We start from the raw sequence: 61,021 nt of genomic DNA, 5'->3' as shown, positions 1-61,021 counted from the left end.
TCCCGCATAGTGTTCCAGCAATTTTTCACACAACCCACGTTTCCTATTTGGCGTCCACAGCAACACGTGGTCTCCACGATTATACGTCACGTGTAGACGTTGACGGTCAAAACGTGTCTTCGAGCGATCTTGCGAAGCGAGGGTGCGCAGGTAAGCAAGACATCAGGCTTCTTCTGCACGGCAGACGATCTCGGATATACCGGAATCATGGTAGTCCATAAACGGGAAGACGGTATCTAGGGTATGACGAGGTGGCCGAGCATACAGAAGAAAAAACGGCCTGTAGCTGGTAGTCTCATGCTGTGCGGTGTTAAATGCGTAAGTGATGAAAGGTAGAACGCCATCCCAGTTCTTGTGATCTGCTGCGACATACATAGAAAGCATGCTCGTGAGAGTCCTGTTAGTTCGTTCCGTCAGGTCGTTTGTTTGGGGATGATATGGCGTAGAGTGCCGAAAGCTTGAAGCGCATAGACGAAGCATCTCTTCCACGACGTCTGCAGTGCATTGTCGCCCCACGATCACTGATAACTATTTTAGGAGGTCCATGTCGTAGAACCACAAAACGCAGCATGAATAAACACACGTCAGCTGCAGTTGCCGATGGTATAGCAGCTGTCTCGCAGTACCGTGTTAAGTGATCGGTACATACGACTATCCAGCGATTGCCATTAGAAGACCTTGGAAAGGGACCTAGAAGGTCAATCCCAACTTGCTCGAATGGAGTTCTAGGGAGTGGAATAGGATTTAGTCGCCCTGGAGGAGCACTGGTAGGGCGCTTGCGGCGTTGGCACTCGTTGCAACTAGAGACGTACTGTTCTGTCGTCTGGTGCATTTTCGGCTAGTAAAATCTTTCTTGAAGCCGGCAAAGAGTTTTCGCTGTGCCTAGATGGCCGGACGTTGGGTCATCATGCATAGTCTGCAAGACGGAAACGCGAAGGCTCTTCGGAACCACGAGAATATATCGTAAGCCGGTCGTAGCGTAGTTCTTTTTGTACACAACTCCGTCGCGCATGCAGAAGCGAGTCGCCGATGGTCTTGACTCGGTAGGAAGGAGCTCCTGTATGGTGTGGTTCCTTTGCTGCTCGATCTTAAAGGCGTTGGTATCAGGAAATGGCAGGTACAATGGCGCGATGTAGGTGTCGAAGTTGCCCGCGTCGCATTCCATCGATGGAAGCGGTAGTCCCGAAAGACAATCTGCATCAGCGTGACGACGGCCGCTTCTATTGGAAACTGTAAAGTCGTATTCCTGCATACGGAGTGCCCAGCGCGCTAGTCGACCAAAAGGGTCACGCAGATTGACCAGCCAGCAGAGCGAATGATTATCTGTCATGATGGTGAAGGGGCGTCCGTACAGGTAGGACCGGAAGCGCTGCACTGCGAAGACTACGGCGAGGCATTCTTGCTCTGTGACGGTATAGTTACGCTCGGACTTGCTTAGAGAGCGACTTGCATACGCAACAACATGTTCTCTGGTATCCAAGCGTTGAACCAACACGGCGCCTACACCGACACCGCTAGCGTCTGTGTGAAGTTCTGTGGGAGCCAGAGGGTCGAAGTGTCGAAGAATCGGATGGTATGTTAAAAGGAACTTCAACTCAGAAAAAAATTCCCAAGCATTTCCCCGAGGGTATTTATTAATTCGCACTATTATATTTATTAATCACACTATGGTGCCTTTATGGTGTTATGGTTCCTGGGAATCGCAATTTGATCACACGGGGGAGTTTACGTTAACTCACTGGCGAATGCCAACGGATTTTAACTTTACTCCCCCTCATAGCATCACCCCGTGCATTCGCACTTAACCATGTTCACCCTCGGGGAAATGCTTGGGAGTTTTATTACTGATGATGATGATTAAAGTGTAACTAATGAATTTAAGTGTTGTTTGTCATGAAGCATTTGTACACATATACATTATATACGAAGTATTATTTATTTACACTTCACGACGCGTCCGGACGAGCAAAGTCCAGGGCTCGCACCCTCTCCCGCGCGGCACGTTCACTGGCTGGAACGGCTTCGGGAACGTCCACTCGCCCTTGACGATTGCGAGCGGCGTCTTGATGCCGGCCTTCATCGCCCTTCTCCGCCTGACGCTTGCGTTGTCGTTCCGCTTCTTGGGCCGCGTTCGCGGCTCGATGCTGACGCTTCATCTCGGCCTCGTGAGCGCGCAGTTCACCATCCGCTGCACGCTTCGCCCGCTTGTCCTCGGCCTCGCGAGCACGAAGTTCGGCATCCTCTGCACGCTTCGCCCGCTTGTCCTCGGCCTCGCGAGCGCGCAGTTCGGCATCCGCTGCACGCTTCGCCCGCTTGCACTCGGCCTCGCGAGCACGCAGTTCGGCATCCGCTGCACGCTTCGCCCGCTTGTCCTCGGCCTCGCGAGCGCGCAGTTCGGCATCCGCTGCACGCTTCGCCCGCTTGCACTCGGCCTCGCGAGCACGCAGTTCGGCATCCGCTGCACGCTTCGCCCGCTTGTCCTCGGCCTCGCGAGCACGCAGTTCGGCATCCGCTGCACGCTTCGCCCGCTTGCACTCGGCCTCGCGAGCACGCAGTTCGGCATCCCCTGCACGCTTCGCCCGCTTGTCCTCGGCCTCGCGAGCACGCAGTTCGGCATCCGCTGCACGCTTCGCCCGCTTGCACTCGGCCTCGCGAGCGCGCAGTTCGGCATCCGCTGCACGCTTCGCCCGCTTGCACTCGGCCTCGCGAGCACGCAGTTCGGCATCCGCTGCACGCTTCGCCCGCTTACGTTCGGTCTCACAAGCCCTTCGCAGCGCCGCCTTGTCTTCCAACGTCGGCGAAACCACCGCGGTACCGTCACCTCCAACGATGGGTGCAGTGCTGGCATTCGGTTGTACTGCATTCGTTGTTGATGGTAGCGTTGCCTCCGGGACATCCATCGCACGACCCACTCTCGACGGGAGACTGAGAAAGAAGGCGGGCGCACGAGAGAGAGGGGTGCGCGCGCAGCTGCAGCGAGCAAGGAGAGCGGAGAAGCGAGCGAAGGGGGAGGGGGTATAAGGCGCGTTACTGACACCGATATCAGCGTCGCGTCCGTGGCTTAAGACCAAACCTCATAAGCGCGAAAATGCACGCGACAGCGACAAGCGACGTGACGTAGATCGGCTTCGCGCGATCAGTCGCTAGCGCAGGCAAACCTCATTCACGCGACGGCTTCGGCGAGCGAATTTCACTGTTGCTGGCATGAGGCCGTGTACTCGCACCAAGAAAACCGCGTAGCGAGCGGTATGCAATTTAAAAATAAGATATATTGTTGTGTAGTGAAACGGAAAGCGTTTATTGCCTTGCAGCACTATTTATATGCACATGCGTAATAAACATTGCGTTATTTCTTGTAGCGCATACGTCATTCGGCCAGGGTCACGTGCAACTATGTAGTCTTTGTCTTTTCCGGTATTTCGCTATTGGCTGCTTGAGCCCAGCACTTCCGGGCGATGAGCGACGGTTTCCAAATCTGGAGAACCGAGCGATCGCGCGAAAACGAGCACGCGACACGTCGCGCGAACGCCCTGTTTCGTCGCTCATAGCGTCGCTCGTCGCTGTCGCGTGCATTTTCGCGCTTATGAGGTTTGGCCCTTATTCGGTAGAGCGTCGCGCTGTGGCCCGCCAAGTCCTCTTTCTTTTAAAGATAGAGAGAAGACTGCGGACGCCGCCGACGGCGGTGGATGGTTTGGGGTGGCTTATAAAGTATATTCACACTTAAAATCGGACGTACATTCCGGAGTCCAGTCAAATGGGATGCCTTTCTGAAGCAGGCACGTGAGTGGGTGTGCGATATTGGCAAATCGAGGGATGAATCGACGGAAGTACGAGCAGAGGCCCAAAAAGCTGCCTAGTTCTTTCGCTGAGTGTGGTTGCTTGAACGCCTCCACTGCAGCCGTTTTCGCGGGATCTGGCCGTATGCCTTCTTTGTTCACCAAGTGTCCAAGGACGAGTGTTTGGCGCTCTCATAAACGGCATTTATTTGAGTTGAGCACCAAGCGTGCTTTGCTTATGCAGTTCAGCACGAGGTTGAGGCGTGTGTTGTGCTCACAGAAAGTGCGCCCAAAAATCACAACATCATCTAGATAACAGATGCATACTTCCCACTTTAAACAGCGCAGAGTGTTGTCCATGAAGCGCTCGAAAGTTGCAGGCGCATTGCATAGTCCGAATGGCATCACATTGAATTCAAAAAGTCCATCTGGTGTAACAAATGCCGTTTTCTCTTTATCTTCCTCGTGCATTGGAATCTGCCAATACCCTGACCTCAAATCAACAGACGAAAAGTAGGAGGCTAATGAAAGACAGTCTATAGCATCGTCAATACGTGGTAGTGGGTACACGTCCTTCTTTGTGATGGCGTTGAGACGACAGTAGTCAACGCAAAATCGTCATGTTCCATCTTTCTTCTTGACCAATATTACGAGAGCGGCGCACGGACTGCATGATTCCTGAATAACATTCTTCTTTAGCATCTCGCCAACCTGTACAGGTTGCGCAGTGATAAATGAATGTTCATTTATCACTGCGCGTTCTGAAGGCGATACCCGGTGTGGCTTTTGTCGAAGAGGTCTATGGTATGCCGTATCTATGCGGTGCTTTACACGAGAAGCAGGGAATGACAGTGGAGCCTGTAGCTGTGCGAAATTGAAAAGACCAGCATGTTTGCGAAAAATACTCGCCAGATCATTACGCTCGTTGGAGGAGACTTGTCAATCATTGCCATTATGAAGGTGTCCCTGGCGTGCAAATGATTGGAATCGGGCTTATCCGGAGAATCACTGCTCTCTGCAAGGATGGCAAGGGAGAACACTTGATGTTGACGGATCTTAGCGAATTGTAGACCCTCTGGCAGTACCGAAGGTTCATTGAAGCCGTTGATCACCCACAAACCAGTATGCACTTGCACAACCGATAACGTACAATAGGGTATTAGAACATTTTTTTATGTAGCTGAGGTGAATGGGCTCTACGGTGGCATCAAATGTCGTCTCGGTTGCAGGGGAACTGACGACAGGAACACACTTGGCAGACAAGGGTGGTACAGTTGTGTCCATGGGCACGCAAAGGGTGCTTTCCATACAGGGCGGGCTTTCCATAAACGCTACTGGAACATTTGAATGTACTGTAATCTCTCCTGTGCGGCAATCAGCAGTGGCACCACAAAGATTCAGGAAATCGAGTCCTAGAATTACATCATGCGTTCAATGAAAGAGAACAGCAAAATCAGCGATAAAATTCTGGCCACCCAAACTAACAGTCACTGAGCAAACACCAACAGGTTGTAAGACATTTACACTCACTCCACGAAATGTATCAGCACGATCCCAACGGAACATGACTTTTCGTCCAAGAAGGCGTTTGAATGCTAGACTCATCACTGATATGGTTGTACCTGTGTCCACTAAGGTCATTGTTGAGACACCGTCGATTAGCACAAGAACCTTATTTGATTTGTGGAGTTTAACGTCCCAAAACCACCATTTGATTATGAGAGATGCCGTAGTGGAGGGCTCCGGAAATTTTGACCACCTGGGACGAACCTTATTTCGAAACATGCAAACTAAAGGAGGCATTTCTGTGTAAATCAAAGACTGTCCAGCGACCTCACCTCCAACAGTCGCGCCGACTAGTTTTTGGCGGCGGCGAAGGGTAGCGGCGCCTAGGAGACGGCGACCGATCGGAGCGAGGGGCTGGCGGGGGTGTCAGACTGCGGTCAGAGGCCGGAGAACGGTGTCGCAGCGGCCTTGGTATCTCGTGATACGCCCTTCCAGGGGACGTTGGTGTTCGTGCAAAACCAGACAGGTGGGATATCGGTGAGCGGTCGTACCTTGGTGGCTGCCGGTATTTGCAGTACCTGGAAATGTGGCCTTCGACGCCACAGTTGTCGCAGACGGGCAGGGGTCGTTCGCCGAACCACTGCTGAGAGCGCTCCGCTGTGTAAGGTCGCCCACCCGAACGGAGTGGAGCAGCTTGCTCAACGGAAACTGCCCGCCTTGGTGGAGCGGGGCCGGTACGAAGGCGTCGATCATACCGCTGGTCAGGCGCGAATGAGTCTCGGCGTGGCCAGGAATTTCCATTTTCACTAAAGTCTGTCGCACATACCGATGGTGGCAGAGGAGCGAACGGCGCCGGGTAGTAGGATGAACAGGTAGGCGGATGATGAATGGTGTCGCCGGCCAGTGTGTCTTGTCGCTGTAGCTCTTCGCGCACTATTGCCCTGATAGTAGCGGCAAGGTCGGCAGGCGGGCTTACGTCGATGCTGGCGACCGTTGTGACATTTGCCAGCCTACCGAATTTCGGGGCAATACGACGGGTCTTCATCTTCTCGAAAGTACGGCAGTGACGTTGGACGGCGGATACGGAAGTGAGGTCTTTCCTGCCTCACTTCAAAAAATTGTAGACGTCCTTTGCTATACCCTTTAGAAGGTGTCCGATTATGTCCTCTTCAGACATATACGGGTCTATGGTTTTGCAGAGCATCAGAACCTCCTCTGTGTAGGTGGTGCACGTTTCTCCAGGAGTCTGGGCTCTTTGAGCCAACGTGCGTTCCGCGCTTTTCTTTTTCGAATCAGAGTCGCTGAAGCATTTTTTGAGTTCTTCGGCGAAACGATCCCACGTTGTTAAGGAATCTTCGTGGTTTTCGTACCACATCAAGACGGTTTCCGTGAGAAACAGCGTGACATTTCCCAGTTGGTCAGTGGGATTCCAGCCATTGTACCGGCTCACCCTTTTGTAATGTGTCAGCCACGCATCCACATCTTCCCCTGCTCTTCCCTCGAACGGGCGGGGTTCCATATAGCGATACCGAGGTGCAGCCGGCACTGACCTTTGCGTGGTTGAGGAGCCGTGACCTTCGCTCTCGGTCATGATGGTTGTTGTCATTGGCAGACCAGCAAGATGACGGCTCTGGCGAAGTTCAAACAGCTGTGGCTCCGTGGTTCGTCGACGTGCTGTACCCAGCACCTCCACCACTCTGTTACGTTTAGTAATGTATTTATTACGCTGTGGCGTACTGGTAGACTTCAAGGGGTCGTGCACTGGAGGCATTGTCTTGTCTTGTCTCCTAGGAGATCTTGGCTCATACCCACATGGGGGATTGGCCACACTGTACCTCATAATAGATCATTTTTTACAACGCTTGCTAAAAAATAAAGAGAAATTAGATAGGAACAATAATAATGTTCCTTTGAAAAAAACGTGAAAAATTGCAGAAGAATGCGATAAACCAGAATATATAAAACAAATTAACAAGAATGAGGAAGGGGGAGGAAGAATTGGATATATCTGGCAGTACCACTAGCAGCGTATCCTTCCGGTTGCCTGAATGAATTTATGTAGCGCTGACAGAATAGCTCTGCGGCCCACACCCAACTGACTGGCTCCAAACGATAGGCCTATCTCGCTAGCCGAACGTCCTCTTCTCTTATCTGCCTGTTCCCCGCTACCCACAAGCTCATACCCAAATCACATATGCAGTAACAATATATACAAAATGAGATCATTTAAACAGTAATATCACAATGAGTGTGCCAACGTAAACAAATATCACTACCCCCTCAGTGCACCCCGGTAAGAAATGAGAGAAATGGAACATTATTATGATACAAGTGCCTCCAAGAAGTCAGACACACTGGTATCACGAACCAAACCAAGTTGATCATTCCAGTGTTTGATAACTTTATTCGAACGTGTTAGAGAGCACTACAAATGGTTTCTAAGCCAGATTGTGATTGCAGATCAGTGCTGTGTTGAAGGTTTCTGCACTTTGCTGTTAGTTTAAATATCCTTTAACATCTAGAAAATGCATCTGACACTTCTTGATGAGACAGACATTGGTTTTGAAATTGCAGCCAAGCACTGTGTAGAAGGCTTTCACATGTCATCAATAGTCAAAATACCCTATAATGCAATAAAGCATGTCCAAAATTTTCGATGGGGCAGATTCCGGTCATAGGATTGCACCAGAGCCGCCGTACAGACGTTTTGGCAAGTTTTCTACCATATTGCTATCTTGATATTTTGAATATGCTTAAGTGCATGCACATATAGTCCAAGTTATTGCGTATACTCAAAAACTGAACAGAAATGAAGCAGTCCTTGGAAACACATACAAATATTCAATGTTCGAAACCATATAATAATATCTTCAGCTCATTACAGTTTGGAGGAACAGATAAATGTATGTACAGTTCTTAGAGGTCTCATAAGTCACATGAGGTACTTTTTGCATTTCTTCTGTACAAAATGCAGTACAGTACCAGTGCACCTTCATTCATTTTGTGCATACATGTGGTGACCTTCTCTTCTTACTACCGTGTCATCGTGCAGCTTATTTCAAATCAGGTGCTTCTCACAAGGTTTTCAGTAATCTGTCCAGCTGTACACAAAACGCGTCTTATATTATAGTAAACTGTGAAACGACGGCGAAGCGCCATTATATGCCTATAGCTATGAGTATCTGATTGAACTATAAATTAAGAATGTGTGTGTTAGAATGCCTCCAAACAAGGTATGTGCTACTGAGCGTGGCAGAGAAACAGAACAAGTGAAAAGTGAAATAGCAGGCAGCAGCACTTAATCATGCAACTTTCTTTTTAGATCACCACAGCAACGCACGCTCGAGTTTCTTGTACGTGAATGGAAATGAGGCCGCGGACAGCCGAATGTGTCAGCATTGGTGGTACCCGACACGAAGTAACATCACACTGCTACCAACCAGCGCACGCTTGTCGCAGTGTCTATTCTCCCTGCAAAAAATAAAAATAAAAATTATCCTGGCGGTTGCCTCCCATTGGCTCTCATATGTCACGTGACTAACTGCCGTGAGAAAAGGAAAAACTGGCTGCTGCGGGACAGACTGGGCCTACGTAGTTTAGCGTGCGTTAGGTTTGGCTGCGGAACAGACTAGACAGACGTGGCCCAGCGTGCGTTGGGTTAGGTTAGGTTAGGTTAGCCCCTATGTTGGGCCTCCCGGGCTTGTACGCTAGGAGGCAGGCCGCGTTTGTTTGGCGCTGAGCAGCGGCCCCCTTGCCAGGGTATGGCCTACTGCCCGAAACAAAAACTTCCCCCTGACACGACCCCGGGGGAAGACATGCCGGGACAGTCGTATGGATGATGATGGGTTGATGAGTTATGTGTGACTCTGAGACAAAGCGCCTTCGGCGCTGCGTTTTCTTCCTATCTGACAACGGCATGTTGAATAGGTTAGGTTAAGTTCTACCGGTTGCCGGAAGACTCATACAAAATAATTTGTCCCAGCAGTTAGTCACGTGACTTATGAGAGCCAATGGTAGGCAACTGCCGGGAGAATTTTTTTGATCAATTATCCCAGTTGCCGGAAGAATAGACACACCCCTTGTTATTAGCTTGGCAACACACGAAAACGATTTGCACCGAAGCCAACGAATCTTTCAGCGTCGTACAATCCACGAATACATTTCTATAGGTACGTACGTTTTCACATCACCGAAATGTGTTGACTAGTGCGAGGTTCGCTTTCAGCGATGATGAATACCGATGTTGAAAACAAACATAGTGCAGATAAAAACTTTTCCGTATGCACTACGTGATGTTTTAGGCGTCGTATATGGTGTCTATGTTGCGACGGAAACACCCGTAGATTTTTTCAGCCGATGTTCCTCACATGTGCTGGTTCATACGAACTAGACAGTAGAGGCCTACGCTGGATACAGATGACACCGCTCTGAATTGCCTCCGCGGTAGGTGAGGGCTCACGCTCAAAGCTTCGATCCTCCGGAGTCTGTTAATTACACTCGTTTTTAGCACAGAAAATCACAGATGAAAGCACAAGAACACTGACATGCTCCAGTAGTCTCTGCGATCTTTTCGCTCGGCCGACGATCGCACTCGAGACCAGCGCAAGCATAGCCAGCCGGCATTCGCTGGATTTGTCGGCGTCGCTCGAACTCGGCACGAAACTGCGTCACGCTGGTAGCACTCGCAGTCGTTCGTCGTGTCGTTATCGTTCCAGATTACGAAGCGGTCATTCAGGAACGTTTAAAGTAGTTTCCGTGCTTGCTTCCAGCACTCGGCCGTGCCTACGAAGCCAATGTTTCTAAAACTAGGTAAGTTGCAAAACTGAGCGATGTTGCGCGGCGCCGCTGCTGCCAGCGACAAATGTGGCGCTGCTGTCACATTCGGATTCACTCTCTGCATGCTCGCTCGTGTCACTCCCGTAACCTCCATCGTCTGTGCATGTTGCAGTGCGTCGATATCTGTGGAGGCTTCTTTCTGCTGTGGAGATAGGTTTGCACTAGGCTTGCCTACAAAGCGCAACCGTGTAGGGATGCGACGTCCTCCACTGCCGCTGCGTGTGACGACACTATGGCCGGGTTCATCGTTTTCTCCCACACGGCGCAGAAACCACGCACGAGGCAGGAAAACCAGAACAACGGGTTTATTAACCCAAGATGCAGCACAGTGCGACACTCACGGGCTTGCAGGCGGTACAGGGAACTCCGCAAGACCGAGCAAGTAAAGTACACTTGCCTAGGGCGCAACGACTCCCGCACAAGGGCCGAAGTCGAACTCACGAACGAGAAGCCGTTTGATAAGCAGCGCGTCAACCTCTCGTGGAGGCCTGAGAGCATCAGCCCTGACGAGCGAATCGTCGGGCGCAACATAGCTCGTAGGAGAGGAGGATGTCACGCGCGGCCCAAAGGGAAATGACGCTGCGTTGTGAGGTAGGCCCACGCAGCGTGCCAGCGTAACGTGCCCGGACATGCCAGCGCGGGACGGAGCCGCCGCTTGACTCGCCCAGACCAAGAGACGCCCTGGCAGCCATCTTGGTGAATGCCGGTACTTATGCGCGCCCGGGCTACGCGGTCGACGCGCGCGTGACAGCTGGGGAACGAGGCACCATGTAGGTGGGCGCTCTCGATTCTCACATCCCTCCTGCCAAGACCGAGGTCGCCCCAAAGACGCCGTAATGAAAGGATCCACCTACACCTAAAAAAAACTGAGGTCCAGCTCAGTGCCGTCCACGAGATCGTCGGGGTACCCGGTGTCGTCGTTCGGCGGCGTCTCAGCAGGTCCTGGGGCCGCGGGAGGGCGGCGGACACCGCAGCAGCGATGGCCGACTTGTATGAAGAGTCCGTGAGCGCCGTTACGACCGCCTGAACGGAGTCGGTCAACAGGGCAGGTTGAAGGCCCGGGCCAAGCGGCACCACCTGAGCGGACAGGACCGCAAGGGCACCGCCGGACTTCGCTCGGTGAACATGCGAACGGAGGTGGGTAGCCTCGTGCACCACCAGGACACCGCAAGCATCGCAGTAGTAGGCCTCCGGAACAGGCGGCATCGAGGCACCTCCGGACAACCTGGTTCTAGTAACGTTGCCTCCGGAATCGTCGAGCAGGTCCGAAAGGGTGCGCCGCTGAAAGGACACGGGACGGACTCGGGGTTCTAACCCCATCCAGACTTTGCGTTGATTGGACCAGTGACGAGTCAACACGAAGGCGACCGGGGCCTCAGTGCCTTATTGAAACGTCCACGTAGCGACTTCACGACGAGGCGGTGTCTTGTTGGCCGGTGGAGCATTCGACGGAGGGGGCATGGACGCGGCCAGTGCCTGAGGAACGACCAAGCGCGCGGCTGGTCTCCCGGGCTTTTTCTTGGAGGAACGGGCCATCGAGGAGGACATCACGAATGCTGGGGTGTTGGTGAAAGCCGAAACGTAATTGAAGGTGCGGCCCCGTAGGCGCGGCAGGCTGGCCCAATAAAGAGTGCCTATTCCGTCGAATTGAATGTTGCGTGAGCCAATAGGGCGCACGCTTCCCTTCTCTCACCTACTACGCGGAAGATACCCAGTGAGAGTGAGCAACAGGGGAAAGGGTTTTTCTCTCTCGAGCAGCCGGGAGCGCTGGGAACGGGGTGGATATTCTGCGCGCAGCGCGTGTAATGGTGTTTCCAGGGAGAAAGCTCGCCAGGTAGCCGTTACTGTTGCTGCTGGATGGGCTCTCGCACAGCAGCTATAATCTCCGCTTCCTTGCATGGGGGGGATAACGTCCCACTACATTCCGGGGGTGAAAATCAGCCTAAGTGCGTTTTCGCACTTAGGCTGATTTCGCACTGAGGCGTTGTACCGGTGGCGTGGTTTGGAACCAGCCTTATCCCGGTTTCCCTGCGGTTCGGTGACCGCGCCTCCCTCCCCGAAGTCGTTGCTGCGGGCAACTAAAGGTTTGAGGTCGGAGACGTTAACTGGACCACATACCAGCGGCGACACTTTGGTCTGCACTCGGTATGGCCCCAACCACTTGGCCGAAGGGGAGGCCGAGATGCCTTTGGCGGCGTCACTCAAGACGTAATTGCGCCTGAGGACGAGATCGCCGACATCGTAACGGACATCCCGATGTGACCGGTCGTATTGAGCCATCTGACCAGCTCGCGCTTTTGCTAGGTTCGAACGCGCCAGGTCGAGGGCCGCGTCCATTTGTGGGCGCAGTTCTGCTGCGTAGCCAGACGGGCTACGGCGCTTGCCCCGCCGCCGCCCCGCAGGACGCGGTCCATGGGGTTAGGCAGTTCTCTCCCAAAGTTGAGGAAGTAGGGCGTGTACCCTGTCGAGAGATTGACCGTAGACCGCAAGGAGGAGCCGATCTCGTTAAGACAGGCATCCCAATCCCTGTGTTGCTGTGCAAAGGCTGTCAGCAAAGGCTTGAGGTTCCGGTTGATTCGCTCGGTCAGGTTGGCCTGTGGGTGATACATGGTTGTTTTATGCTGCTTAATGCCAAAGGCAGCACACGCATCCAGAAACACCTTGGCCGTGAAATAGGACGCATTGTTCGTCATCAACTCTGCCGGAAAGTCAAAGCGGGTAAAGACCTCGGTCAACTTGTCCCAGATTGCGCGTGCCGTTAACTTCCTAAAAGGAAACAGTTAACTTCTAAAAAGGAAACAGGCGTTAACTTCCTAAAAAGAAACAGGCGGCCCGAGGGCTCGCGCAAGCGCTTAAGCCAAATGAGTGCCATGTGGTCCGTTTCCACCACGAATGGCACGCCGTCGACATAGCAGTCGAACTTCCGGAGAGCAAAAACTATAGCGCGACATTGCCTTTCTGTGACGCTATAGTTACGCTCGACGGCGTTAAGTGACCGGCTCGCAAAGGCGACTGGCCGGAGGACGCCGTCGTGCTCTTAAAGCAGTACCGCGCCAAGACCCAGGTCGCTCGCGTCCGCTTGGACAACGAACTCCCTGTTCAGGTCGGGCAGCTTCAACTCGGCTGTGGCCACTAGAGCTTCGGAGAGCGCCTTGAAGGCTCGCTCTTGTTCTGGCCCCCAGCTCCATCGTGCCGACTTTTCCAAGAGTGCAGTCAAGGGCGCTTGGAGGGCCGCACAGTTTGGGATGAACTGTCGATAGTAGTTCACCACGCCCAAAAAGCTCCTCAGGCCCTGAATGTTTGCCAGCGTCGGGTACTGCACAATCGAACGTACCTTCTCCTCGCACGGCAGAACACTACCGCTCTGAATGGTAAAGCCTAATTGTGAGATGCGAGTCTTAGCTAGTTGAGCTTTCTTCGGATTCAAAGTGAACCCGGTGGCACGCAACCTTCCGAGGACATGGTCCAAATTGTGAAGGTGTTCCTCGAATGTTCGAGAGAATATGACGATTTCGTCGAGCTACGCCATGACGTGTTGCCATTTAGCGTCCCCTAGAACGCGGTCTATTGATCTCTGGAACGTAGCTGCAGCTCCAGAACAGCCAAACGGCATGCGGGTAAACTCGTACAAACCTCTGTGAGAGGTGAACGCAGTTTTCTCCGCGTCAGCTTGCTTCATATGAAACTTTAGGTAACCGCGGCTAGCATCCAAGGTGCTGAAGTAGCAAGCACCGCCTAGAGCAGCTACGGTCGAGTCAACGTTAGGCATAGGGTAAGCATCTCTCCTTGTGACCTCGTTCAGCCGGCGGTAATCCACACAGAACCGGAGAGAGTAGTCTCTTTTGGGGACCATTATCACTGGTGAACTCCAAGAACTGTTTGAGCGTTGGACAACTCCGATCTCAATCAACTCGTCCAATGCCTGGTCAATTGCTTTCCTCCTTGCCCCACTAACGGGGCGAGGATTGCATTTCCAAGGTTGTGCGTCGCCTGTGTCAATCCGGTGTCTCACCAGAGAGGTGCAACCCGGGCGTTCTGTGAACGTGTCGCTGAAGCGTGTCAACAGCGACGACAGGCATGCTTTCTCGTGTTTCGACAAGTTGTCCGGCCAAGGCGGCTGCGAGCCATTCGAGTTGCTGCTTAGCGGGGGGGGTCACCGGCATAGCCGAGACCTCGTTCACCGTGGCAGCATTATGCTCGAGGGAAAGCTGTACGCATGGATCGTTTTCCGCCGCGCCGGCCAAAGAACCAGTCTTGTCGGAGGGGGAGACGCGGGCCGCGGGGGCGACACTTTGTCTCTTTTCCTCCTTCTTCCTCATGGTGTCCGGCGACTTACTGACAGCCGATACCACGGGAGGTGCAGCGAAAGGCCGTAGCGCGCCGGAAGGGCCGTCCCTGTATCCTTCGCTTGCGACGTCAATCACGACACCTGTGCGCGCAAAAAAGTCGCGACCGAGAATCACAGGCACGGAAAGACTAGGGAGATGCACAAAGCGCTGTCAGCGTGCGCGATTCTCCCAACGCACAACCAACCGCGCAGCGCCGCACCAGGTGGCGGTACCGCTGGCGAGGTGGAAGGCAGTGTCGCAATCTCGAATGCGGACAGAGTGGTCGCGCAAATGAGCCCTAACCTCTTCGCCGAAGAGCGAGATCGAAGCCCCGCTATCCAGCAACGCCGCAAACTCTCGACCAGCGATCGTAATGGTGATGAACGGCGCTGGCGTGGCTGGAATGCCATGTCCAGCGCAACACGCCATCGGTGCTAAAGAGTGTGTTACACTATCCCGTGCTCTCTTACAGCTGCAGCCGCCGGCAAGGGGGAGCTCACCGACGGGCGAGCAGGCCCTTGTGTCGGTCGGGGCGCGTTGCACTCACGCGCAGTGTGACCATGCTCACAGCAACGAAAGCAGACCACGCCTTTTCCTCCAACAGGGGGGGGGGGGGGATTTCGGCGATCCTTTAGAGCTACCAGGTGTCCGTTTGCTAGCCGCAGTGAGGGCTCCGCGATCGGATATCCCCTCGTGCACTGGAGCACGGGGTTTTCGTTCTTGTTCACGCTGCCGGGCAACGCTGGCCGCCCGGGCGTACGAGTATACGGGTCCAGAGCGCGGTCCGACACGTCGAGCGCGTCTCGGTCTCTCGTGGCAGAGGCCGCCTCATGGTTCGGGAAACCCCAGTGTGACGAGTCACGACCAGCCCACGCGCAACGAGGCTCGAGAGACGCGGACAGCGGTGGCGGCGGGCGATAGGCTCGCGCCGCCAGAATGTCGCCCTGAATACGCTTCACATCGGATGCCAGCTCGTTTAGGTCACGATAACGGGTGCTCCGAAGGTAAGCGGCGAAGGTTGGATGAGCCTGACTTATGGCTCGCTCCACCTTCTCGGCTTCTGATGCCGTAGGATCGGCAAGGAGGTAGAGCTCCTGGAAAGCCCGAACGTACTTGAGAAGAGATTCATCGGGATGCTGTGTGTGAAGCTCTAACTCGCGACGCATGCAGCGCTGGTATTCAGGATGTGAGGAATTCGCTACGGAAGAGAGCCCTAACCGCCTACATCGAGCGAGCTTGGTGGACGACGAGCAGGTACCACCTCGCCGCTTGGGCTGTCAGCGACACGGGCAAAACAGAGCCTAGCATAACGCTGTCGCTCAGCCACGTAGCCAGCTGATAGCGGTGCAGCGCATCGAGGTACTCTGTGGCACTGATGCGGTCTGAATAACCGCTGTACTCAGGCAGAGGTACCCTCAAGCTACTCGGAACGCTTGGTTGAGGGGACTCGGGGTCTCCCTTTAAAGCACAAGGCTGCGAACGCATCGCTTAGAACAGAACATTTAGGAGCTGCACCGCAGTTGCGTGCAGCGGTGATTGCTCCGAGGCGGGCGCGGCCGTAACAGGTGGGCGCGCCTGTTCCCCAACATGCGCGTCCGACCGAAAAGGGCCAGTACACGCCATGGAGGGGGGTAGAGTTTGCGCTCCAACTGGTGCTTGAGGCCTCACGCGACTGGTGAACAGGTCGACAGCGGAGCACGCTAGCCAACGTCCGTCGAAAACGTCGCCAACGCCATCGTCAACCCTTTGCGCTCGCGACCACGACGGGTCAGTAAGCGCGTTCCCGCCAACCCCTGAGTGCCCCCGGTAGGAAGGACTGGGCGCGGCGATTTGAGCTGTCAACCGTGCTGCTGACGGGGAAAGGCCAGCGAGCGGAGACTGCGCCGGGGACGGGCCCGTAAGCACGTGAGTCTCGTACAGCTAATACAGCTCGTTACTGGCTTGGCTAGGTTTGTGGTCCTCGTTCAAGCGGCTCGCATCACTGTAGGGGGCCCCGAAAAAGGGATCTCTCCCGGTGAACGAAATCAGAGGGTCGCCGAGAGGGCCGTACCCCGTGCTGTTGCAGCCGTCCGCCTCGAACGAGATTAAGTCCATCGCCACAGGATCGAACAGGAACGAACGCGTCGAAGGGGTCTGCTCTGAAGTCATGCCGAAGCCAAGTTGGGCGCCAGTTATGTGGAGATAGGTTTGCACTAGGCTTACCTACTAAGCGCAAACGTGTAGGGATGCGACGTCCTTCACTGCCGCTGCGTGCGACGTCGCTGCGGCCTGGTTCATCGTTTTCTCCGACACGGCACAGAAACCACGCACGAGGCAGAAAAACAAAACAACGGGCTTATTAACCCAAGATGCAGCACAGTGCTACACTCACGGGCTTGCAGGCCATATAGGGAACTCCGCAAGACCGAGCAAGTACGCTTGCTTAGGGCGCGACGACTTCCGCGGAAGGGCCGAAGTCGAACGGACGAACGAGAAGCCGCCTCTTCAGCAGCGCGTCAACCTCTCCTGGAGGCCTGAGAGCATCAGCCCTGACGAGCGAATCGTTGGGCGCAACATAGCTCGTAGGAGAGGAGGATGTCACGCGCGGCCCATAGGGAATTGGAGCTGCGTTGTGACGTAGGCCCACGCAGCGTGCCAGCGTAGCGTGCCCGGACATGCCAGCGCGGGACGGAGCCGACGCTTGACTCGCCCAGACCAAGAGGCGCCCTGGCAGCCATCTTGGCGAATGCCGGTGCTTATGCGCGCCCTGCACGCGCGCGGCAGCTGGGGAAGGAGGCGCCAGGTGGGAGGGCGCTCTCGATTCTCGCACTGAGTGAACAGTTTTGTGCTTCAGCGCCGCCTTTTCTGTTTTGTATGTGTTGCGTGTTTCATCAAGCCCAGATGTTGCTTTCCCGGCTGTAGAGTAGCTACAGGAAATGAGAGACACCACGACATTTCTTTTGTGCCCACGTGTACCTGAGCAGCGAGAGGTATAGGACCACGCTATTCCTCGTGTGGATAAGAAACTGCCCAGCACCTCACTTGTGCTATGTGCACTTTCTTGAGAAGGACATCCTGAAGACTTTCACTCACGTCATATGGTAAGAAGGTACAAATCGTAAGAGGAAAGTGGGACCTCGTCGAAGGATGCGTTCCACGAATATTTCCGAATCGGCCCGCATACTTTTGTCGTGGGGCCTGCGACAAAGAAGCGAATGCTGCCCGAAAGGAGTGGGGTATTTTTCAGAATATCATCGGCGAAAAAGAATGGACTATTTCCGAGCACTGAGCTCGAAGACAGTGAAACAAGTCCCGACATGCCGTCAACTAGTGGCGTCATTTCGCTTCAAGACATAGAAAACGTTTGTTTGCTTGCTGCATGCTGGCGGAAAGCTGTTGAGAATGGCGGGACAAGACGTCTTGTGATGTTTCTAGGGGTTAAAAAAAAGAGAGCACCATTTGTGGAGAAGTGCGTTGTAGTCGCAGAAGACATGACAGTCCCCATTAACAGCCATTACCATCGCTTGGCCAAGTCGCCCGGCAATGCAGATACCATCACCCGATTGGCCGAACTTGTGGAGGACATAGAAAAGCTGAAAGTGTGTTCATGTTGTCCCAGTGCGTCAGCAGGCAGACTCGTGAGTAATGACTACGAAGTGCTCACCGATACCCCAAAGTGTGGTCTCTGCTCTAAGCTTTGGCTGCAGTTGTGCTAACAGGTTTCATTAGAGGAACTCCAGAAGAAGCAGAGGGAAGACATGCTCAAGAAAATGGCCGCACGTGTAGCTTTTCGACGGTCTAGGTTGCTAAAGAGTGTGACCGACATGAAAAAAAAAAGCTCACTACACAACTAGACAAAAGCCACGAGATTGCCCCACATAGTTGTAATTTATTTTCAAGCACGAAAAACACAGCCACAAAAGAGGATGCAAGACATTGTATTGTAATTGGGTTTTTCGCGTCTAAAAATCTATTGCGAACGTACACGAACTAGCAACTAACCGAAAGACTCGTATGTTATGCTATATATATCAAGCATTGTTTATTGTGGGCAGTTCAGAAAACCATTATACTTTATTTTCTTTACACCGCTAAATATTACGCAGTATTAAGTTTCTGCGGCAGCACAACAAATCTCGATAATATACTGTTGGCAAATCTCTTTCAGAACGGCCGCCACGGCGTCTTGCCACGACGACTACGCGCTTTCGTCTGCTGGATGAATGGATGAGTGCATGTGGCTGTACCCTTTAGATCGTGTGGCGGCTGACGTCACCTAGCCGTAATACGTAATGAACTAACCACTAGATTTATCTTTTTTTCCCTTTAAATATTGAAGTTGAGGACTGGCACTTTGCAGTGAAGGGTTTAATTTTCACTCGTGTCTTGAATTTAGCCACCAGCCGGACAACCTTCTTCTAGTTAATTCTACCCGCTTAAAGCCTATTTTGCCCTCCCTGTTTCTAAACCCCAGTGCTTTAAAAAGCTCTGCACCATCATCCTGAACTATAGAGTGAAGCCCTTTACAGAACATTATCAAGTGTTCGGCAGTTTCCTCCTCCTCTGCACATGCTCAGCATACAGTGCTAGCGGAAGCTTGTTGCGCCGCCAGTGCCGCCAAACCGGAAGCTGTCCCGGCGCCGTGTGACGAGGCGGGGAGCAACTTACCTAGTCTAGAAACGTTGTTCGAAGCGGCGGTCATTAGGCATAACATTCGGAGGCATCGCGAGCTCTGGTTGGTTGGCGCGCGGCCCCTCAGTCTTATTCCACCAACGCCTCCTAGATTTCTTTTGCCTGCCGGATTATCGGTGGTCACTTGGGAAACAGCGGTCGTCGGAACTACGGTGGTGACGCCACTCAAGTAGGGGTGTCTTCAAATAAGTTTTTACGTTTTTGGAGCTTATATGCAACAAGAATAACGTAAAAAGTTTTAAAAAGGCGTAAACGTAATTATAATTAACTCTACATAAGTGACACCGTCATTCAGCAAGCAACTTTTTCAATACAAGCCTAGGCATAGCCTTTAAAATCAGTAGCAAACGCCAAAACTGCCAATCTCAAAGGCCAAGTACAAAGACCCTTATTCTTACGTAGGCAGCGCCTTCATAGATGACGGGCGTTTTGCACTCATCCAGCAGGCAAGGGAAATCTAGGAGGCGTTGTATTCTACCATATTGTCAATATTCCTAATGGCGGCATTTTAGGCCAATCAGAGAGGTTGTAGCAAACCACTGGGCCAATCAGCATCGATCAATGGCAGAATCTAACAGCATGGCAGAATTTGACAGCCTGCGCATCGTCTGCTGGACCAAAGCAACCTAGAACAGGTTAAGGCCTGCGCACTCCCTCCGTAACGTCACGCACCTTGCCCGATTGGGCCACGCCTCGCGAAAAAGTTTGTCTGCTAGCCGTCCAGGCTCTACTCACTTCCATGCAATAGATGTGTGTGGGGTTGCCTTCCAGAAGTCGCAGAGTGCTAATCACATATATGCACTTTTCTGCCAAGCGTGCAGATATAAATTTGAGGGCAAGTTATGTCAAACTAAGACATGCTAAAAGAAGCTTTGATTATGGTGCCCGAAAGCCGTAGCGTTAGAAGTGTGCCAGAATATTGTATGGCGCATTTCGATTTTTTGAATAAAAAGAAATAAACTACGATCCAATATATTTCATGGAGACGACATCATTTATTTATTCTAACGTGAATCTTCAAGACGTTGAAGGTAGCTTAATTGAGCGTTTTCAGTTTCCTCTTCAGTGTTGCGCCCTTCTTTGCCGCCGTTAACTTGTCGGTTTTCATTTGGACGTAGTTTTTCACTAAGGTGTTGGTGGCTGCCCACAAGATGTTGTGAAGCACTGTCTCCGGATGGTGTCCTTTGCAACAAATGTCCAAATCTTCATTGTCAATTAAAAGGTGCTTCACCGCACTGAGAAGAAGCTGCCTTTGGTTCCGTGCTGCATGAAACCGGATGGTGTTCTCTTTCGAGGTCAGCTTTTCAAGCACGATTTGTGTGTGCAGAACTGCACTTATTACTACTGGTTGGGGAAATTTTAGGGCCCCTCTTGTGAGGCATTCGATTAGCATATCATCAACCATTGGTATATCCCTATCTTGTCTCGTGATGTTGGCCGCACAATCTTCACAGGGAATTTTCCTGAGAGCGGCGTGGGCGCAGTAACCTGCAATATACACTATTGCAGGCAAGCTTTCCTTTTTTGATTTCACGCCCTCTTCAGTCAACTTGATGCCATATTCTTCTATCACCTTGGCTGCATCAAACGCAATACTGCTAGGTTGGGACAGTTCTTTCATATCTGGAAAAACCAGTGAGTTCTGAAGCCTCAGTTTTGCTTCTGATTCAAATATTTGTTGGACGGAAATACGGTAATTGGATCCACATAGCCGACGGTAACGACCAAACCTCTCCTCGAGGCTGTCTGTCTGAAACTTTGCAAGCAAGACATATTCAAAACCTAGCTCCTCCAGGCAATACCGACTGACTTCGATCAAGGAGTACGACGTGAGACGTAGCGCCGAGTGTGTCTCCGTGGTTAACAGTCCTGCACGGCCAGGGCCAATCTTCAAGTTTTCCCAAGTGTCAAGCCAGTCCACAAATGCATTAAGAAACTGCAGCTGCATGTCCTCCATACTTCTTACGGGTGCTTGAAGAGGATTTCTTAGGTGCTTGCCTTTCGATGGTGTTTTAGTGTTCACAACGCACCACCACTTGTGTATTATTTCAATAAATTCAGCAGTTTCTCGGGCACAACTCAAACCAAGCTTTGCACCACAAGTTTTTAGTGCTTCTGCAATAAATGGACTGATCACTTTCAGTGCTAGCTTCACGTTTTGTCTTGCGATGTTAGAGGGGTTAAAAGCCTTATAAGTAAGTCCGTATCCAAGCTTCGAGAGATTGTGTTGCTCTGAAGCGTACAGTGCACGAAGTGTCTCAAATGTTGCTTTCTTCACTTGCACCTGTGATGTCTTGAAAATTCGCGATAAAAAATGGAACAGCCTTCATTTTTCTGGTTCAACCAGTTGTTACGGATGCACTTTAATAAATGCACGGTATCGACAACAAAAAATAGTGGCCTTGAATTGTCTGCTGGATGTGGGTAAACAATGTCTATTGTGTTGTTTTTTGAAAAAAAATGGCATTACTTTTCGGTTCACAGCGTTGTTATCAGTGATAATGGCAATTACTGTAAGTCCCGCTTTTTCAAGACCCAAAATTACTTTTTTCAGGATGTCGTGCAAATGGCTGGCTTCAATGCTGAAAACAGGAAAGATGTGTACCACATCTTTGTGCGCAGAAAGCAATGAATTTGTCATGAACACGTGTGCTGTTTTTGCCGCTTCAGAGGAATTCGATGCCGTCCCTGTTAATGAGCCACCCTTATACTCAAAATATTGCTGGATGTGGATTTCATCTAACATGAGCGTTACGACTCTCGTGTGGCTTTAGAAGGCTCACTTTTTTTGTAATGTACTGCAAAAAGCCTTCATCGCTTTGTTCGTTTGCAGGACTTGCATTGTACTTGCTGCACAGCCTTAATATTGTGGAAGGATGAGGTAACATTAATTTCCCACTGTTGCGAACGAATTTATATGCGTGAGGAGAGATCGTATGAAAAATGCTAGCTAATATAAGAATATCTGAAGAATATCTCATAGCTCCTCACTCTTTAAGAAGAAGGCGTAACTGTTCCTTCAGAAACTCGAACGCTTCTACTTTCTCTTCTGGTAGGAGGTCACCATCAGACAGGTCATCAAGAATAGAAAAAATAATGTGGAAGCAGGCTTTCAATTTTTCTTCTTTTTCGCAGACGTCTGGAGCATTGAAATGCTCCACACTTTCAAGAATAGTGTAGAAGCTCCGAATTTCCTCTAGTTTTTCAGGAATGGGAACATCAGCAATGTGCAGCTTCATCTTTTTCCAGTAGGCAGAAATGTGCAATTCATCGGAAAGAACCACAGAACGTTCCACCTCTGGAGGTAGTGTGTTACTCTGAATATGCAGAAACATAACTGCAGCTTCCGTGCTGCTCACTATCCAATAGTCGGACAACTTAAGTTGTGAGAGTTGTGACACAAGCTGCTCGAAAGATGCCACTCTATTCTTGCGTTCCTCCTCTTCGTGCGAAACAAGCGACATCTGAAGGCCCTTTTGTAGCTGGTCTGCCTCACGGTGCTTCCGTTTGCATCAGGCTCCTTGCGAACGGGAGCACAGTCGGATAGATAAGCGGGGCTGTTCGGAAACATCGTCGGCACTGCATCTTCGGTTAGTCGAGTAAGGGTCATCGAAACTTCTATAGTCTTTCCGTTGCTATCCGTGTAAGTGGTGGTAGTCCTCAAATACTCTGCTTTGAAATGAAGTTCCAGACCTGCGATATGCAAAAGTAAAAAGAATGTTTTAAAATAATTTAGCAACATTTTATATATGTTTTTCTGCCTGATTACATTGTAGAACGTTATAATTAGCAAGGATTGAAATCTAGAGTGACGCTGCTCCGTAATGCACTGCACTAGCACAGATCTGCGACACAGAATTCGCTTTATGTGACGGTTTATCGGTAAAACTTTTAAATGCTTACCTTCGGATCACGCAGAGTGTCGATGTCGACGTCCTCGCGACGTATAGCGCGTTTCCATTTTATCCTGCATGCGGTCGTCTTTAGGGAAGGAGAACAAGCGGACCTTCGGTCCACCGTCATAATTTCCATGGCAGTTCGGTACGCAGCAGCGGCCCATCCTGTGAACTTCCTGGTAATTTCACGCGAACAAACTTTACTGCTTGGACTCCAAATAACACAGCCAGGGCCAAAACTTGCACATATCTCCGAAGAACGTCCCCCAGCACTATTTCAAAATTCTTGTGCAGCGTAGCACCTCGCTTTGCCAGGGTCAAACAACTTCTAACAGGCTCGCCCTAACGAAGGGAGTCACTAACACTAAGCCTGCATTCCCCAACCGGTCCTCACAATGCCCACCAGTTCGTCGGGCTAGGTGTGCTGACGTCAGACAAGGAAACGAAGGGAGTGAAGGGGCCTTTGCAAATTCTAGGAGGCGCTGGCTGGACTCGCTTGCTAGATTTTGTGCCGACCGGTTGTGCCCTCGCGATCTACGGCGTCAGCGTAGCTCTGGCCGACTGGGCTCGCCCCACGTCACCTCCTGACGCCGACGACCTTCGACGACAGTGTATCTATGACCGACTGGACTTGCTCTACGCCATCTACCGACGCCGACAAGAGCTCTCGCAAGTGGTGCCCTGTGCTCGGACTCCTGTGACCGTGTTTCCATCTTTCCTATCTCTCCCATCCCCCCGGTTTGTTGTAGCTCCCTCTGGCTTACCACCTCACGTCTCTTCCTCTTGTCTACACCTTTATTCCTACCCTTTTTATCCCTCCTCACCCCCATCCCTTGTGAGCTACCGTTGAGGTGTCGCTCACTGAAGCAGACAGTTACGGGGCTCACTTTTCTTTTCCTTTCTGTCTTAAGAATCAACTTCATCGGCGGCTACCGCATGGCGGAACAGGTTCACAGACATTCGGGTCGGGGAGACCCAAATTGCCGTCATTGCCCGCAGCCCGAAACACTCCATCACGTTATTTTCGAGTATGAGGAGTATTCGGACGCGCGCAGATCACTCTTCGGTGCTTACAGCAAACTGGGACTCTCCGCCACCACTGTTGATGTGATTCTCTTTCCCCGTGCGCACGCATGCTTGGTGAAGCGCGCGCAAGCTGCCCTCATCACCTTCCTCAAGACTTCTGCGCTATTTGAGCGCTTGTGAACTGAAGGAACATTAGTGCCTCCCCATCGAGGTCTACTGGACTCCTGTTAGTGAGTGCTACGGCTCACAATTTTTTCCGCAGAGAGGTTACGTGCTTCGGCGAGTTCTTCACGCGCTTTCTACAACGCGCCAATCCAACCCGTTGTTCTCCTCTCGATGACGATACCTCTCCGGCCATTCGGAGCTTTCCTAGTCAGCTGCGCGCGTGGCGCATGGGGGCTTGTGAGTCCGTTATGGGAAGCAGATCGAATGACCCTCACCTCTCTCTTTTTTTTTAATCTTGCCCAGCCGCGGTGGTCTAGTGGCCAAGGTACTCGGCTGCTGACCCGCAGGTCGCGGGTTCGAATCCCGGCTGCGGCGGCTGCATTTCCGATGGAGGCGGAAATGTTGTAGGCCCGTGTACTCAGATTTGGGTGCACGTTAAAGAACCCCATGTGGTCGAAATTTCCGGAGCCCTCCACTACGGCGTCTCTCATAATCATCAGTGGTTTTGGGACGCTAAACCCCACATATCAATCATCAATCTTCTCCAATCTTACCCTCCCTATATCTTTCATTTCCCATACTCCATTCTTGTGCTGACCTGTTGAGGTGTCCTTGTAAGGAGAGACAGTTACGAATCGGCACTTTGCTCTTCTTTTTTTGCCGATCTCCGACGACAGCGTAGCTCTGACCTACTGTACTTGCCCTACGCCATCTCCTGACGCCGACAAGAGATCTCGCAAGAGGTGCCTGGTCCTCGGGCTCCTGTGACCGTGTTTCCATCTTTCCTACCTCTCCTATCCGCTCACATGTTCTCGCTCGCTGTCCCATCCCTTGTGAGGTACTGTTGAGGTGTCGCACCCTGATGCAGACAGTTACGGGGCTCACTTTTCTCTTCTTTCCCATCTTATAACCACTTCTCTAGAACATGGACCACGTTTCCATCTTTCCTATCTCTCCTATCCCTCATATGTCCTCGCTCGCTGTCTCAGCGCATCTCTCTCTCTCTCTCTCTCTCTCTCTCTCTCTCTCTATATATATATATATATATATATATATATATATATATATATATATATATATATATATATATATATATATATATATATATATATATATATATATATATATATATATATATATATATATATATATATATATATATATATATATATATACATTAATCCCTCCTTAACCCATCTATTGTGAGCTACTGTTGAGGTGTCGCACCCTGATGCAGACAGTTACGGGGCTCACTTTTCTCTTCTTTTCCCTCTTATAACCCCCCCCCCCCTGAAGGCTCCCTACGAAAGGAAAGAACTGCTGCAGCCTGGCTATGTTGGATAGCCTGGCTAACCTGGCGTTTGCACGCCCCAAATTTCAAACAGCGCGGGTCTGTAAACGAAACCAAACCACCGCTCGCATTGTGCTGCCAACTTTTTTTTCTCTTTCTCTCTCTTTATCTAAAAAAACTAGCGTTCTAAGCGCATAAGTTGTGGAATAACACTTTTTTTAATGTTAAAAAGCTATTTTTGGTAGCCTTGAATAACAATTACTCCCAAGTGTTTTTGCTTTAGCGTAAAGGACAGTATTCAGCCAGCAACAATGTGTCGGCAAAATCATTTTTCATACGTCTACAAGTCTTTTACAGTCAGTCGCGCTTGTCTACGTAGCTTAGTCCGTGTGTGTGTGTTGCAGCACAGCTATGAACACGGTTATTTCTAGAGCCAACGCAATATTCGCATTTACGTTAAGCGTATTAACAGCGCTAACCTTTTGCTGTTTCCTGTCCACGGCATTCCACAGATACCAATCAGAAGTTGAGCTGCAAACCATCAAAGCTGTCGTGTAAGTAGGGCCAAGCGTACGGCTGCGCTACGTTTGAACGACCTATTAATAATATTGCCCGTTTTTGTCTTTTGCAGGAAGAATGTCCAGGATTTCAGTACTGCTAGAGGGAAGAATGACCTGGGTTTTGTAACGTTCGACCTTAAAGCCAGTATCCTTTTTAGTATTCGAAGAAATGCCCGCGTACAGTCCGAAACTCTCTCAGCCGCCGTGTCTATAGCTTTTGCAAAATATGCTGAGACCGACGCTCACCAAACATAGGCGTACCGCATGTAAATTTTTATGCTGTAATTGACCAGAGGCTTACGAGCAGACAGCGGCACGCTGTAGTACTCAGTCAGGCGGCCCCGTTTCGACGCTTTCCAGTGGTCGTTCCATGCCAAATCATCCATCAGTGTACTGCGTCAATGCTACTAGCATGCTATAAGACTTGTGTACTGAATATGATTAAATATTTTTATTGAGTCCATAAAACGCACCTTTGACATTTGCAGAAGCCCCCAGTTAAGTAGTATTTGCCACTTTAAATCTTTAAAGCTGCATGGCTTATCTGGAAATCACCACACTGATCCCATTTCTTGTGGTGCACCTGTGTTGACAATGGAACATAGATGATAACCGCATTCCCCTGTAGGTTATCACTGTAAAATGCTGCCTTTAAAATAGGCAAATTACTTGAAACAATATTGAAAGCAGAAAAGAAAGAGAAAAGTTCAGTTGGTCAGTAGGACTCTAACTGAAGTCACACAGCAACAACGCATCATGTTGCCCACCAACAACATACCCACTGTTCTGGTTCACGCGCTCAGCAAAGACACAACCACACGAGACGCTAGCTAGCAAGGGACTGTTTATTGATGGCTACCGCGCCGCGCGCGCACCCTCTCTCAAGGTGGCCAGGTGAGGTGGGATCATCCCGATTTATTAAGCGGTGGCCCGCCTGGTACATCCTCCTTTTTCTTTAGGTGATGTAGTCGGCAAAGCGCGTCGGTGCTCTACGTGGCCTAGTTGATCTTCTGAGACTCGAGTCGGCTGCTTCTTGTGCCTGGCAAGTGACCTTATGCTGGGACGGGACCACGTCGGGGTCCCTTGATGGTTGACTTGCAATGGGTGGTGCACGTGCAGCTGACTGGTTCAGTAGAGCATCCGATGCAGGCGCCTGTTGCGACGGATGTCGTTCCTTTCGTGATGCGGATGCTGTTGTCAAATCGGGCGCTGTATCTGATGTTGAATGTTGTCTATGCTGTATAGGCGACGGGATTATCGGTGCGACATCCTTGTCATCCAGTGGGTCTAAGTGTTCGGGCGTCCTTTTTAGATGCTGACGATTCCTTCGATAACGCCGGCCTTCATCTGTACAGACTATGTAAGATCTAGGGCCAGCAAGTTTCTCTACTCGGGCTTTCGGAAACCACCCTTTGTCGTTTCTTATTCTGACGACGTCCCCTTCGGAGAGAGGTGTGAGAGGTATGCCTTTGCAGTGATCCTGTGGATGTTTCCGCACTGACGATGTCGAAGCCGATGAGAAGTCTGGAAGTCGTCCCCGAAGCATCCGTCCCATAAGGAGCTGACTTGGTGTGCGTCCGTCTATCAGGGGCGAGATTCGATAATTGAGCAGTGCAACCCAAAACTCCTCGCCAGCATACTCACTTTTCTTCAAGAGGCGCTTTACGACCTGTACCCCTTTCTCAGCTAAACCATTGGCCCTGGGGAAGTGTGGACTGGATATGGTATGAGTAAAATCGTATTTTACTGCAAACTGTCTAAACTCTCGCGATGTGAACTGTGGTCCTCCATCGGTACAGACTTCAATGGGTATACCGTGGCGAGCAAACATGGTACCTAGTGTGTCCACTACGACCTGACTTGTTGACTGAGGCAACTGTTCCACTTCTGGGTAGTTGGAGTAGGCACAGTACGCAACCAGGTAACGCTTGCCCCCATGGTCAAATAGGTCGACACCAATTCGCTGCCACGGCCGCGTTGGGATTTCCCTCGATAACAGTGGCTCTGAAGGTTGCCGGTAGGCAAAGTGCTGACATGTGACACACTTGCTAATGAGTGACTTGATGTCAGCATTCATCCCAGGCCAGTACATCAGAAGGCGTGCTCTGGCTTTGCACTTGCTCATTCCCAAATGGCCTTCATGAAGACGTTGCAGCATGGATCGCCTCAGACTCTTTGGGATGACCACCCTGCTGCCCCGCAAAAGCACTCCATCAACATATGACAGTTCTGACAAACATGGAGCTAATTCGCCTGAGAATGGTCGTCCTTCCTGGAGTGCCTCCACCACTTGCTTGAGGTATGGGTCCGCCAGGATTGCAGAGGTCAGTTCCGTCTTCGTGTTCTCACTTACGATGCTGGCTAGCACGCGAGTCGCATGGATGCATACGTCTTGTTCGCTTTCTCCGTCACTCGGTTGGGTTCCTGGAATTCGGGACAGCGTGTCCGCCACTAGCAGATGCTTCCCAGGAACATACTGCAATTTGATATCAAAAGGCATTAGCCTCAAAAAATAGCGCTGCAATCGTGGTGGCATTTCACTCAGGTTCTTTTGTGAAATAGCAAGCAAAGGTCGGTGGTCTGTTTCGACTGTCACTGATAACCCCAGTACGAACTCCCGGAAACGCTCACAAGCAAACGTCACGGCCAGCGCTTCCTTTTCAATTTGGGCATATTTTGTTTCAGCCTTCGAGAGCACCCTTGAAGCATAACCCACTGGGCGCCAATCTTGGTCATGGAGTTGAAGAAGAGCAGCACCTACTGCAAAGCTTGATGCATCAGCTGAGAGTTTCGTTTGCTTCAATGGGTCAAAAACTGCGATCACTGGAGCCGATGTCAAAGCCTTAATAAGATCTTTCCATTCTTTGTCATGGTGAACTTCCCATATGAATTCAACATCATTCTTTATCAATGACCTAAGGGCGTCAGTTCTTTTTGAGAGATTAGGTATGAATTTGCCAAAGTAATTCATAATACCTAAAAACCTTTGAACTTCCTGTTTACTCGACGGCTTTTGCATGTTGGCAACGCATTCAATGAGACTAGCATCGGGTTTTATTCCTTCTTTGCTGATACAATCTCCCAGGAATTTAACTTCGGCCTTAGCGAACAGACACTTTTCTTTGTTCAGTGTCAGGCCAGCCTTTCTCGCTGCCATCAGTGCTGCACGCAGGCGTTGATCATGCTGCTCTTTTGATGCACCCCAAATTAAAATATCATCGACATATACGCGTGTGCCCGGCAGGTTTTCAAACACTTCCGTCATTGCCTTTTGAAATACTTCGGGGGCGGACGCGATACCAAATGGCAGGCGCAAAAATCGGTATCTTCCGAACGGCGTGCTAAAGGTGCAGATCTTTGAAGTGTCTTCGTCTAAGGGGATCTGGTGAAACCCGCTATTGGCATCAAGCTTGGTGAACATCACCGCTCCTGCCAGCTCTGCTTCTATTTCTTCACGTGAGGGTAGGTGATAATGCTCGCGTTTAAGGCTTCGATTAATGTACCGCGGGTCCAGGCATATTCGCATGCGGCCATTCTTCTTCATAATAAGAACAAGTGGACTCACCCAGTCCGACGGCTCTTCCATTTTGCATATGATGCCCTGCGAGACCATCCGGGCCAACTCCTGCTTAAGTGGCGCTCGCAGTGCGTGTGGCACTTTCCTCGGCGGCATGATCGTGGGGCGCGCATCATCCTTCATTGCCAGCGAGTATGGTCTACTGATGCAGCCCAGCCCGTGGAATAACTCCGGGAACTCGGTGACCCAGTCGGTGCTAACGTCACTTCTTGAAGACACATCGTGAACGCGGGAAATCAGCCCGAAGCGCTCTGCTGCATTCAATCCGAGTAGGACTTGCTTGCCTCTCTTGACCACAAAAAAACTGATATTCTCTTGCTGCTCTCCTAGACGTAGTGGCAGACTGATAACGCCCAAATGATGTATTTTGCTTCCTTCGTAGTTAGTAAGTACTGTGGTCGATGGCCGCACCATGGTCGGCAAACGCATCCTGCGAAAGTACGAGTACGGCAATATGTTCGCTTGCGCTCCTGTATCCACTTTCAGTTCTGTCGGGTGCCCGGCAAGGTCCCCTGCCACCGTCCAATCCTGATTTTTGGACACGTTTCTGATTTGCACCGTGAGAACTTGAATGTCTTCATCGGTAGCGTCCGAGGACTCCTCCAGTGCATCTTCTGTTGCAGCGACGCCTAACTCATGAACGCCGCGTCTACTCCTGCAGCAAGCTGCAAAATGGTTTCTTTTGTTGCACAGCGTGCACGTTTTTCCAAACGCTGGGCAGCGTCTTGGTCCGTGAATCTTGCCACAGTAGCCACAGCGTCGACGTTGTCCGCTCGTTCGAGACTGTCCGGCAGCGTTTGCAATTTTTTCGACTCTCTGCACCTTTGCTTCGCTTTCAAGAGCACGGTTCTGCGTTGCTGCCAGTTCCGCGGCTTTGCAGATTTCTACAGCTGATTCTAGGGTTAAGTCCTTCTCCTGAAGCAGGCGTGCACGTAGCTTCTTGTCGACGATACCGCACACTATCTGGTCCCTCACCATCGAGTCCCTAAGTTCGCCAAAATTACAAGTCTGTGCTTTCAACTGAATATCGCGCAAAAACTGTTCGAAAGGTTCACCATCCTGTTGTTGCCGACTGCGCAAAACGTACCTCTCGAATGTCTCGTTGCACCGAGGCGTGCAGTAGTCTTCGAAGGCTTTGACGATCGAGTCATAGTCTTCTCGTTGTTCTGCTGATAGAGGGAGGGTGTTAAACACTTCAATTGCCTCTGGGCCCGCGACGTGTAGAAAGATGGCAGCCTTCTGTGCTGGCGTCCGTTTCTTGTTGGTCTCAGTAGCTTTGAAGTAGAGTTCGATTTGTTGGCGGAACTTTTTCCAGTTGTCGGCCGGAGCATTTGTCAGTACAAGTGGCTCGGGTGGTGGTAGGCAGTCCATCTTCAGCGCAGGGTTCGACTGTTACACTTCTGACACCATGTTCTGGTTCACGCGCTCAGCAAAGACACAACCACACGAGACGCTAGCTAGCAAGGGACTGTTTATTGATGGCTACCGCGCCGCGCGCGCACCCTCTCTCAAGGTGGCCAGGTGAGGTGGGATCATCCCGATTTATTAAGCGGTGGCCCGCCTGGTACACCCACTACACCTCGAAAATTCAGTACAGTAGGGCTAACAACCGGCACAAGCAGTGACGTGATTTTCTTGCAAAAAATTCTGATGCTCGGAAAACACTGGATGGTAGAGTCGGCATGGAATGACCCAAAAGTATTAGCGAAAAGTTGGCATATGTCGTGCATGTGTGTTCTGGGAAGTCCTTAACTGGAAACAGATCTTAGCGAGCTGTTCAACTGGAACGTCAAACAGCTGTTTCTATACTTAACCGCCGAGTACGAGACGGAGAGCAACGTAAGTGGACACTCCTTTTGTAACTTTTTCGAGTTTCAACCAGAGTTGTACCGCTGTTTAATCATGAAGGGTGCACTTTTGTGTCATTCGGTTCTCACTGTCTTGCTAAAGTCGACAGTGCCGAATTATGCAAGACTGCTGGCAGCCCCCTAATGGGAGCAAAGCGACTGCAACAAATCATATTCTGCTGGCAAGATAGACAGCGCGCTTGTAATGTGGCGATAAAACGCCGTATCTACATCCGGTGCATCTCTTGAGCAATGCTTCGTTGAAACAGGTGCATACTGGCAGTTTATTAAGGAGATGCATAAGCATCCGGCTATATGCATTGCTCCCATCTGTGTTGGCAATCGACCCCTTCTGTTCATCAGGACCTCTTGTGTGATTGCATCCAAATCTTCACAACTGTCTGTAGAATGTACAAGTGTAGAATGGTCACATTGTGCTCCTCTGTAACTCAGCACAAATCTCTTTGTAGTTGTGCCTCTTCAGCTAGAGAACATTAATGATGACTCATGCCCTCAAGAAATGCTGCCATATGTACACAGTGCAGTCCACTTGTAATGATTCCAGATATGATGGTATATTGCGTACAACCATCCAATTGCTCAACTTCCCATGTCTAGATGTAATGATTTTAATGATCCAGCATGTTGTTTCTCCAATTTAAAAGGGTACTTATATGCACACACATTGACAATGTTTGTCATAGAAGGTTGGATCTCGGGCATTGCAGTCCCATTGTAAAGTCAAGACAAAAATGCTTAATGCCCATGTACTTATACTCTGATTAATACATCATGTGCAACACTGTGGAAGCTAGCGAGACTTCTTGCAGTCAGTGCATACACAACAAAACAAAATTCCATGCTCTTACACTAATAACTTGAATTTTTGTTTGGTTATTATGGCAAGAAGTAATTGAAGATATTTTGTGCCTTATAAACAAAAACGCCATTGAGCGCCTGTTAGGCAGCGTATCGCTTAGTTTGCACATACAGGTACGTCACTATGGTGGCCACCTGGAGCGTCAGGGCAGGGTAGGACACCACAGGGTCATTCGATACCCGAGTTTTTCAGTTCGCCAGTCACGTCGTAGGGGAGCACAAAGAAATGGGAGTGTGCATCGGCACTAATCAAATGTCACGTGAGCGACCTCGAGGCATGCGGAGTTATGCTTTTTGCTGGCCGAACTTCTTGCACACCTTCCATAGCGTTGCACTTAATGTATCAACGGAGTGTAGATCTAGTCACACATTACAGTACCGACACAAAAATTTCGCTCCTTGTTTTTTCTATTACAATAAGCATCTAGCGAGCCATTTATCATGGCTTATTTGCTCGAGTGTGCAAGAAGTAATTACAGTAATCCCTCGTTAACTCACTCTTGTATCTTGAAATCTCGGTCAAATGGAAACTTCTTCACGTCGTGCATTAACATCTCATCAGTGCTATATATTTGCCCCCTTTTCCCTCGAAACAGTTTCAAAAGTGACCATAGATATCTTGAAATCTTGACGGGGAAGGTAAAAGGACCAACAGGCTATGATGGTTCTGTGCGAACAATCGTCTCTTACTGTATGTGTCTAACATGGTGGTGAAGGGCAAATTTTAAATTCCCGTGGATGCACTATCCACCTTTTCAAGCAACTGTGAGAGTGATCACCTGTACGAATGCCTTCTTGACTAGATGCATGCACTCTCCCTCCCCGTTCTTTTCTCATGGAAAGGCAATAGGTGCTGCAACAGAGATAACGTGATGCTGCCTCCGAGATAGCCATCATGCTTGTCACCTCTGTTTCGGAGATGCCAGGGGTGGCGTTGCGTGTGGAGGACAGGCTTTGTGACACTTTTTTCGTGTTAAAGTGTGAATAAGAAACTAAGCATTGGTGGACAAGTAGTTATTAAGCCTTTGCAATAATTCTCTCCTATTGTATTTCCAGGTGACAGTATACTGAAAGCAGACGTGTTGAAATTCGCTTCATTTTCAGTCGGCAGACGTACTTTGTCACCGCATGTTCCATCTTAAGTGCTGGTGATTTACGCTAGCAGTTCCTGCGTTTCTAAATGTGAAGCATTGGTGGCTGTGCCTACCAATCAATGCACTGATCATGCCTCATTACTGCATGCCAAGTCGTAAGTCGAGCATTGAACACCGCGTACCCAGCTTGAGTATCGTTTCACGAAATTCTAGTGTACATTGATTTGCATGAAAAATAGCTTCAGGCTAGAGCTATGGACAACTGGATGTCAGTATGGCAACGAAAGTCAGTAAGGCAACGAGCACTGCCGCAATGGGAAAGCGCACGACGCGGTGAGCATCTAGTCAAGGAGGCACTGCCTGCTTGCTGCGTGTGTGTGCTTGCATGCCAAACAGGCACGCATCATGCAGTTTTTCTATCTGCAGTAGTAAAATGTTTTTTTTTTCTCTGAATTGTTTTGCCTTTATTACAACAGCTCGCGCATGCAGTGGAGATCTTGCTAGCAATGCTGGCTTTTCTTTCATGGTGACCTGGCCAAACATTTTCGGCGTTTGCACAACTCGAAATAACGCTCATTCAGGAAATTTTTTTCTTTCCTTCATCGTTCTGATGTTGGCGCAGGCTCAGTCTCAAGTTGCAGTTTTCTCTGATATTCATACTTTTGCAATCCGCATAGGAGATCCTGTACACACTGCCAGGAAAGGCCTGTGTATTTCCCACTTAACTTGCATGTGGGCAATAGCAGGAAGTGGAAGATGAAGGCTTGGAAGGAAAAACATCCATAAACAGGGTGAAGCCGTGATTGCTCCTTGAAACACCAATCCACCATTACCCGATTGCGCACATTCCTAGCTCATGCACTAGGATCACGTAAGGTCAACGAATTTCTTCAGAACATTGAGCACTGCCACGAAAACGTCGTCCAGGACCACGAAACCCTGCTCGCTCGAGATGGACTTGATCCTCACTTTCCAGGCGTCGCGATAATTTGCAGAAACGTCAAGCACAAAATCTGGAACGATTTCAAACAAACACAACCCGCTGAGGTGTCTCACGAACCACCACAACACACTTCACATACTGCAAGCACTAGCTGCAACACACTGTTGCTAAGACACAAGAAGCATGTGCTCGGACGGTGGACAGCAGTAACAAAACCCTCACAACCAGCAGAGACAGCAATTCTCCGCACTTACCCCCTACAGAGACACCTGGGAACGTTGGCAAACAAAGCACTATGGAAGCATGCATCAGGTCAAACCTCACCATTAACGCAAAGGTAGTAAGAAAACAACACCGGAAAACGTTGTGCTCTGGAGGTCTGCCCTAAACAATTGACAAGCACCCAGGGCAGTGAAGGCAATCGTAAATCTCGTCCTTTTCTCCAATCCCACAAACTGGTCGTGAAACGAACTACAGAATGTGTTTTAAGAAAAAGAAAAAAAATTTTCGTAAGGTCTTAAAAATTGAAGTTAAATGTTTTCTGGGTACTCGGTCTCATCTAACCTAATAAAGCAATGGAACAGAATTCTAGGTAGTGCATCTTTGTCATTAATAGACATTTAAAAAAAACATTGTGGAAATCATCTTTCTCTATTAGTCAACCAACTTAACAGCATCAATTTATCTGAAGAGGGGACTAACCCAATTTATAGAACGAAGAGAAGATAAATTGCTGATAAAGGGTAAGTGCACAAAAATTCATGCTATGAATATAACCATGAATAATTTAATGAAGATGGCACCAAATTCTGAAACTGCTGTGCGACACTTGAAATGCAAAGGCGAAGTGGTAGACATATCGCTGTGCTTAAGTCCAGTCGATATAGATCTGCTCGAGCACGGTCTTGCATTGTGTCCCACGAACAACTCGGTGAAGGAGTACGATCTTCAGCTAAGATATAACTGAATTTTCAAGGCGCTAGCGCATAAAGGAGTTCTTTTTTGATAAGGCAAATACAGATGATGTTAGCCATGGCTCCTTGCGACCATTGAGCATCTGGGCACCAGATACAGAACAATGCTAAAAGTTACATCAATACATAAAACTAGTTTCAATACAAATCCTGAGTACAACAAAGCCAAGTCAAAAGCAGAAAAACTCAACTTATGCAGAACATGACTTCTTGAAAGAACTCTCAAAGCAGAAAAGACCTTGTCATAAAACCAGAGGTTGAGGGTGGAAGCATAGTAATCTTGCCTATAGCAAAATATAAAAACGGAGCTATCAGACAACTCAACAACACCCACTATCAAAAATTAGCCTTGGACCAGACTCAAGAATATCGTAATAGCTTACAACATATCATAACAAATTTTGTAGTCAAGGAATTCATCACACCCTCGAATCACCGGCTTCTCATGCCCAAAAACAAGCAAGCAGGGTTTTTTTTATCTGCTTCCAAAGATTCATGAGTATTACATACAGAAACTACGACAGCAATCCCAGCCAGACCTATAGTGTCCAAGAAACAATATACCCGGGTCACTATCAAATTTTCTAAATCATCAGTTGTCTAACATACCATCCACCCAACCATCTTTTCTTCAGTATACACCTTATTTCCTTTGAATAGTAAATTCTACAAATGAAACAAACACTTTCAGATCTGACCATTCTGTTAACATTAGATGTATGCTCTTTGTATACGAATATACCTATAACAGAACGAATCAAAGCAGTGTTAGAGTCACTCATAGAAAGCAAGCTGACATATAACGCTGAAGTTTATCACTCAATACTTGAATTAGTCCTGATGCTTGATTATTTTGAATTTGATTTGTCCTACTATCTACAAAGTTTTGGCACTAGTATGGGAACTCTTTTTGCACCAACATACACCAACATTTTTATGATACACTTAGAACTGTTGAAATCATCTCCAGTGAAGCCTTCTACCTATCTTCACTACATAGACGACATATTTATTATATGGGAACATGGCATAAGCACACCGATCAAATTCATTGAACACTGTATGTAAAAAGTTTCACTCTAGTATTAAATTTACCATGCACCATTCTCCAAATGAAATTAACTTCCTAGACACGGTAGTATTTATTGAAGCAGGACATTTAAAGACTGCACTTTTGTGGGATCTTGATATGGCGAGGACCACAACCACGCTCTTGGAGTGAAAGGACACAGTAGACTTGGTCGGAACAAACCAAATAACAACACACATTTATTTAACTAATTTAGAACGACGATATAGTCCGCCGAATTATCTAAACATCACTCGTGATCGAACACGCTAGGACATCCTTACACAATATTACCATACACTACAAAACATGACAAACACAATAACACGACAAACACACAATAACATGACAAACACAATAACACACCCAAGGCGGTGTCGCCAACGCTTGACTTACCACGAGGGTCCCAACGCGCAGCCCGCAGTGCCACGCACCCGGGACCCATGCTACAGACAATTGTTCACGGCAACCGCCACACGCAGAAGAGACTCGCTCAACTCTCGCCCTTTACCAAGGCTTGCCTTCCGCTAGGGATCACCGCTGGCGCCACCACTCTATCAACCATGATGATAGTGGTGATCACCGCTCGCTACCAATGACACCTATCGCCCAGTAGTTGTAACCTGATATGGGGCTTTTGGGCGAGACACGTGAGCCATGCAGCCCAGACAACTTTACAGGTGTTGTCAGCACCCCCACACTTTACAGAAAACCACCAGACAGTCAACAGTACCTAAATTACACTAGTCACTCAACACGGGATTTTCGTCATACAAGTGAGGGGTATATGAAGGATCTGTATCGATGACAATGAATAAGTCCACCACTTAAGTAACCTAAAGGAAACATTAGTTGAAAGAAATTATGCACAAAACACCCCAAGCAAGGTCTACAACAAAGCACGTAAAATAGATTGGAAAAGAAAACTAGTAAAAAAAAACCATAAGCACAACCTAACCAGCTGCCAGCATTTATAACCAAATACTCATTTATAACCAAATACTCCCTAACATAAATAATATTCTTCGTAAGTATTATTTAATACTGGAAAGTAACGAGCGCATTAGAAAAGCATTTCCCTAAGTACCAAAGATCGTATATTGGCACACTAGGAATATTAAGAACATGTTAGTACATACAAAAGTAAACTCTCACTCTTATGCGCAAACAACACCTTGCTCCCATCCAAGATCCAAGACTTACAAACACCTTCAATATGGCATGATAGTTTAAACCACCAGAAGTGATTATGTCCATCATATAAAATCTAGTTTTACCTGCACTAGTGGAAATATCTACATGATCAAGTGTTCGTATTGCCATAAACAGTACATTGGAGAAACAGGGCAGCCTGTTAGTAGTGTTAGATTAAACAGCCATTATGCGGACACGACAAAGAAATCACCGAAAGCAGTGGCACAGCATTTCGACGATCGAACTATACAACTTCACTCGAACTTCTGGTCTGCAAGAGACGGGAAATATATAGTCATACCTTATTCACAAATTCAAAACACTCTAACTAGCAGGTGTATATAACGTTTCTAAATGGGCTCTTGAATCCATTCCTTATGGTACATACACAAAGAAAACCAATGGCAATATTTACATCCTCAGCTCTCCCCTGCTTCCTTATTTTCATCTTATTCACGAAATACCTGTTCCCTCTTTACTCGTAAAATTCCCCCACGCTCTTCGACACCTTTGTGTCCAATGCTGCCTTCTCTCCCTCCATTACGGTGGAGGAGGGGGTACGGAGCGTTGACACTCTAGCAGTAAAGAAATCAGTTATGGTCTAGCCCTGAGGAAGACAAGTCAACTTGTCGAAAGGTTGGCTCGACACAACCCTTGTTTATGAATTTGTAACAATATGAGTGTGATAAGGTGTAGATTATTCTAGTCTTTCTGGCAAAGGCAGGCTGAGAGGAGGCTGTTACTACGCTGCCACCCTGACGATTGTGTAGCTAGGATGGAACCACCAACCCGGCGGCCTGACTGGGGTTTCATCAGGAGGCAGAGGTCCCCTCCACTGTATTTATGCATTGGCTGCTCCTGGCCTGCGGTTTGGAGTCATCGGTTTGGCAGAGCCTCGTCCCCTGCATGCATTGTGTGCGGGGCAGACAACCAGCACCTCTTGTATGTTTTCCCAGCACTTCGCGCACAATGAACCATCTTGCTCGCCACACTTCGTCGCCACAGTCTGCTCGCAGCTACACAGAGGGACCCTGCACGCCACCGCACTCAGGTCTTCAAGGCTGTTCTTCACTTTTTTGGAGGCACTGAACTGGTCAACTGCTTATAGAAGCTGCCCGCCACGTCTTCGGTCATGGACGCCTCTCTCTTTCACGTTTTTAATACCCTCACCCCACCCCTACAGGCACTGAGCTGTGCTCCCAATTAGAGCTGCTGAAGTTTAGTCTTCTTCTTTACTCAACCTCTCTCTCTCTCCGACAAATTATGTTAAATCGTGTTAATGAACACTGGTGGGTAACCACAGATTGAAATGACCTCCCTGATTTCTAATTTATGGTTCATTACATTAAAGAATCATTTTAGTAATAGTTTACAAGTTAAGCTGGTATTATGCATTCTACCGATGGATCCTTATCATACTTTCTTTTTTCAGGCACTTAATCAGGTTGTCTTATGGGACAAAATCATCAGGCGGGGAGATAATGCTCTTTTGGACTACAAGAACCTGAATACAAAGTACTACTTCTGGGATGATGGCCATGGACTGAAGTGAGTGAAATTACTACGCACTTAAGCTCTCTGCTTTTAGTTGATGGCATGCACATGGTGTCATGACCAGTCCGTCGATCATAGTCTTCAGTTTGTGTGCATAGTTTGTAGTGTACACGTATCCCAAAGTATTACGGCCACTAGCGTGGGTCCGGTCTTAGCGAGCCGCGGGGCACACGTTAATCATCGCCATGGCAAAAAAACATTGCTGCTGAAGGTTGCAACACTTTATTGTCTGCTGCAACACCAAAACGCAGTACAGAGCCCGTTGCAACAGGGGCGGCAAGAAAGCGAATGGGCTTATCCACGCCTCAGGCGTGAATTAGAAGAATGAGAATGAGAAGCTCGTGCATCCTTTTGGATGCACGAGCTTCTCATTCTGCGGGGCGAACATCGTTTTTCCACCGGGGTCATTTGCGCGCGCATTTATTTCATAAGCGAACAGGGAGGGGGGGGGGGGGGGGACTTACGGTTGCCGCGTTACTGTGGCATCGATCAGCGCGCGGCTCTCTTGCCCCCATAGCAGGCGGGAGCTTCTATGGGCTGCACTCTCAACACGAAAAAACGGTGCCAAAAGTGTACCTTGAGCTGCTGTTCACATATAGATGCGTTCTACACATAACAAACTGCCACCAGGGGCGACGTATGACCATTTGCAATGCTCATAGACTGTTGCGCCACCTAGTGGAATTCAGGACCATCCTCTCAAGGATGATTAGTAGGCAGACGCTCCCAATGCTGCCTTGTTCGGCGGTGCCAGCCGCAGGGTTAACGCGTAGCAAGAAACGAACACAAACCACTTTGTATGTTTCGTGCATCAGTGAATATATTGGACCGTCTGTGTCACAATAAGTCTGATTTGTTCTTGCGAGACGCGAAGTTTTTGTGGAAATTCGTGGCAACTCGTGCTTTCCATTATAGCCTGCAGAGTACAAATATCAGCTTTGCAAGATTTTCTGCAGCCACTTTGGATAGTTAAATGTTAACGTCTATTTCAGTTAAAACTCGCCTTGTTTCACGCGAGTATAGCATTCGTCATTGCTTTTGTAGTGCATGAATCCCATAACATTCATTGTGTGCGGAAAGTCTCTCAGGCTCGCGATTTGCGCTTCGAAACCTTGGCCTATGCTGCGCCGCTTGTTTTTTACGTTAGTTGATAGATGGCAGCACACTGCAAGCAACTTCTTTTTTGCTGGGTATCAGAGCGAAATGATCTCCGCACCCCCAGATAAAAGTGGTGAGTGACGCCGTGTGAATGTTGTGCGTGGTGAATGAGGCGTTGTTGGTGGTATCGAAGTCGTTTGGCGGAGATAATTCCTCATATTACTTTTAGCAGTGATGCTCAAAGAAACGGTCTTGACGTCGAGGATTTTTCACTGGACGTAGATGGTTGTCGACGCGCTGAGAATGACAGCGACGGTGAACGATCAGCTGCTAGCTCGCGAGCAGAGAGTTGCACTTCATGTCCCGTCATGCGTTAATGTTTTTTTACGCTCGGAGGTCACTTTGATTCTATTTATTTATAACATCCTTTAGCGAGCTCAAAATAAAAGCATACTTTTTCTTGTTCATTGAATGTATCCAAATTAAAGTGAATATTACAAAGCGCCGCATAGCACCAACACGCTCGAGCTCGACCAGCCAAGTTAAATGGTTAGAGCAATGAAATATGCAGTTACGACTGCAGTCCACACCTAACTTTTCCAGCAATTCACTGGTGCCGTCCGAACGGCGTTGTTCAACAACATTTCACAATTTTGTCATTGCAAAAAGCGTACGCATGTATTTGTTTCGATATCGTTGTTTCGATCGTGCTGATGAAACCTGCAACATGCAAGTGCAGGGAATTGTGAACTGTTAATCTGATCATAGCAGTGACACAAGTGCTACTTAGTGGGAAGTTAAATGCTTGTGTTCCGTTGAAGAAGCAGCTACATGATGCTTAGAGTGAAAGTAACGACAGCGTAATATGTTTGCAAACCATCGCTACCTTAAACATTCGTTCCTGTGGAGCCGCGACTGCGCGCTGTTTGCTAGTGGCCTACTACTGCGGCAAATCCGCCAGACAGGCTCAGCACAAATGATCTTGGAGGGCTGTTCAGTTCATACGTGAATTCTGGTTTGCACAGTTTTGTATAGCACTCACAGGATTACTCAAAGCATTGTTAATACACGGTCGATCAGCTGACACCATCACCCTTTGCACTGCGGCGAGAAATGAGGTAGTGTACCTTCAGCAGTTCCTATTGGTTGGGAAAGTACTTTGGTTTGATATACAATCATTTGATGATTAAGAGTTCATTCGGTGAAAGCGGCACGAGGAGTACGTCCGTGCATTCTATCTTTTGTTATGCGAGTTCACGAGTTGAGCATCCTTTCGCAGCCATCTTGGATTGCACAGTGCGCCACCTATAGGCCGTGGGCATTACGAATAGCCTTTAGTACCAGCATGCGCTGCCCGCCGGTGGCGCTTCTTATCAGCCGTCACTACACACGAGCCTTGTTGTAGTCAATCCACTGTGGCCATGCCACAGGAAACTTGGTTACTTAGAAAGTGCATGATTACTAAAATTAATATTGCTTCTAAAAGTGCTAGCCTTGCTTCGTAAAACATTCCAATGTGTTGCTATCGCAGTCATTGCTTCGCCCTGTTGGCGAAACTGACTTTTTTGTGATGGGAAGGGGGGGGGGGGGGGCAGAGCCTTTTGTGCATTTGATGCTTGCTTCGATGCACTTTTGATGAGTTTTTTTTTAAAGATGATTGTCTTTCTTGGGGACCTTCGACACAAGAATTCGGTCTGTCTGTATGTACATTTGTCTGTCTACTTCTAACGGCACCGGGTATTTGAAACGGCCGACCCCATTTGCAGCACCCACCAATGTTGCTCAAGATTTAGCGTTTATACTTGTGCACTTGTCAATTAAAAAGCAAATATTGCTCATGTCTGGGGCACCATAACACATATATATTTTGCATGTGTGTCTTTTACTAGAAAAGGCATACATAAGTAATTTTAAGGACCGTAGCGCTTATCACGCTGCGCTGACCATGCAACGTTTGCATGAAAAGATGAGTGTTTCCAACACTTTGCTAAGACGAGACGGTGGTGGCCCCTACCCGTCGTTTTGCGTTCCACACCTTATCACCTCTGAGACGGGTGCGCACACCTGTCTCAGGGCCTTGCGCTTCGTTTCCCGAGAAAATTGCCAGATGGCGCTCATGACTCATGTGTGACGAGACTTGATGCGCTCGTTCGCCTCCGCTGCACGCTCGAGGCACTCTAACGCAGCGCCTCCAGAATACCATTCACCGATTTTCTTGCGCAGCACATCAAACATATGTTTTGTTCACTCTCTCCACATGCAAAACTATAGTCTTTCGACGACATTTGTAGATTAATATGCAGATACGGGGCCAATTTTTCGTATTTTAGTATTGAGAAAAGTGCGTTTAAAGTTTCTATTTTCCTTTACCCCTATACAGTACCTCAAAATTGTGATGTTTGGTTTTTCTTGTGATATTTGACTTCCAGGACATGTGGCCCCTCTCATGTCCCTTTGTTCCCTTTCTTATTTTAAAAAGACAATAGTCTTTCTTGGGGTACTTCGACACCGAAATTTTGGTTTTACTATACATTGGTCTGTCCATCGGAACGATACCCTAAACGGCCAACCCCATCTGCAGCGCCCACCAATATTGTTCAAGTTTCAGCGTTTATACTTCTGCTATTGTCAATTAGGAAGCAATTATTGCACATATCTGTGGCACCGTAATAACCCGTTAATATTTTGTATATGCGTCTTTATACTAGAGAAGGCATACATAATTAATTCTAAGGACTGTAGCATTTATCACGCTGCGCTGACAATGCAACAGGATGCTCAAAAAGGCAAGTGTTCTCAAAGCTTTGCTAAAACGACACGGTAATGGCACTTCCTCGTCGCTTTGCATTCTACACCTTATCCTTTTCGAGACCAGTGTGATTTCGAAGATAACTGCCACATAGTGCTCATGTCTAACGTGCCTCGATGCGCTCGTTCGCCTTCGCTGCATGGATCGAGACTCTCTAACACAGTGCCTCCAGAACAGAATTCACCAATATTCTCGCGCAGAACATCAAATAAATGCTTTGTTCATTTTCTCTAGATGTAAGACTATCGTCTTTCGACGACATTTGCAGCGATACATTCAGATACGAGGCTAATTTTTTTTTCATAACCTCCTTTTTTGATCTACAGAGAACAAGTATGGACTTCAAACCTAGTTTTCTGTATGAAGGAGTGGTGTCATAAAGACGACATAAAACATACTGTAATCTAATAAGGCCATATAATGAAACAATTACAAATCCTTATACTGATTTTCTTAGTAGCATTATTAAGTCTTGCTTCTTGATAATTAACTATAATTTAATAATTTTTATGTGTAGAGAAACATTCAGCTGTGACAGAAAAGGGCTTCTGCCATGACAGCCTATGCAGTCTTCACAAATAACGGCACTGGTCGCACTCGAATTTTTGGGCAGTTTATTGAATGATGGCAGTCAGGCAGATAAAAATTCGTCCCCCTGATTCATAGGCATTCTATAGGTACTTTGGCCTGTAAAACGCTTCATCATAAGGCTGGTAACGAAGACGCTAATCTACGAGGCTTTTTTTGGCTCGGAACATTCATATACACCTTTGGCAATGCGAAGCACGAATCCAAGCATGTCTGAATTGCTTCACTCTATTTGGTCGCGAAGTGCTCGGCCGCGGGGTTCTTGAAGCTGGCGGGTGATATGCTTGGCGAGAGATGACTAAAAGCGCGAAGTGCGCAGCTACGATCATGAAGAATTGGCAGGCAATATGCTTAGTCTCACGTTGTCAAACCAGGGTCCTCAAGTGCGTGCTAGTGAAGTGCCTGCCTGACAGCCTCGCGATGCACTACCGCCAGAAGGTGAAGGAAGCACCCTAAGATATGTCCGGTATTGTGACTCCTGAATAGAGAGCTCGTTAGATGGCAGAAGTGCTGTGTTCTGCGCATCCAGAGTGAGATCAGGTAAAAAAGCAGGCCTGGATGAACGGTGTCAGGTTTCTCGCATTTTCTACTCGAAGAAAACGTCCCAACGCCTGCCAGCACCAGTTGTACATCTAGCAATGGTGTCCGCACTTGCTGCTGAATATGCTCCAGTTGTGGAAGATGGTTACCCATATTAAGTAAATAAAATTATGTAGTGATTCTCCTCACATCATCGTGAAATGCAACATCTAGCTCTCATCAGACGAAAAACGATCTTCCTTGTGCAGTGCTCGGTGCCGCTATCACTGCGGCAGGAGCAGCCACATGTCATGATTTTGTCGGTGTGTGCGCGACATCATCTGCAGCAAGTGCCATTGTTGACATTTTACGATGCGGTGTGAGTTGTTCCGGCCTTCTGCACCAGCTCGTACCAACACAAAGTCAGTGAATCGGGACAAGCCTCGTATTATCGGGCAGTACACGAATACGCCTCCGGTGACATCTGTGAGTGGAGTCAACATAGTCCTTCTACAAACAGGACGAGTGTGAGTTCAGTGCAGGTCACAAAGGTGTCTTGTACGCATCCTTCTCGACAGCAGCAGCCGGAGCACATTTATTTGAACGGACCTCTCAAGGTTCCTCAGATGCCCAGTTATTGGAACCGAAGAACTTCCTTTGGCAACGTTCAGCCACGCTAAGCGGCACCAAGTAATGCACACTCGAAAAGTAGCTTTGACTCTCCGAGGCCAACGTAGGGACATACTGGTTACCGTGAAGGCCTTGGAGGTACCTGAAGCTTGTACGGTAACAAGCACACCGATCAGGAGCACCATCTTAGAGCTTTTGAGCAAGAAGGACAACGATGTAGTGGACAACTTTCATCCTGACACATGGCACCCACAGGAAATAAGCCTCTTACTTAGTTCTGATGTATATTGGAAAGTGACTACTGGAAGTATTGAGTGCTTGACCAGCAAGCTCATGGCTATGAAAACTAAGTTCGGATGGACCATTCAGGAAACACTAGAACTCACCAGAAGTTCACCTACAAGTGCTCTCTTTCTGAATTGCAGATCGCCTTTTTGACTGCGGTGCTTCATTGATGTGGCATCAGAGTCAGGTCTTCTACTGAGGTAAAGGACAAGGCTCTGCTAGCATTCGAGCCGTTTGAAGCGAGCACTGTTGACTTGTATGGGTGGAACAAAGTGCTGCTCGAGGCTCAAGTTGCAGAGATATCTTAAGTAGCGATATTATTAAATTAGCCAAATGCTATCTGCAACCGCTGTTCAACTGGTTGAAGGAACAGCTCGAACTCTTGAGGCAGCATGGCACAGCAATAACAGTGGGTATTAAGGAAGAACAGGCAAAGCAAGTTGAAGAACCAAGGCCACTAGGGGATGTCTATTATACGCCTCACCATGCAGTCATCGGCCAAGATGCTAGTGTGACAAAGCTTTGCGCGGTGTTTGATGCCTCATCACATGTGCTAGGTCATCCATGCCACAACAGTGTCCTGCTGGAGGCTACGAGGCTCAACGCTGATGTTATGCAGTTGCTACTTGTCTTCCAAAGCCAACCACTTGTTGATGGCGTATTCGGTAGGGCGTTTTCGAGCACTCTGAATAATGGCTGTGCAAAGCCCTCGGACTATCTTTAGTTGGTTCTTTCAGAGCATCAGCCTTTGACTCTGAGCACTCCCAATCACTCAGACTTCAAAGTGAAAGCGTGGCGCGATCTGACCAGGAGGACGGATCACGTAACACAAGCCTGCCAATCCCGTGGTTGCTGGCAGGTGAACGAGGTGAGCAGCGCGAGCATGCATTTCGGAAAGGGTATCACCGAACGCATAATTCTTAATGCAAGTTTGTTGTTAATGGCGTTTTTGCACGTGTGTGGAGCGAATTTACATCTACGAAGTCATAAATGCATCATGTCAATAACAAGGCGGTTATCGAAGGCTGAGGAAATGTCAATGCTGTTGTTACAGCAGCTTGCAGACAGCCTTGTCATTTGCCTGGAAGATAGCAGCTCGAATGAGCACGATCGCCTGATTTGTGTGCTGAGCTCGGAAAGCTTTCGCTACATCCAGGCATGTTAGAGAGAGAGAGAGAAAGAATATAAGAAAGGTCAGACATGTCAGAGATGTCCACTGAACTGATTGGCACTATTTGTTGACGCAGGGCAGCAATGTTTACCACGGCCGGGCTAGACTGCACCTGCACGCTCGCTTTTTACGGCCTTTGCATGGGGTGTAGTACATGCCTTTCGCCACTCCTTTCAGAGGGGCGCTGCGACCCTGACCTTCCTGCGTCGCTCTGTGCAGCACGCGCAACGCCGGCGCACGAGTTTGAGCGCGCTTTTCTACTCACAGTGTGTTGAAAAACAAGTTGCTTAAACGTTGAAGACGGACAAATGGTTTATGGCATTGCTCATACCTGATGATGCTGGACTTAGACCTATGTACCTCCGAAGACTGGAGTTTGCTGGCAGTGTCACAAACCCCGAAGTGTGCGCATGATCGTAGCTTTTTTGTGACAGAACGTGCCATATCACATACACCTTACAAGTTGTCTGGGTACGCTGAATGCTTTCTTCCGTCACATTCTATTTGATGCAAAAGAAACATGGCCTTTTCCTCGCCTTTCTGTGCATCTGTTGTGACTTAAATATTTAACATATGCATGGTGCTTGCTTTTGCGATAAAATTGGGACGCATTTTTCTCTTCTTTCAGCAATCGTCCTATCATAGTCTGGCATCGACCAGTGCGATGAGCGTCGCTGTTTATTGTTTGCGTGTAAACACTTACTGTTTCTTGTTCAGTGACAGCGTCTAGTGAAGTTACAACGTCCAGATCTGTTTCGTTGGTCTCCACTCTTTGCTTCCTCGATGTTTGATATAGAGGCGAAGCTCGTGAAACAGTATCCTTGCGAAGCTTCTATGCAATTGGAATCAAGTAGGAAGGATAGTTCCGAAAATAGTAGGTGCGTAGTCAGGAATAAGTATTCTGATGCGGAACCCAGGCACATAGTCTTCATCGTGCAGGTATCTGCTGCATACGACTGTCGATGCAGACTTGTCGTTGATGATGACGTTGTGTTTCACAATATTCTTTTGTCACTCGGTGCACAGTTCGGTATTGTTTGGGAATTGGAGAGAAGAAACGCTGGGTGTTTTCCATGAACGGAACACAGCAATACATCTTTACACAGCTAATATATGTCCATGTGCGTAATGCGCATACTGAATGTTGAGCGACTGCCTTCTTGACTCGAGAAATCGCTGTAGACTGAACACTGACAAAGCACCGAATGAAATGCAGTCTTTGGGAGTAAATCCCACAATAAAGCAAGCCACACCAGAGATAAAAGGAAATCGACAACAACCTGCTTGTAGCACTAAGCCACAAGAGAATTCATACAAATTTTTTAGAAAAAAAGCTGAACTGCGTGTCGAAAAGTTCTAATGTAATGCGTAATGTAAGTTTTGGGCACAGTCAGCCATGTCTACAGAAATTCCGAGACACTTTCGATAGACTTGGAAGTGTGCCAAACCAAGCGTAAAATATAGTGAATTAGAGAGTTCTCCGAGATAGCGCGATGAGACTGTAGGCGTGAAGCGAGCAGGCGTTATTACAGGTCGAGACTAGCTTTTATGATTTTTATGAAGTCGTTATAAACTTTTATGATTATGTATCTTTCATGGTGCAGGTTTGCATATTTTTCTCATTACCATCGAAAGAGAAATCTCTGGTGTCTGGCCACCAAGTGCATACTTCGAAGCGCAGAGCAGACGTTTTGCCTGCACTTGTTGGTCTGTCATGCTGCTGTCTTTGTTATTTTTGGTCAGCTGTAATGACATTGTTTTTTTTAGTCCTGGTATTAAAAATTTCATTGTTGGCAAGTATATTTTATAGGTGAGCACCGGCATTCCGAAGGTAAAAGTTGGCTGGTAGCATTATCTCAAGCTAATCTGCCTCTAAATGGGCTTTCTAAAGTGTGCACTATTTCGTTGCAGTTGGCTTTTCATCAACTTCTTGTGACACAAAAGGCAACAAAGGTTTGCTACCACGTGGCTTGTATGTCCAGTGTACATACTTGTGTGGAAAAATTCAACTTGTGGTTCAGAAACTGCAGTGAATTTTGGAGAGGCACCTCATGGGTGATAATGAGCGGCTGAAGTGCGTATTTGAACACGTCCAGAACATTATTCCTATCCTCTTCAAAGCTCCATGGAGCATTCCTGAGTACTACGAGATAATCATCGACAAAATGGAAGACTATTTACTTTTGAATTATCAAGTCTGTCAACCAAAACCTATTCAAAAGTGCCAGAAAAAAGTCGCTCAGTATTGGGGCTAAAATAGACCCGATGTCTCGGAAGCAGTGTACTTGAATCGGGTCTGATTTAGCCTCGATCCTGAGCGACATTTTTCTAGTGCACTTGGATCAGTTGACAGACTTGATAAATCAAATGTAATGAGTTATTCATTTCGTTAACTGATGTCACATAGTACAATCAAAGCCCGCAATAATGAAATCCCGAAGGAACGAAATTTGCAACGCGACAGAAAATTTTCTGAGCACTGGCGAATGGCCATAGAAGTCAATGCATTTCGTAACTCGCAGCTGCAAAACATATTTTTTACCGCAAAACCTCATTAACGAAATTTTTTAAAAATAAGACTGCACAAATAATTTACTCTTGTGACATTAAGTGCATTTAAAAACTGCTCAGATGCATTCGTGGTACCATTAAATTGTGCTAAACTATCACCACAGCGCGCTTGGCCATCATTCTTCACACACACACAAAAAGCTAGAGACACTGATGATGATGATGGTGGGTGACTGCACTGTGTCCCAACTAAAAGAGTATTTAATTAACTGTACCCACTACATTTTTAAAAACAAATCACAAGAATCTGAGGCCACTTTGTAGTAGGCACGTGTTAATATTTTAATGGGTTGACGCAGAAACAACTGCTTGTTATGTTGACTTGTAATCATGGGCTACGTAGCCAAATCTATATTCTTATGTAATTTCTTACATTGGCTTTGCGCACCTGTTAAGAAATTCCAGGTCGCCTCAGCATCGATGAGCTCATTTGTGCAGTTAAAGACGTAATCATGCGCAAAGGAATGAGTGTTGAAGTCATCAGCAGCAGTGTGCGAGGCGGGCGATATTAATGATTTAAGGCCTGAACAGCGACAGAAAAGAACGACCCCATAAAATGTGTTAAATGTCCTGGACACAATTCACTCGTTTTTTGGCGATGATGATGACGACGTGGCAATAAACCTCTGTTTACAATACGAGCCAAGAGCTATGAAATCGCTGCAGGGAAAGGCTTGGTAAAGTAAGCTCTCAAACGAGGGTGTGTTAAAGGCAGAAGTCGCGACAACTGGACCGAGGTTTTAATACCACAAGGATCAAGCAGCCGCGCGGATAGCGATCGTTCGTCGTCGCCTTCTCTTCTCCCTTGGTGAAGCCGCATGACCCCTTACCTTCATTACAATCACTCCCGGGCAATAAGGGAGCCATTTTGGTGACGGGCTAGCGCACACAGGGGGATCATAGTATTTCTTAATCTTGGACTTGTGAACAATTTCTTGTCCGCAACGACGCTTGTCCATAGACGTATTGCACGGCTCCACGAGGTAATTTACTGCAGACGTTTGTGGCAATACACAATAAGGGCCACAGTACTTCGACGATAGCTTGTGGGAGAGTCCCGCAGGAGTAAATGGAACCCACAAGCATACTAGTGTGCCGGGATCAAAGTATGTCGCAGTAGTCAATTCATTGGGGCAATGTTTTTGATGACTTCTTCTATGCGGTGTGAATGAACGAGGAAGCTGGCGGCATTCTTCGGCATATGCGGCTGCTCTTGAAACAGTTGTGAACTCGGAAGGGAGTCAGGCCAGTATGGAAGAAAGGTATTCATTGTGGAAAAATTTTCATGTTCATAAAGAACGGTGAGAATGTCGTGGTGCTTTGTTTTGCCGTGTTGTATGCATACGTGGCGAAAGGTGGTATGCTGTCCCGATCGGTGTGGTCAGATGAAGCGTACGTAGACAATATATCGCCAAGAGTGCGGTTGAAACAGTCTATCATCCCATTAGTTTAGGAATGATATGTTGTGGTAGTGCAGTGTATGGTGCGACACTTCTTCAGCAATGCTGCAACAGCATCGGATACAAAGACATGGCCGAGGTCGCTGAGTAATTCTCGAGGCGTTCCATGCCTTAAAACAAGGTTTCGGAGTATGAAGCTAGCGACGTCTTTTGCGGTAGCAGAAATTAGTGCTGATGTTTCAGCATACCGTGTCAGGTGATTGATGGCCACTGTAACGCAGCGGTTGCTGCTCGGAGTGTAAGGATGCGGACCGTGTAAGTCGATTCCCACACGCTCAAGAAGTCGGGCTGTGCAACGTAGTGCTTGTAACGTGCTGGCAATATGTTGAGGTGACTTCTTGCTTCTCTGTCATGCAGGGCACAACCGGATGTCCTGGCTAACGAAACGGTAGTAGTAACAAAACCCTGCCAATAGTACGGAAGGTGCAGGCGTGTGTATAAGACATCAGCGAGACCACATTGGAAATCATTCTGAACTGTGGCGCAGATGTCGGAGTGGAGTTGTCGAGGAATAACAAGCAGCCATTTTCGGCCAATCCAGTTGTAGCTGCGGTGGTTGAGCAGGTTGTCTCGAACGGCGAAGTGTAGGGCTTGGTGGTCCGAGAGATAGGAGAAGGCGTTTTGTTCGAGAGGAAGTCCAGAAGTGAAGTGATCCAGGCGTCATTACGTTGCTGAGAAATAGATGAGCATGTCAGAAATGTTGATGGCAAAGGCGCTGCCCACGGGAATAGATGAGTAGATGAGCTCAGCAAGCAAAGGTGAGTGCGATAGGGCACCCGCATCAGAATGCTTTCGACAAGAACAGTAAATAACACGCATCTCAAATTATTACAGGCACAATGCCCAGCGAGTAAGCCAACCGTTAAGATATTTTAGGGAAGATAGCCAGCCTAGGGCATGATGATCGGTCACAATATCAAATGGACATCCATACAGGTATGATTGAAATTTGAAAGCAGTTTTTCTTGGGTTTCGTGAATGTGCGGCTGGTGTAAGCAACGACATACTCTTCAAAGCCACCTTTGCATTGGGCAAGTACGGCACAGAGCCCGACGCCACTATTGTCAGAGTGAAGCTCTGTTGATGCTGACGGATTGAAAGGCTGTAGTATTGGCGAGGCAGTGACAAGGCCCTGAAATTGTTGAAATGCATTTTCGCAGGCCTGTGACCATGCTGGTAGATCAGAGCTGTCGGCAAGAAGGTTGGTCAAAGTGGTCATGATTGAAGCAGAATTACAAATAAAGCGTCAGAAGAACACAAACGGATAAGCTTCAAAGCTTTTTAACAGTGGTTGGTTTCCGGAACGCGGCATCGGCACTAAGTTTCACAGGATCCGGAAGGATACAGTGTTCCGAAACCACATGGCTGAGGATGGCAAGATGGCGGGCAGCGAAGTGCCATTTCTTTAAATTACGCCTGGTCTGGAACTGCGTAGTGGGACACTACCGCAACCTATCACTGGGGCCACAACCTGTCACAATGGCTCATGCGGGACTGTCTCAGGGCTCTCTCGATGCTGCACCAACGCCTGTTTTCTGCCCTGGCACACTCCGGCAGCGTGACCCCCCATGTTCAGTAGTACAGATGAGCACGATGTGGAAGACTGGGTTGCCAAGTATGAGCTGGTGGCCCCTTGCAATAAGTGGGATGTCAGCGACAAGCTGACTAACCGGAACTTCTACTTCACCGACAATGCAGAACTCTGGCATAAGGATCACCACACTGATTGCACCACGTGGTCAGATTTCACTAAGTTCACGGAGATCTTCTTTGGATGCTGTGCCGTACGCCGGCTTTGAGTTGAACAGTGCGTGCGTGGCAGAGTCAAAAGATAGTGAAACATTCACGAGCTAGATTGAGGATGTGCTCTCGCTTTCCAAGCTCGTCGACTCATCTCTGGACAAATTGGGCTAAATCAAGCACATTCTAAATGGCATTGAAGACGATGCATTCCAGATACTTGCTGCGAAATGTCCTCAAACAGTCGCAGATGTCATTCAGCTCTACCAGAGTTATGATGAGCTGCGCAGGCAGTGCACTTCCACTTGTGGCGCTGCTCATACCGCAGGCTTTTCATTTCTAGTCTTTTGCCATGAAAGCGCCAATAATACGGCATTACTGCCGCAGATAAAGCAGTTTATCCCCAAGGAAGTTGCACGGCAACTCTCTATCATTACCACCTGATCGGAGCCGATGGCGTTCTTGAAACCTTCTCTTCGTCAAGTCATGGGGACGCAAGTTGCCGAAGCACCGCCCTCTAGTGGGACTCTGTTGCCTGGAGCTGCCCCACTCACCTACGCTGTCGTTGTGGCTTGGGTGTGTTTTCCACCGCCCCCTGTCGCCTACGAAGCTATTGGCAGAGTTTACACGTCTCACCCACTACCGAGCACTTCCACCAATTCAAACGAGGGTGTGTTAAGGCAGGAGTCACGACAACTAGATACAGGTTTTAATACCACAAGGGCCAACTAACAGCGTGGGTAGTGATCACTCGTCGTCGTTTTTCTCTTCTTTCTTGGTCAAGCCCACAGTGTAAGATACAAACAGTTTTAAGTGGGGATACTTGCGAGACGGGATCGACCAGATAAAGTAACAGCAACGCGTGCCCGTCGGACCGCTGCGGGGAACACGTACCTATCAGGGAGTAGAGGCAATTTGAAGATAGAAAAAGGCGTTGCTATAACAACTGGCCCTTCGCGGAAATTTGAATTTAATGACACAGGAGCGTTGCTCGCGCCAAAGGATGAAAATCGATTACTGTTTCCTGCAAGCATGAGGGAGGCTTGAGACACACGGAGAGCACGGTCTCCCTGCTTTTCTATGGAAAGAATGCCAACATTTGAAGGTGGTTCTCGCACATTCTGTCAGCTTAATACAGCTTGGGGCTCAGCAGATATGCACATATGTAATTGGCATCTTTTCCAAAATTTGTATGAAGTGGCTCTTGATTTAAATGTGCTGGTTTTCGTGCACTTGCTGATGGTAGGTGGTGCACTCGGATCGGCAAGCTGAATCTGGGGAGCGTGTGGATGTTGAGGGAGGGACAAACATTCTTTTGACGCAGTGATGTTCCGTGCCGAGAATTTTTCCTTATTTAGAGAATCATTTCCTGTCATTTTGAGCCAAAGGGAAAAATTGAATCTTCACGATATTGCAGGGAATTTTAGAAATGGTTAAATTCTCCTATGACGACCAATAATTAGCTGTCACAATGCACTTTATCTGCTGTAATTGGTTCTGGCCCATGCACCACACAAACATAACATTTTGAGGTTTTTTTTTGATGTTTATGCGGAGCAATTTCTAGTTCACTATTGGTGTTAGACTTGAAGCCCATGGTGTACAGTGTACTAACTGTATATGAAATAATAAAATCATGCTTTTGTTGTGCTGCAGTGGAGGGGCTAGTCCAGATATCAAGAGTCTCCAGTACGTGAAACACGTGTAATTAAGGCATGCGTGTGCGTGGATGGGGGTGGAAATTATTATTGTTGTGCGGTGAAATATGCAGAAAATGATGCTGGAAATTTTGTCCTTTGCACGGAAAAATTCCTGAAATAGAGAGTTTTCATGTCTACGAATGGGAATTCTTCGGCGTTTCCAAGCACCTCAATGCCATATTCTTTTTTGTTAATATTGCCATGTTCCATTTCTCAAGTTTTGTTATAGCCCCAATACATTACACAATTCTCAGCGCAAACCGCGCCTGCAGTTTTCGAGAAGCTTCTGGACTGTAGTGGGTAATTTCGATAAGATCACGCCCACTCCGCGAACTGTACAGATTATTCTGGAACCTACGTCACCTCCAGCTATAACGCTAGAACATTCGATGGCAAAAGTATAAATGCCGACACACTTCGCTGCTTGTCAGTAGTTGATCGACGGCCGACGCTTCTTTCACTGCTATCTGTGCAAGACTTGGTTTGGTTTGGTTTGCTTTTATTCAAGGCAAAATTGAACAAGATTGCCTTGGGGGACACGACTAAAGGCTAAGTAAAAGCCTGACTTGGTCATGCCACCCTGGCAGCAAAGTACAAACATACCGCAAGTACAGTACTCGGAAACTTACAACAACACGTGTTATCTTGCGCGGGTACCATAGTCAAACAGGAACTGCCAGAAGTGTGAATAAAAGAATAGAAATATAAACAGTCCTTATTCGAGTGGTGGCAAATACAAAAAAATGCATGTTTTCTATCAAATAAATTAACAAGAAACATCTTGACTAGAAAATCGAGTTGCTCTACAAGACAAATTAGAGTATAATAAACAACAGGCAAGGGATAATAATGAACAAGGTGCAACAGGTGCAATTACAGACTGCGACTGTAATCCGACTCTCCGTTTACCGGGCACAGGTTCGCCCAAATAAACAGTTGAATCCCAGCATAATGTCTCCTGCCTTCGGCCACGTCACGAACCCGTGACAATATGCATGAGCATAAATTAGTTCTTGTTGGCGACCTGAACATTGCCATGCTTTCAAGTACAACAAAACAGGTGTAGTTTTGTATGCTTCTTGATTCGTACGTGTTGTCAAATGTGATGCTGCAGTCAACTCGCATTTCACCAAAAAGCGCTACGTTATTACAAATTTACCACATGAAAGCTTGTTTTTTGAGACATTAAACATTACACTTATTGATCATTTGCCGATGTATTTAGTTATTGATAAGTGTCATAATGAATCAAACCCAAACTACAAATTTTGGTGCCAGAATATAAACGAAAACTCGCAGTTTCGAGATGCTATCTCTAGCGAAAATTGGGCAGCAGTGCTCTCGTGCTCATCAGCTAACGCAGCTCATGACTGTTTTTTAGAGACAATTTCCCGTACTTGCAAGCGCTGTTTTCCCTACAAAGAAATAAAAAAGTTGTAACGTTCACGGAAACCGTGGGTCACAAAGAACCTGTTAAAAATGATGAATGAGAAAAATAGCATGTATCAGCTATTTTTTTAAAATCTCGATCCAAACGCATTGGAGTTTTTTCGAAATTATAGAAGTAACTTGACTAAACTTATGAAAAAAGCAAAACGCAATTATTATGCTTGCATGTTCGAGGGCGTTTCAAGGGTCAAGGAGATGTGGAGCAAGTTAAATTCAATCACTACATTTCATAAAACTAATTTTCGTGTAGAAGAGATAACTGAAGGTGATCGAACATACATGGGCAAAGAATTGGCTCAGAAATTTAATAATCATCCTACTTTCTTTGTGGACAGTGCCAGTGACACTACCGCACTATATTACATGCCCACACAAACACTAGCTTTGTCAGTTTATCTGTCCCCAACAAACGAATACGAAGTTATGAGTGTTTTAAAAAGAACTGAAGAAAAGTAAATCGGAAGATATTGATGGTTTAAAGATGGCCCCAGTTTGTTCCTTCATAGATAAAGTGATGCCCTTAAAATACATTTTTAACCTAATTTTAGGTATTTTCCCACAATGTATGAAACACGCAAAAGTTACAGTGCTGTTTAAGGAAAGAGACAAAATTGATTTAAAAAACTATAGGCCCATATCCATTCTACCACTGTTTTCAAAGCCCATGGAAACGTTAATATTTATAAAAATGCTGAACTTCTTTGCAAAACACTCGATAATTACTCCAACACAGTATGGTTTCAAGGTCAGGGCGGTCGACAGATGTAACGTTGTTACGGCAAAAGGCAATCAAATTGGGCAACTTTATATAAAGGACAGGAAACTTACCCTAGGCATATTTGTTGGCTTCTCGAAGGCCTTTGACTGGATAAATCACAATACTGTCTTATAAAAGCTGCCCTATTATGGCATCAGAATAATTTCACTGAATTTAATCACCAGGTATTTGAGCGATAGGAAACAGTGTGTAACGAACCTCCTCGCATCGGCGGCCGAGCAAGCCCTAGAACGTTCTCAATGGAGAGGGGTGTGGGGATGCAGGGTTGCGTCTTTCGCGGACAGCCCTCGTACCGTCTCTCCCTTTACCCCAGCCTTCGCTGCGCATCGCGCCGACGAAATGATAATTTTCTGGAATCTCGCGCGGAAGGTATTTAACCGAGCAGCAGAGATGGGAGATCAGGAGAAGAAGGAAGTTAACGCCAGTGTGCGTGGGGTATTCCGCCGCGTCTGTCGGTGAAGGTTTTGTCCTTAGTGACAAAGCAGGAGAAGAAGAAAGTATGCGCCAGAGTGCGTAGGGTGTTTCGCCTTGTGGGCAAAGCCTTTTGTCTTCCGTGACAAAGGAGGAGAAGAAGAGGATTTCCACCTGAGGGGTGAAGACTCGAGCTACAGGCAAGAGTGTGTGTCTACCGCTATCGAGCGAAGACGCGTGGCAACAGCTGCGTGTGTGAAGCCGACGTGTTTCCGGCGAAGAAGTTTGGATGTTTCCTGGAAGAGAAACTTCGGGGGCAGCGGAGCGACAACAACACTGGACTTTGAGTGAGTGATTCTCGGAAGAGTATCGTTCAGACTTTTGTTCCAAGAACTTTGGACTGAATAAGTTTTCTCAACTCTTTAGTCTTTAAGTGTCTTGGTTGTTCGATGCATGCGACTGCATTGTAGTGCGTATTGTTGTCTGTGTCCGTCGTTTCGAGTGTGGCTGATTGTACTGTGTAGTACATTGTTTGATTGGTGACATATTGTATTCAACGGTTGTCGAGTGTGCATACTTGTGTATCGTTTTGATCTGCCATAACTGAGAATATAATTTTGTTTTGTTTATCAACTCTCGGCTCTGACTTGTTCTTTGGGCCACAGCCAGCGTCTGCTGGCGCGCCAAATAGGACCACATCTAAATAGGACTACTTCTAAATTGTCCACGCTTTCGTGGTGCGGTTCGGGGGGCCGATACTTCGGCCCTTGGAATTAACCCGGCGATTGCCTCCCTAATTAACGGGACCTGTGACATATGCGGATGACACTTCCTTGTTTTTCACAGGCATCGATGTGAATGATCTAATTTCAACAACACGACACTAGATGACTTGTTTGCATGATCAACTGCTAATTCCCTTCAAATCAACTGCTCAAAAATCAAAGCGGTTCTGTTTCGTTCCGAATGAACAACGCACGAGGCTACATCAAAACTTCATCTGCATAATTCTGCGATTGATTTTTCTTTGACAGCAAAATCTTTGAGCATTGTTTTTCATGAGCATATGTTGTGGGATTCACATAGTAAACTGGTAACAAAGAAGTTAAGTAAAGCTCTCGGCATGCTTAGGATATGTCAGTCATTTTTACCGACTACTCGGATGTTATTGATCTATAATACGCTTTCTTATTTCCAGTTATGGTATGGTATTTTGGTGTAGGGAAACAGCACCTTACACTCTAAGCAGAATTTACTCTTACATAAAAAAAAAATTCCTTACGTTCTATTGCAAATGCCGAGTATAATGCACATACCTTGTCCTTATTCTATAATTTTAGAGATTTCAAAACATGTATGACTATTGCTTATTAGCACACCTAAAATTTGAAATAAAGAAAGGAAATGACAACCTTATCTCACTAGCATGCGTATTAAAGCACAGCACCTCGTCTCGACCTACTAGACCGAGCGATTATTGGAAGCTTCCTCGATGCCGAAGAAACTACGGTTTCCAAAAGCTGAAATATTCACTTCCACACATACTAAATAACTTCCGTGTTTCATTGCAGTGGTTGCGCTTTCTTTTGCGACAGGAATTGTCCAGTCTATTTTTTACGTGATGCAAAAAAAAGTAACTTTGTATACTACTCATTCCTACTTTTGTATTTCTTCAAAGAGTGCAATCTTGCCTACATGTATGAAATATTTAATATTGTGCCACTTTCAACTATGTGTTTGTTGTCTGTTTACTGTTTTAGTTGATCTCACGAATGCTGTCACTTTTTCTGCCTTGTTTGTTGGCATGTAGGGCTAGTCAAGCTGCGTTTGTATTGCAGCTTTTCCATACCACATATTATATCTTTGTTGTGACTACAAAAAAAATCAATATCAATGTGTAACTATGCAGTAAATAAACTTCAAATTTCAAATAGTAGTATGGAACATTACTGTTTTGATGACCAGTAAAGCAGAACTTGAACAAGATGGCACCACAAGTTCTTTTTTGGCAAACGGGAATGATGAAACAGCACTTCGTGGCGCTTTCTGAACGCCGGTGATGCTACTGATCTCGCTGGTTGCTATAGCAACAGTACATAGAACTTCTTTTTATTTTTAAGTTGCGCTGGCTTGCCGATAGATGTGCTGCCGGCAGCGGTCCAATGGATGCGTGTTGCTGTTACTTTATCTGGTTGATCGCGTCCCATAAGAATGCCAAGAAGTGTCTACCTTGATTGTTTGTATCTTACACCGCTGTCAAGCCGCATGTCCACTACCTTCATTACAGCTCATTGACTTTTAGCAATAAAGGTGTTTTTAGTCAGTTCTTTGTCTTTTCTGCCTCATTCTCACGGTAATGAGATTCCTGCAAGAGTTTTTTTTTTTTTCTTGCTTTCCCCATCCATTTTTATTGCAGGTTTTAACTGTACTCGGGAGCATTGAAGAGAATAAGAACAATGTTCTGGACATGTTCAGGCACACACTTCAGCTGCTCGTTATCACCCACGAGGTGCCTCTGCAAAATTCGCTGCAGTTTCTGGACCTCTAGATGAAGTTTCAGCATCACTGTGTGTGCTGGGCATACAAGCCGCTTGGTAGCAAATTTTCGTTGCCTTTTGTGTCTGATCACATGAAGTTGGTTAAGACGTCGGTGGTGCAGGTAACACTTCACTCAAGTCTTACGTGCACTGCATGGAAGAAAGCTTTGCCAAACAGGTGCAGGGGCTGAAGGCAGCCAGGTACCCCCAGCACCTGATCACTTTAGTTGCTGAAAAAGTGCACAAAGCAACTATGATGCGACTGAAAGCGGTCACAGTGGTAGATGAAAGCCATGATGAGCACAGAAGAGTGGCAGTGGTTCCCTACATGCACCGTAAGACACACTATTGTATTGGTGAACGAATCGTAGTCAGTTTTGTCAGTACCTGAGAAGTTATCTCTTCTAGGCGTGCCGTATCACTTCATCATTGAAAAAGCCAAGATAGGTGTGTGCAATCAATCATTGAGACAAGTTTGTAGATTGCTCACAGTTCTGCTTTCCTGTGGCCAAGTTTATGTAGGGCAGACAGAGCATTGTTCTATAAATGTCCAAGTGCAATAGGGTGCATAAAGGGGCGGATGGGCATCTCGCGGCACATGGTCGAGAATGTGGGTGTGAACTATTTCTAGATAACACTGCAGTGTTGTATCGGGACTCTGAGATTGACTCGAGATTAATTGTCAAGGCCACTGATACAAAGAAGGAGGATTCAGTTGCAGTTAGTGCTTCTTCGATTACCTTGGCAAGCAAGAAGTTTCACTTTCTTTTTACGTGTGCATGGTGCTGTAACGTAGTCAAGCCTTGGCACTTCCTGTGCTGATGCTATCTGTGCGATGTGTAATTAGTTTTTCATCACTTAGACCATTAGCAGGAATAGACTCTGTAGTATGTCTGTATAGTTTTCTTGCCTTTCTTTTCTGGTGGCTACATCTGTATATTTGGTGTTACCATTAACTAAAACTTCAGTTAGCACTTGTCCTGTCTTGCGCGTCTTTCATGCTTACCAACCACTGCCTATAAAGCACCTGACACTGCAGGAAGCAAGGCACCGTTTTCTCTCATACAAGACAACTTCAGATTACCGAGACTTTCTGCAAAAGACACTTTAGACACAAAGTGTCCTATTATGTATGTAATCATTGACCATTGCGAGAGCACTTGCATGCTGTTCATTTCCACCTGAAAATTCTTAGTCTGTTACTGTTAAGTGATTTAAATGTATCCAAAATGCCTTGTACTTCAGCACCTGTGTGTGGTACATACACTGCATAGAATGCTACTTCTTGAACTAGAAATCTCTTCTAGAAGCATGCTGAAGATGAGTTAACTAAGGGCTGAAGCACTGAGTTGAAAGAATAAATTCTTTGATAACTTCGTTGTTGTTAGTTTTTGTTGTAGGAATTGAACTGCTTGTAAGTTTATTTTTTTAATTTTTATGACAAAATATCTGCATGCGAGCATCAATGTGACACCACAGATTTTATTTATTTATTTTTTCATAGTTTTGGCCTCACTGGGCCAACCATATCTAGGGTCCTAAAGGTTGGCATGTTAGCCCTAGAATAAATTTCGCAGCCTTGCATTATATTTTCACGTGTTGCCGCAAGAGTTGGGTCTGGTTGGGAATGGCTTACCAGTTGCTGCAAAACATGTCTTCTTTCAGGGGCAACAAGAATGTGACCCTCACGCTGTCCTGGAACATAATCCCCAATGCAGGCAGCCTGCCCAACATCCTAGGCACAGGCATGCACTCATTCTCTTTTCCCGTGGAGTACACCACCTCAAGGGTGTAGGGTGGCTGTAAATAATACCAGGGCTGGGCAAATAAATGTTTTTTCTATCGACTGGTCTCCAGAGCACTTTAGGGAGCTGCACTGTGCATTGATAGCATCAGAGTGTCGAGAATATGATAATCATCAGAGGATGTCATCTTTTATGCAGGCTTTCCAGCACTATCACTTCTACTCACGCAAACCCTTGAATAAACTGGAGTATTCACGTTCTGCGTGCAATCTTCACAAAATGATCTGCAATGATCTCCAACACTACAGAGCCTTCGTGGGTGAAACCTCAATACATCACCATGA

At 47.7% G+C, this 61,021-nt stretch overlaps 2 protein-coding genes across 2 annotated transcripts; one reads left to right on the top strand and one right to left on the bottom strand.

Annotated features, from left to right (window-relative positions):
• Positions 1-20,092: 20,092 nt before the first annotated feature.
• Positions 20,093-20,738, bottom strand: LOC119160059 (uncharacterized). The gene has a single exon (XM_037412803.2). It carries the CDS (start codon positions 20,736-20,738, stop codon positions 20,154-20,156), a length of 585 nt encoding a protein of 194 aa, XP_037268700.2. The 3' UTR covers positions 20,093-20,153.
• Positions 20,739-25,826: 5,088 nt separating this feature from the next.
• Spase22-23 (Signal peptidase complex subunit Spase22-23) lies at positions 25,827-60,778 on the top strand. Its single transcript, XM_037429677.2, has 5 exons — positions 25,827-26,049; positions 26,127-26,200; positions 31,395-31,471; positions 39,065-39,180; positions 60,598-60,778. Exons 1-5 carry the CDS (start codon positions 25,907-25,909, stop codon positions 60,725-60,727), a joined length of 540 nt encoding a protein of 179 aa, XP_037285574.1. The 5' UTR covers positions 25,827-25,906; the 3' UTR covers positions 60,728-60,778.
• The last annotated feature ends 243 nt before the right edge of the window (positions 60,779-61,021 follow it).

Source organism: Rhipicephalus microplus, chromosome 2, assembly GCF_043290135.1.
Source record: "Rhipicephalus microplus isolate Deutch F79 chromosome 2, USDA_Rmic, whole genome shotgun sequence".
In the NCBI taxonomy this organism is placed as follows: Eukaryota; Metazoa; Arthropoda; class Arachnida; order Ixodida; family Ixodidae; genus Rhipicephalus; species Rhipicephalus microplus.
This window is presented reverse-complemented; position numbering and strand designations above follow the sequence as displayed.

Coding starts and splice junctions, on each gene's coding strand:
- LOC119160059 (XM_037412803.2), bottom strand. CDS start 20,738: ATGAAAGAACTGTCCCAACCTAGCAGTATTGCGTTTGATGCAGCCAAG.
- Spase22-23 (XM_037429677.2), top strand. CDS start 25,907: ATGAACACGGTTATTTCTAGAGCCAACGCAATATTCGCATTTACGTTA. Junction 31,472..39,064: donor AGTACGAGACGGAGAGCAAC/GTAAGTGGACAC, acceptor TTCTTTTTTCAG/GCACTTAATCAGGTTGTCTT. Junction 39,181..60,597: donor GATGATGGCCATGGACTGAA/GTGAGTGAAATT, acceptor GTCTTCTTTCAG/GGGCAACAAGAATGTGACCC.